This window comes from Eutrema salsugineum, unplaced genomic scaffold (assembly GCF_000478725.1).
Source record: "Eutrema salsugineum unplaced genomic scaffold, Eutsalg1_0 scaffold_18, whole genome shotgun sequence".
Taxonomy (NCBI): domain Eukaryota; kingdom Viridiplantae; phylum Streptophyta; class Magnoliopsida; order Brassicales; family Brassicaceae; genus Eutrema; species Eutrema salsugineum.
In genome coordinates, this window is record NW_006256846.1 from 2,968,622 (window position 1) to 3,039,922 (window position 71,301).

The 71,301-nt window shown below is 44.1% G+C and overlaps 4 protein-coding genes and 1 non-coding gene across 11 annotated transcripts; 3 read left to right on the top strand and 2 right to left on the bottom strand.

Annotated features, from left to right (window-relative positions):
- The first annotated feature begins 10,553 nt into the window (after positions 1-10,553).
- On the top strand, positions 10,554-29,098 carry LOC18020415. 7 transcript variants are annotated; one of them, XR_002900004.1, is made up of 4 exons: positions 10,554-10,914; positions 11,059-11,146; positions 28,025-28,085; positions 28,175-29,098. XR_002900004.1 is itself a non-coding variant. In XM_024157307.1 (3 exons), exon 3 carries the CDS (start codon positions 16,962-16,964, stop codon positions 17,568-17,570), a length of 609 nt encoding a protein of 202 aa, XP_024013075.1. In that variant the 5' UTR covers positions 10,566-10,914; positions 11,042-11,146; positions 16,800-16,961; the 3' UTR covers positions 17,571-18,451. The 7 variants fall into 7 exon arrangements, 2 of the variants coding, with proteins under 2 accessions (XP_024013075.1, XP_024013076.1); XR_002900001.1 differs by having other exon boundaries at positions 10,566-10,914; positions 11,042-11,146; XR_002900003.1 differs by having other exon boundaries at positions 10,566-10,914; positions 11,042-11,146; positions 28,036-28,085.
- A 1,201-nt stretch (positions 29,099-30,299) lies between these two features.
- Positions 30,300-38,184, top strand: LOC112081428. The gene is made up of 7 exons (XM_024157264.1): positions 30,300-31,000; positions 31,075-31,209; positions 31,303-31,359; positions 31,444-31,854; positions 31,938-32,207; positions 32,300-33,174; positions 37,472-38,184. The coding sequence occupies exons 1-7, from the start codon at positions 30,721-30,723 to the stop codon at positions 37,526-37,528; spliced, it is 2,085 nt and encodes a 694-aa protein (XP_024013032.1). The 5' UTR covers positions 30,300-30,720; the 3' UTR covers positions 37,529-38,184.
- LOC18020416 lies at positions 37,638-38,232 on the top strand. Its single transcript, XM_024157265.1, has one exon. It carries the CDS (start codon positions 37,705-37,707, stop codon positions 38,083-38,085), a length of 381 nt encoding a protein of 126 aa, XP_024013033.1. The 5' UTR covers positions 37,638-37,704; the 3' UTR covers positions 38,086-38,232.
- A 104-nt stretch (positions 38,233-38,336) lies between these two features.
- LOC112087236 (40S ribosomal protein S3-3) lies at positions 38,337-39,074 on the bottom strand. The gene is made up of 2 exons (XM_024157266.1): positions 38,810-39,074; positions 38,337-38,649 (listed from the first exon to the last, which is right to left on the bottom strand). Exons 1-2 carry the CDS (start codon positions 38,894-38,896, stop codon positions 38,440-38,442), a joined length of 297 nt encoding a protein of 98 aa, XP_024013034.1. The 5' UTR covers positions 38,897-39,074; the 3' UTR covers positions 38,337-38,439.
- Positions 39,075-60,105: 21,031 nt separating this feature from the next.
- LOC112087378 lies at positions 60,106-60,213 on the bottom strand. The gene has a single exon (XR_002900061.1). It is a non-coding gene; the product is annotated as a small nucleolar RNA R71 (small nucleolar RNA).
- Positions 60,214-71,301: the final 11,088 nt, after the last annotated feature.

The following is a 71,301-nucleotide window of genomic DNA, read 5'->3' on the forward strand; positions in this document are numbered from 1 at the left end:
TGTATTTGTTGGTCAGTGACCATAATCGTTCACTTAGTTTTCAGTGATAGGCTAACCGTAATTATTTTTCTTTATTAGCTACGGTCGTTATACGGATTATAATCACCGCCTAAAGTATAGAGCTTTTCCTCTCCTTAAATTTGCAGCAACTATAATCGTTGCTCTCCGTATGGGAGCAGGCTTTGTCTAAGATTTATTTCTCAATAATCACCCGCATTGTCGTTTCTTAAGAGGCTTTGCAGTAGCTGTTGTCATTATTGTAGTGACAGTCGTCACTTCCTTTTATTAGAAAGCTTTGCCCCCCCATTTCTGGTAGTGATTGTTACTACCCTCTCTGTTAGGGGATATTTTCTCTATATTTCTTTCTAAGCCTTTCTTCCTAAAGATGCTTTATTCCCAATACTTTTTGCAGTGACTATAGTCGTTTTTAGTTTTAGGTAGTGTGTGACCGAACCTACCACACATGTCTGATATTCGACATTTGAATCCAGTATAACTTTCCTAATGATGTTGCCCTTCGATTTGGCATCCTTAGCAACCGTAGTCATTTTATTCAATTTTCATTGAACTTGTTCCTTTATTTTGACGATGATAATGGTGGCAGCCACCTACACCAACAACGTCAGTCGTGGTCGCTGTTTATTAATTTCTTAAGGCTTTTTTCTTAGAATGTGTTGTTTTTTGTAACGATCGCAGTTGCTGCATTATGTTCTATAGTTTGCAGTGTCCATAACCACTAAATTTGTTGGTCCGTAACTGTAGTCAATGATCTCTTTGGGAGGTTATTGCCCGCTAATTTTTGGTGGCTGTTTGTTACTGTTTTCTAAATATGTGACCGTAGCCAAATTATTCTTCATAAGAGCTCCAGTCTCTTGAATAACTTCGAGTGATTTTTCAATACTTTTTCTCAGTCAGTGACCACAGTTTTTGGCTAGTGATTGTAGACACTGCTCTTATAAGATGGCTTTGCGTCTCTTTAATTTTGCGGCAATCATAGTAGTTGTGTTCCATCAGAGAGTGCCTCTACTCTGTTGTGATTCTTGGCACCTTTCTTTTTGAAAGGCAATGCTTATGACTCAGTTTATTGTGAGTACAATAGCTGCTTCTTATTTTTTAGGAGGCTTTCCCTCTGTTTTTCTCTTAAGTGAACATCATCACTTCTATTTGTTGGGAGGCATTACCTCTTATTTCTTTATGTAATGAGAACTTGATGCTTCTTGTTACATAAAAGGTCTTGCCTCTGTTTTTTTTTTTTCAGGTGATCGTGCATAGGAGGCTTTGCCTCTATTTCTTATTTAAGTGATCGTCATCACTTCTTTTTCTTAGGAGGCATTGCCTCTGATTTTTAACTCGTTGTAACCGTAATCATCAATTTTTGTAGGTCAGTGGCCATAGAAATCCATCGTTCTCGGAAGCTCATTGCCCCATAGATTATATTTTCTGGCCACTAATTACGTGGTTTCGGCTAAATAAACAAGAGCTATTGTCTCTTATGTTTCAGTGATTTTTGTCACTACTTTTTATTGGTAACCGACCGTAGTCATTGAATTTTTGGCGATCATGGTTGCTTCCTCTTATTGCGTTAGCACTTTTTTATACCAACCGTAGTCAGTCTTTATATAACGACTTTACGATCTTCTTTTTACAGCAATCGTAATCAATTTTCTATCTCTCATAAGGTTTGCCTCAGATATATATTTTTCTTTTGAGGTGACAGTCGTCGCTACCCTTTCATAGGACAAGTGGCCTTTAGTTTTCATTGTTTGGAGGTCGTGCCTCTAATATTTGCAATGAGCATTTTGATGCTTCTATTTTTTGTATTGACTATAGTCATTGTTGGAGGTCATGCCTCTAATATTTGTGATGAGAATTTTGATGCTTCTATTTGTTTTATATTGACCGTAGTCATTGTTTGGAGGTCATGCCTCTAATATTTGTAATGAGCATTTTGATGCTTCTATTTGTTTTGTATTGACCGTAGTTATTTTTGATGAGCATTTTGATGCTTCTATTTGTTTTATATTGACCGTAGTCATTGTTTGGAGGTCATGCCTGTAATATATTTCTGGCCACCACTTTTCCCAGTGACTTAAGAGACAACCATGTTGTCTAAAGTTACTTGAGGTCCTTAGACCTTTGTTATTAGGCACTTAGCCTTCACCGTATCTGAGAGTAGTCTTCTAGATTATATTTACTCTAATGAGCACATAGCTTCTAATAACTTTAGAGACACCTCTATATTTACTCATCGTAGATGCTTACCTCTGATGATCTTAGAGATCGTTGTGCTTAAGCACTTAACTTGATGCTTAGTCAGTAGAAAACTTATCTTGTTATTGTGATGCAAGGACACAATTCCGTTACTGGAGTTGCGCGCTTTGGCCATGTTAGCGTTTCTGAAGGTAAACTCTCTTATTGAGGCGACATCTTTGTAGATCCTGCATATCTTTTTATTAAGATATTTAATTTCATACCAGATTTGAATCATAGCATGGATGTAGCTAGCATAGATACTAATACTTATCTTTTTGCTGATTCAGACCCTTGAGTTTGGTTTGTGCAACCAAAACTAAATGAGTATCAATGGAGGTGCATTGTTGTGTCTTCCATGCACCATGCTTTTCGAGTTTCTTTATAAACTTGTTGAACATATGGAGTTATTTCCTTCGGACAATATCTTCCTGCAATCGGAAGGCTTCTTGCTTACTCTTGATGGTGATTATGTCTGGGAGGTTCGACTAAGTTCGATGCAGTGCTTGGCTCTGTGTTGTGATTGCCACCGTCAATATGCTCAAAAGCTCTAGTGTGATCCACCAAGATCTATGGTAGTGTCCTTCACCAGAACAACGACATAATAAACTGATGGCTTGGAAAGCCGTAATAAACTAATGGCTTGTGATGGAGATGATTTATCGAACTGTGAAGTTGAAAACTTTGATTTTTGCTTTGATTTCAGGTTGGATCATTCTTCTGGGTTTTGACCGGATTCGAAAGAGATTAGAGGTGACGGAAACGAGTCTTGAAAGAGCCGAGTAGGTGATGGCGATGACTTGTTCCAGAACGTACAGATCCTTAGCATGTGAAATCAGGATTTCAACAGCTGAGTCATTTTTTTTCTTTTGTCAAAAAGAATCTGTAATTTGTTTCTTTTTTGTGGGAGTAGAAAACTATTGAATATTCCTCTTCCACACCAAGGTCGATTCATGATTTTGTCGTCGCATCCTACTAACAATCTCTGCTCGACTTTCTTCGGGCTTTTGTTAACTCATGTCGTCACAACTGAATTATCTCTTCGAATTTCCATCTTTGCTCACATAGTTAAAACTGCCCCCTACCTCTAGCGCCAAACTGTTTGGACAAATTTTAACTGGTTTGAATAGAAATATTGTAGATCTACGGATCGATTGAGATAAAACTCTAGGTTTTTCTCTGATTTATAGCTGCGCCTTAGAGATAGGCTGCCTACATACCCTATTTAAGGAATCAAGTCATTCGTAGTTTATAGAGAGAGTTTGTAAGGTTTTCTTATCTCCTTTTTGCTTTAGGATTTCCCTATTTATAGGTCTCCTTGAGATCTTAATCCCGCTCCAATTAAGAAGTGTATTAAATCTTAATTTTAGAGAGATTATTATTGACGTGTCAATACCAATTTATACGGTATTTAGATAATGATGTTATTTTGCCCAATACTTTTAGGGTAAAACTTGACACCGCGCACACACCACATCACCAGCCTCGGCCAAGAGTGTGTTTTCTGTGGTCGTGAGCCATGGATCTATGGTGGTTGGCTCATGAGGTCGAATCTTCACTTCTACACTTGTTTTTTCGCAAGACTGTAGAACATGTCTTCGATAAATTAGAGATATCTTTAGATCTAGCCGTTCGATTGTCGCCAAAATAATTGCGTATGAAACGTGGTTGACCCCTCTATGTTGTATCCAACTTTGAGCTTGATTAGACAGTGAGAAGGTCTTCATCATACGTAAAACTTTTGACGCTCCAAGATTGGTCAAAACCAGATATTTCTCTAATTTGCATAGCTTTTGCCCTAGTAACCTCAAAAGAGTTTTGAAACTATAAATACACAAAAAAAACTATAAAAGCACTTAAAAATGAATAAAAAATTTCTTAAAGCATAAGAAAATCAAAGGTAAAATGGGTAAAAACATGATGTTATCACACAACACTCATCTGTGTACTTGCAGACACCTAGGGTTACAAATTTAAAATCTGTGCTTAAACGCGATCATATCACATGCGGTTCCTTGGCTGGTCGTAGCTTCTTTCTCAATTCCTTGAGTTTAGTTGGAGCCATCCGGAATGGTGCCATCACAGACAATATTTTACTGGTTTCACCTTGATCTGATGATCCACGTCCCTCCTTGGTTGTAACTTTTCCTGAAACTTCTCATGTTCCTCAAAGAGTCTTCAATGGCTGATGAAATAGACTCCATATTCTCAAACTCGTCCTCCACTTTCTTTATGGCCAAATATGTTGTTTCTCCCTTCTACACTCCCTTAGTGAGTTACATAAACGATAATTGGTTTGTACCACCTGTCTTTTCCTTTATGGTCAGAATCAAGCATTGTAAATTAAACCCTTCTTAAAAAAAGTAAACCACACTTAGAACAAGCAATTGTATTGCCATAACTTTTTGTATGAAGTCCATACCCAACACTCCATGAGTATGACCAAGAAGTTCACCGAGCCACTCATGTAGCCCAACCTCATCTCCATCTTTTGGGATATCATATTGATCGGTTGTGCCTTAATTAGTATTCACCGTCTTCATCGGTTGTGCTTTTGCTCGTGGCAGTCTGAAATAGTTGAGGGAACCTGTGAAAAGTGTGAGAAAATCAGAATGTGTGAAAAAACTAAGTGTTTCGAGGAAATATGAGTTTAGTCGGGGAAAGATGTGTTTAGCCGGGGAGAAATAAGTTTAGCCAGGAAAATTGGGAAGTTCAGTTGATTACTCAGCTAAACGAGTTTAGCCAAACTAAAATAAGTTTATCCATGAATTTTGCTAAGTCTGGGCAAAATTTGGACAAGGCGTGTTTTCGGGACTTTTTGAATGGGGACAAGATTGGTCGGATAAGACAGCTTATGTCAGATTCGGGCAAGCTTGATAAGTAGTTATCGGAGAGTGTTAAGCGGGAACAATTATCTGGTTGGAGCACTAGGAAAAATGCTCAGGAATGGTTATCTGAATTGATCGATCGAGCGATCGTACGAGAACAATTACTTCTCTGGGAAAAATATGTGCTAGAGCAGTTATTGACAAGTAAAGGAATTAGATTATGGGCGGTTAGTAGGCGTTATTCTTCAGAGAAACGAGTAACGTGCCTATTTAATGGATTCTTGAGCAAGATGTCCTGTCAACCAGCCGTTAAGCATTCCTGACTGCAGCCAACACCCAATATACACCGGTCATATCTCCTCTGACCGCGGAGAATGGTCTGTTCGGCCTAGAAACCCATTTCTAAGCCTAAATCGATTTCTTCATTTGGAGAAACCCTAAGTGACGTCTAGAAATGACTTGAGCAGTATAAATATATGTTTTAGGAACCCTAAGTTGTAGGTTCTTTTATGCTCTTTTATGTTTAAGAATACCTTTTAAGTTTTTAGAGTTGTTTTAGGTTTAGGGAGATAGAGATCTATCTCTTGAACCCTTTTTGTTTCTTCTTCATATCGATTTCAATACAGCTTTTTATTACTATGTTTTTTCTTTTTTTAATCATGTCTGAGTAGTTCTATTGTTGGATTTAAGGGATTTTCAATGGGGACTATATATGTTTGATGAGGATTCCATTAGCTATTAAAGCCGAATCCTAGAACTTTTTCTTCTAAACTTATTTTTAATGCATGGGAGTAGCGTCATGAACTATAATCTGATTAAGGTTCGTAGTGTTCGAAAGTTTTCATTAGGAGCCAGATCTAGTTTGAGAAGAGCAATTCTGCCATAAGAGTGGAAACCTACTTATGGGTGAGCCGTGAATGTTGACGAGTCTTAAGCAAGCTTGCATCATTTCCCTTCCAGGGAAAGAGTGGAAACCTACTAGTCAAGGTTGCGAGAGATAGTTGGTTATGATCACAAGAGTGACGTAGTCATACATTTGTGACTCGAGTTCTAAAAGTTTTAGCTAGGATCTTTTAAATTACTTTTTAGCAATTTTTTGAATCGTTCATTCCCCGGAGATAAATTCCCTGAAAACCCAGCATCTCATTTTTATTGTCTTACATCGATTTTCATCAAAGCTTTTAGTCATTAGGTTATTTTTCATTCCCAGCCGATTTTCATTCAAGTTTTAGATTAGGTTTTCTTTAGTTTTCCAGCCAGTTTTCTTAAGTACTTTTCTTTTTCCTGTTTAGTTTAGAATTTACGTTTTAATGACACCCCAAAACCCTTTTATATTTTTACCAGTTCTAGACTTCCTTACTTCATATTTTTTTCAAAGGCTTTTGCAGGAAAGATCCTCCTTCTCTGTGGATTTGATCCCTAAGCACTACAATCGATCAGCTGTGCAGTTGCGGCTTATTGATTCTATTAGGTAAAACTTGACACCCTCACCACATGCACCATCACTAGGTGATCGGCTGTGGTGGTCAGAGAATATGTTTATGCAGTAATAGGTGTCAGGATCTATTCATACTGTATCCGGGTAAAAATTAATGTGACTATGTAACTGTCGCTATTAGTCTGGGTCATTTTCATACATATATAGATACACTTGTCTTGTTTTCTTAATTGTAGCATGTGTTTGCTTGTTATGTATTGTATATCTGCTGGCTAACCATGATAATCGATGCACCTTAACTATTGATCTAGATCAGGCTATGCACTCGGGGCTGTGAAACTTGCGGAGGCATATCTGGCTGGGGGAGGATTGAAAGGTAAGAATGGGTGGTTATGCGATGCTAGTTTTAAGTTATGACAAGCGTATTATGGATTATGTGGTTAATGTCAGTTTAAGATGCTGACTATAGCTTGGTGAGACCGCTCTCACTAAAAAATTATGTTCCTTATGCCTCCATGTATAAATGCAGGAAAAAAAAGATTACTCATGAAGATGGTAAGGATGTGTGGTCAGCACGCACAGACTAAGGCTGTGAAGGAAAGGATAGTAGAATGTTGGGTAAATGGTCTAGTTTCAAAGTAATAGCTTATATGCGAACTGATCATTATATTAGAACCTCGATTTAATTCAAGTATTCTGTTTATTTATATATGCTCGCTTTGACTTGTCTATTTGATCCAAAAGCGCAAAATTGTTATGTATGATCCGGCTAAAAATTTGGCTTAAGTGTCAGCTAAAATGTGAAATAAAATCTGGGTTAGGGTGTTATAAATTGATATCAAAACGTGGTCGGTTCTAGGATAGAGTCTAGCATAAGTGGGTTAGTAGGTAAACCATCCTTCCAATGCCTTGTCGTGCAGTAAGATTGATGTTCTCTGTAAAAAATCTAAGTTAGTTTTCCGGCTAACACAGTAGTCTATTCTTGTCACTGCAGATGGTAAATGGAATTCGTAGACAGCAAGAGGATTGAGAGAACTCCACTGAGAACTCAAGAATTCTATGGAAATAATGCGGCGAGGAATGCCGAAAGTGGGATTAGAAAGAATCTAGTTGATCAGAATGCTGATATTACTGAAAACAATGTTACTGCTGCCGCTTCTGCTGCTGCGATGAATCTGAATGTTCCTGCTCGTATAGTGGGGCTGGAAACGTTGTTGGTATTGCTAACTTGGCAAGACTGTCAGCTGTTGTAGTTGCCCAAGTGGTACCACCACCACCAGTCGTGAAGTATTTTTCTAAGTGTTTTCCTTGTATAAATTATCTAGAATATTCTAAAAGTTGGTAGAACATCTTAGAGACTTGTAGATAGTGTAGAGAAGCATTGAAGGGTCTAGGTAATTGATAACACCGTGTTTTGACCACTTTCATGGATCGTTTTGAAATACTTTTTCTATGTTTTTTTATTGCTTTCAGATGTTTTTATTATGTTTTGCTAGTTTCAAGACTCTTTTCAGGAAACTCAGGAAAAAGCTTAACAAAATGGATAGAATACCAGATTTCAGCTTAAAGTGTCAAACTGTCAGAAGTTCACCCTCAAAGCTCAAATTTCGAGACCTTAAAGATGGAACTACCAGCTTTCCAGCACACTTTACAGCATGGCAATCCAACGGTTCAATCAAAAGTTACGCGAAGAGCAAGATATCCCGTAAACCAGCCGGCAAGCATTCCTAGCCGCGGCCAACACCTATTTCGCACCGGTCCCTTCCTTCCCGACCGCGGAGAATGGTTTGTCCGACCTTGAAGCCCATTTTCAAGCCCAAAATTATTCCCTCATTTGGAGAAACCCTAAGTGACGCCTAGAAATGACTTGAGCACTATAAATACATGTTTTAGGAACCCTAGATGAGATACATTTTCTTTTTTAGCAGCTTATAAGTTTTTGTCTTTCAATTTTCTTAGTTTTAGGTTTAAGGAGATAGAAATCTATCTCTTGAACCCTTTTTCTTCCTTTACCATATTGATTTCTATTTAGCATTTCAATACAATGTTTTTGCTTTCTTTAATCATGTCTGAGTAGTTTTATTGTTAGGTTTAAGGGATTTTTGATGGTGGCTATATATGTTCGATGAGGATTCCATTAGCTATTGAAGCCGGATCCTAGAACTTTTTCTTCTAAACTAAATTTAAATGCATGGGAGTAGCGTAATAAACAACAATCTGATCTCAGTCCTCGGTGTTGCGAAAGCATTCATCCGGGGCCAGATCTAGTTTGAGAAGAGCAGATCAACCATAGGAGTGGACCTACCTATGGGCGAATTGTGAATGTTGACGAGTCTTAAGCAAGCTTGCATCTTTTCCCTTTCAGGGCCAGAGTGGAAACCTATTGGTCAGGGTTTCGAGAGATAGTTGGTTATGATCACGACAGTGGCGTATTCATACGTTCATAACTCGAGTTCTAAAAGTTTTAGCTATGATCTTTTAATTTACTTTTTAGCAATTTTTTTTGAATCGTTCATCCCCGATAAAAATTTTCCTGAAAACCCAGTGTCTCGTCTTTATAATTTTTCACCGATTTTAATACAAGCTTTGGTCATTAGGTTATTTTATTATTCCAACCGCTTTTCATTTAAGCAATTTAGGTCTAGTCGTTTTCATCGTTTTTAGTCGATTTCATTAGGTTTAGTTATTAGGTCATTTTGATTCCCGTATTTCCCCGTTAAGATTAGTTTTTACATTTTAAAGACACCACCAAAACTCCTTTAAAAATCGCCTGGTTCTAGACTTCTTTGTTTTATATTTCTTTCGAAGACTTTTGCAGGAAATAACATCTTTCCCTGTGGATTCGATCCCTAAGTACTACAATCGATCAGTTGTGCACTTGTGACTCATTGATTTCATTTAGAGTAAAACTTGACACCCGCACACCACATCCGCATCAGTAATATGCTCCACCGTTGGATTGATTTAATCTTCACTGTCCATTTTGAAAGTGGACTTGTATATAATATGTGTGGGATCCTCATTTGAAACCGGCTAAAAATTTTAAAGCAATACAATGAGAATATCCACTTCATTTTCTTTCTCAGTTTGTGAATTCTCTATCTAAAATCCAACTCTTCAGTCTAGAGTCGGGAAAACTTAACCACCATAATGGACAGAAAGGAGTTAAAGTCGCTCTTACTGACTTAGAAGAAGATGTGGCATTATGCTAGAAGGCAAGCGTTGATGGGGTTGTTACAGCTCCTTAACGCTTCTATCCTCAGTTAAGCCTTTTTTTTGCGCAACTCCTACTGTCCTTAACCATCTTCTCGTCTGGTAAGAATATCCCGGAACACATGCGTTACGATAAACCCCTTTGATCCAGTTTATTATGCTTAAGATGATCCAAGGCTAATTGGGCTAGAATTGGGCCGTGACACTTTTCCCTCTCTCTCGCACGATATGAGAGATAAATCATTTGTTTATATTGGTTTGCTTGCAATTATCCTCAGTAATGGAATCTCGTTTCACTGTTATATGTAAAGATTTAGTCTTATCTTTATAAGTCCCAGTTATGATCTAGATTCAATTCAAGGTTGATGTTTTACTTAGTTTTTTTTGCGGAATTTAGAAACTAAGAGACACACACTTTGTTGACCCAGTTCCCGTTAAGTACGTTTGGGAGTGGAACAAAACCACTTTGCTTTTACTATGACTCGAGTAATACAAGTAATCTGACCAACTTGTATCTTTGATCACAGCTAGTACCAACACAAGCAGATAAGAATTTTCTAGCGAGCTACATCAGAACTGAACAACCGTCAATCCTTGCTGGAGAACACCTGAAGCTTCACCACCTAGGTAATCTCTATCTCTCTCGCTGCCTCTGCCTCAATACTCTGTTTCGTTCTTGTGGCATAGAAGAAGAAGTTGACCTATGGTGTTGACTTTATATATTTTAACTTGGGCCAGCGCTTTTCCAGGTAAGGCCCAACTGAGCCCATCTTCCTTTTAGCCAAAGACCTATAATGACAACAATCTCTTAAATCTCCACCTTTGTCGTTCTTTTGTCCGAACCACAAACCCTAGCTGCCATCACCACTCAGTCATGTAAGCTCCTTTGTCATCGCAGCTACACGACCGTGAGACCCAGTCGAATTGATCCTGACCTCAGCTTTGGCGTCTCTTCCTCTACCGGTGTTCACGCTTCCGCTTTGTCCAGCCTCCATCAAGCCCAATTTAACCTCAAGTAAGTCACTCTTTAGATTCTTCTTCACCGATGAACCTCTTAGACTTTACTCCTTTTTCATTTGAGTTTTTAAAAGAACTCTGATTCTTCTCTTTACCTCTCTTCTCTGCTCCACGAGAGATGTTCCTTGAAGAAATACGAGAATACAACATACTCTTATGTCGCACCAGGTAAGATTACTATCACCAGAATCGTATTCCTTTTCTGACATTTTGCTTTACCAGAATAGTGTTTAGGAAATCCCTTGTTGGTTACCTTTAAGAAACTGACACCGTTTCTCCTTTGTCCTTCTGTGAGATGATCCAACCAAAAAGACTATCACACGGCGCATCTCCAAGAGATCAAGCTATGACCTGAAGAAGATTGAGACACCTCTCAAACGCCTTGCCAGATAAGCACTTAGTAAGCATATCCGCAGGATTTGCTGTAGTATGAATCTTTTGTACTTGAACCAACCCCTCGTCTATGAATCTTAGTAGCAAACATGCTTAGTGATGTCTTGATGCACTGCATTTTTAGCTAAGCAAGTATCATTTTGAGAATCGCAATTCAATTTAAAAGACTCGAAATCGAATCCTAACTCATTGCAGAATTCTCTTAACCACAACCCCTTCTTAGTAGCCTCAGATAAAGCCATGTACTCTGCCTCCGTAGTGGATAATGCCACTAAATGTTGCAATGTAGCTCTCCAACTAACAGTGTTCCCACCTAATTGAAAAACATTCCCTGTCACTGATCTCCTTTTGTCTGGATCAGTGGCATAATCTGAACCGCTGGAGCCTTCTGTTTCAAACACTTCTGACTTAGTAAACGTAAGTCCCAAACCAACTGCACCCTGAAGATACTGTAACACCCATTTAACTGCTGCCCAATGATCCCTTCCCGGTTTAGCCATGAACCTGCTGACCAGCATATGGCGAATCCCAAATCAGGCCTTGATTCTATCACTGCACTAGCATAGGGAACTGATTCCATTAATTTAGCCTCTGTTTTCCATTCTTCCTGAGTCAGACTTCTAAGCTTAAACTGAGAATTCACAGGAGTCACTACTGCTTTACAGTTTTCCATGTTAAATGTCCTCAAAACTTGTTTCAAATATCTTCCCTGTGTCAATTTCAAAGTTCATTTGCTTCTATCTCAAACTATATCCATCCCAAGTATCCTATTAGCTGGACCTTGATACTTCATTTCGAATTCTGTGCTCAGACTTTCCTTAAGAATCTTGATCTTTTTCATATCTTTGGCTACTATCAGCATGTCATCTACATAGAGTAGCAAATAGATATTTTCCTTTATTTTTGATCCCCTGTAGTAGACACACGGATCTTTAACACACCTCCTGAACCCTTGAGACTTGATAAACATATTACACCTTTGGTTCCATTGCCTCGGTGGCTGTTTCAGTCCATAGAGCGGTCTTTTCAATAAGCAAACCTTGCCTTCTTGACCTTTCTAGATAAAACCTTCTGATTGTTCCATGTAGATTACCTCATCAAGCTTCTCATTCAAAAACGTAGTCTTAACATCTAGCTGCTCCAGCTCCATGTCAAAATTGACCACAACCGACAACATAATCCGAATGGATACTTGTTTAACTACTGTGAGAATATGTCATTGTAGTATATACCTTCCACCTGGGTAAAACCTTTAGCTATAAGCCTCGCCTTGTATCTTGGTGATTCTACACCTGGAATTCCCTCTTTTAACTTGAAAATCCATTTACACCCGACGATCTTCTTTTTAATAGGTCTGTCAACAATATCCCGTGTATGATTCTTGTCCAATGAATACTTTTCTTCTGGTATCTTGAACTTCAATGAAGCATTTGGAGTTATGTTAATCAAGTAAACCACCGTAGCAGCTGCAGCTGCCCAAAATCTCTTTTCCAACATAGTTCTACCAGCATACACCTTATATTGTCAGCAATAGTTCTATTCATTCTTTCTGCGATCCCATTTTGTTTCAGAGTGTATGAACAAGTCGTGTGCCTTCGAATTCCTGAATCCTTGCACAACTTGTCCATTTGAGTGTTGCAGAATTCTAGACCACTATATGTTCGTAGACATTTAATCCTTTTTCTTGTCTGATTCTCAACAAGCACTTTCCACTCTGAAAATTTTTCAAACACTTCATCTTTACCCCTAAGAAATCTGATCCAGACTTTTCTTGATTGATCGTCAATAAGTGTTAGAAAATACTTGCAGCCTGATAAGCTCTCAGCATTTGCAGCTGAAACCCCAGAAGTCACTGTGAACATATTCGAAAATATCTGATGATGTATGTTTACCAGTAGGAAAACTTAACTTGTAGGATTTTCGTAGAACACATTCTTCGTAGAAATCCAACGTGTGAACCTCCTTTGAACTCAGATATCCTTCTTTGACCAGAAGATTCATGTTCTTTAAACTCATGTGTCCCAGCCTTTAATGCCACTTGTTGGTAAGATTTACTTCAGCCCTTGCTATTGACACTTTACCATCCACAGTTGACCATTCCAGATAATACGAACCATCTTTGTAGTTTCCTAAAATCACTTTCGTCCCTTGATTGAAATATGTCACACTGAAATCTTTACCTTCATAGCTGCAACCATTCTTCTCTAACTGACCGTATGATATCAGGTTTCTACCCATAGTAGGCATGTATCTTACCTCTGTTAACACCACAGTTGTGCCATCCGGATTAACAATCTTTAAATTTCCCATTTGTGTGAGCCAAAACTCGTACAACCAGAAATTTGTTTAAGGAAAACTAAGGGATCAGAAACTTCTAAGGTTTATCGTCAAGAACAGTAAGATCGAAAGAAAGTTTTTCTTGCTGTAAAAGTGTTTAGCTCTTATTGCTTAGGGTTGCAAAAGTTCCCGAATGAATTGTATACATCGTCTATTTATACTAACTCTCTAAACCGCCTAGCCGAGAATCTCGGGAGAGATTTTCGGAATATTTCCTTATCGCCTCGTGCGGCTCACCGCCCTTGTATTTCGCCTAGGGTTTTTATGGGCTTCGTCTCCCAAGGCCACGGTTTGGCCCATCATTCTCCTTCTCCACGGCTCGGCCCATCTAAGCTTCTCCACGGCTCGGGACATCTAAGCTCTTCCACGGCTCGGCCCATCTAAAATTCTCCACGGCTCGGGACGTTTGCCATTTGAGTCGAGACGTGAGCTGGTCCACCTCACCGAAGCGCGGCTCGGCCCAGGCGTGTTGGAGAGGGGCTCGACCCATTTCTTGTGATACGGCTCGGCCCATCTCTTTTTTCCTCACGGCTCTCCCTACTGGCCTATCTTCACGGCTCTCCCACTTGGTGAGAACAGCTCTCCCACTTGTCTTGGTGAGAACGGCTCTCCCACTTGTCTTGGTGAGAACGGCTCTTCCATTTGTCTTTCTTCTTTACTTAGTCATTTTTGAGATGGTCTTATCTACGTGGGGTGAAAACCGACCCCAACAGTTAGCCCCCAGCTCGTCAGTTTCGGAGGCGAGAGTGACGAGGTCCATTATTCCTGACCGTAGGATAAACCATCGAGTCAAGCTGTTATGACATAAGCCCAGATGAGGTGTTTTGGGAATGATGACGCCGAGGCGTTTCCAGGGAGTGCCGAGGGTGCCGAGGCAAGTTTAAGGACGAGGCGATTTTGTTTGGTAATGATGAGCCGAGGCGATTTGAGAAGGTTATGCCGAGCCGAACAAAGGGCGAGGCGTTTCGAGGAAAGTTCGTGCCGAGCCGTTTTTGTTAACGACGAGGCGTTTTAAGAGCAAGAGTTAGCGCCGAGCCGTTTCGTTAACGACGAGGCGTTTCAAGAGCAAGGGTTAGCGCCGAGCCGTTTCGTTAACGACGAGGCGTTTCAAGAGCAAGAGTTAGCGCCGAGCCGTTTCGTTAACGACGAGGCGTTTCAAGAGCAAGAGTTAGCGCCGAGCCGTTTCGTTAACGACGAGGCGTTTCAAGAGCAAGAGTTAGCGCCGAGCCGTTTCGTTAACGACGAGGCGTTTTCTTTGGTCAGACACCGGATGAAAACTTGGATATCCCAACTGTTGGTCTTCCGAGAGAAGATTCCTGATTTATTGGCGCGTGCGACCGACGGTCTTCCGAGAGAAGATTCCTGATTTATTGGCGCGTGCGACCGACGCAATTCGATCTAGCCATTTCACTGCGGATTCCACGCGCTGTTTGGAAGGTTTCCCGAGGTTTACGCGGAATTCACGCGCTTCGGTTTTCCTATAAATGGGTGAGCTCCTTCATTCTTCCTCATTATCATCAGACTCACTCGTTTTTACTAAAGGTAGCTCTCCCTTCTCTCTTCTTTCTCTCTCTAGTTTATTTATTTTCCGGCTAGGGTTTCCGAGCTGCTTCGACGATTCGTTGGATTCACTTTTTCATTACGAGCTGAGCCGCGTAGATGCTGAGGCGAGAGGTACGGCGGAATCCTCCGAGGCGTCTGTTTCGCCGAGCCCCTCCAATCGCTCATCTGACGAAGCGTCAAACCATGCAAGCCCATCAAATGTCTGCTCTCTGGATGGCGAGCCGTCGGTTTCGACGAGCCGTCCCCAAGATCTTGTTCCTGATGAGGACATTAACCGCGCCGCACTCAAGGCCGAGGAGGAGGCATTTCCCTTTGACCTTTTCGAGGCGAAGCTTGAATTGGAACGTCTCATGGCGTCCCGAGGCGCTTCCACATCTGGGCGAGGGCAGAGAGTTAAGAGACAAAAACCTGACCCGCCTGGATCTACACTCTGCTCCCTTGAGTCGCTTGAGGCGTTGAGGCATCGCTTCGGGATATCCGAGGCGGTGGAGTTCGTCGTTCCAGAGAAGAGCGACCGAGCCGACAACCCTCCAGAGAATCATTTCACTCTGTACAAGGCATTCTTCGAGCTTTGCTTCCTCTGGTTCCCGATCCCCGGAGTGATCCTCAAATATCTCTGGAAGCACGGGATCTCGATTGGGCAAATCATGCCGAGGGGATTACGGCATATGATCGGCATCTTAGTTCAAATCTTTGAATGCGGAATTGATATCGAGCTGAATCACCTGCTGAACTTGCTGGAAGTCAGGAAAGCTCCGAAGGGAAATAGATTCTATATTTCCAACAAGGCGAAGCGACGGATCATCGGCGGTTTTCCCAGCAAGGATCAGTTTTGGACCGAACGCTTCTTTTACGTCTTGGTGAACGAGGCGTCGGTCGGCAAGAATTACGTTTAAAGAACCAAGACCGCTTGGGGACCACTTGGTAGCCGACCCGAAGCTTTGCCTCGGCTCGGAACTATTTTTGGCATCTTCTTCCTTTTCTGCAAATTTTTCCTTTTTGCTTTGTTTTGCAGTTCGGTGCTTTCTTCCCCCGATTCCCGACGGCCTCTTTACCGTTCGAGACTCTCTTTTGGCGCTAAGGTTAATTGGAGAAAGAACTTCACCCTCGAAAGAGTAGAAAAAGCGCGAACCATCCTTGCCGGAGTCCCCGTCAGCTCTTCGTCCTCAAGTTCTTCAAGAGATACCCGGGAGAAAATGGTGATAATCGCTCTCAGAGAAAGAAAGAGGCGCGAGGAAGAGGAAGCCGCTAGACGAGCTGCCGAGGCGGCTCACGTGCAAACCGAGGCAGTTCCAGCGCAAGCCGAGGCGGTTTCAGAGCAAGCCGAGGCCGTCCTTCAACCCGACCCGCCGAGCCGGGAAGGAGATATAATGGTCCGAGCTGCAGAAGGCGACACTGCCGAGGCGGCTGAGAAAGATGCAGCGACCGAGGTGGAACCGGGCCCTCCCAAAGTCGACGAGGCCACCGACTTCGGTTGTTCAGAAGCATGACTCTAGCCGAAAACGTTCGGCTACCGACAAGGGGAAGGGCGTCGCCATTCAGAAGGACGAGCGTAAGTTGGTTGTTGACGACCCCGACGCTTCTGCCGTCATGTTCTCGCGTGTAAATATCGCGAACACGCGTCTTCCTCCTCCGGAGAAGCTGAGGAGGCTGAGGTCATACGGCGCGATGGCGCAGCGCGGTACCAAGGTACGTTCTATCTGCTTTCTTTTATTTTCGCAAATTTTACGAAGTGTTTAACGCAGGTTTGTTCTCTGCAGTTTGTCGCGGCCATTAACGACCTGATGGCCGAGTATGAGGCGGACCTGTCGAAGGTCGAGCGTCGTTTGGACGAGGCCTGAAATGAGACCGCGGCGTCAAAGGTGAAACTGGAAGGGGCGCAAAACGAAGCCGCGGCGGCGAAGGGGAAACTCATCGAGGCGATGACCCAAGTGTCCAAGCTGGAAGAGGAGAAGATCGTTCTGCGCGCCAACGTTGACAAGGTCTCTGCCTCGGTCATTCGCCTCGAGGAGGCGAGGAGAGCTAAAAGCGCCGAGGTGGCGATGCTGAAGAGGCGTATCGAGGCCAAGGACGCCTTGTTCGATGCCAAGGTTAAGAGGGCAAAAAAGGAGGCGAGGCGAGAGCTTACGGCGAAGTTTCAGGAACGCCTCGCCAAGGTGGAGGAGGGTTTGGTCAGGCTTGAGAAGGCCAAAAATGATGAGAACGATCTGGGGCAGATCAAGGGCAATCTTGCGATGATTGCCGACCTGAAGAAGCCGGACGCCCCGACGCTTGACGATGAGGAGGCGAAGCTGAAAAGCTGGGAGAGTGAGTATGCCGACGACGAGGCGTACGAGCGTATTGCTTCCGAGATTCGAGGCGAGTTGTATTACTCTCCCGTATCGCCCGACTCGGTCGACACCACCCTTGGCAACGAGCCGCTCGAAGAGACATCGGCCAACTTAGGCGTCGTAGATCCGAACGGATCAAACGCGGGCACGCTGGTCCTCTCAAACCTCCTCGCCGAGCGTGAAACGCAGTCTGCGGCCTGATACTCTCTGCTTTTCCCTGTTTTGTCTTTCATGCTCCTGTACTTAGGATTTTTATCTGTTTTCTGAACTCTTTTATGTAACCAGTGCCTGGACGGCTTTATCCACCCGACATTTATGGATATATTCTTTTTTCCTTAGCCGTTTTAGGATTTGATGCACTTATTTTTAACGATTTGTGTAAAATATCTGTGAAAAACGTTGGCTTAAAGAAAATTGTCGAGGATGAAAACTGCTGTGTCGAGATAATTTTGATTGCTTCCTTAACCAAATTCTTCGAAATCGGTAGAAATACGGGCTAAGGGTTGAGTTGTTTTTAATGATCTCGTTTGGATTCTCAATCTCGAGCTGGGAGTTTAGATGATGCTAGAAAGTTTTTAAGTGATAACGTCGAGGCAAACTTTTGCGGGCAATGCCGAGCCGTATTTAACGACGAGGCGTTTTTGCTGTGCATGGTGCCGAGCCGTGTAAACGACGAGGCGTTTTCTTTTTGCATGGTGCTGAGCCGTGTAAACAACGAGGCGTTTTCTTTTTGCGTGGTGCCGAGCCGTGTAAACGCCGAGGCGTTTTTCTCATTGGGTGGTGCCGAGCCGTGTAAACGACGAGGCGTTTTGTTTTTGTTTTTGTTAACCGAGGATGATTTAGTAGTCTCATTGAATTTGACTATGGACCGGCGTTTCCGAGAGGATGAGTAGGCTTGTCCGGGTTTCAAGAGTTTACTTTGGTTTTAGAGAAAGCGATGTAGTCTCGACTTATAATCTCGTGTGCAATAGTAAACCATGACGACCTGATACGTTTTTGGTCTGATATTTGTATAGCGCGCTTCATTTTTATCCGTAGAGGATATAACTTGCACCCTCGTCCTAGGAAAGGTGGTAAAAGTCCGTTTAGAGAACTTTGTATTTGTTGCCCCATTGTGGCCAGCAACGAGACGAGGCGTTCGGAGGCTTAGTTTGCCGAACTGAAACTGAGGACCAACGAAGGTCCGAGGTAATCAGGTCATGATATCATGCCGAAGTGATGAGTGAAAGAATTTAAAAATCTGAGCTTGTTAAAATTAGTTGCTGATTTAGAAGGAATGAGAAACTAGCCGAAGCGATAATGAACAGACGTGAAATAAGTAGATGGTTCAAAACGAACTGAGAATGTGCCGAAGTGGCGATGTTCCTAAGTGAGCAAGCTAAAATTGTAGAGTTAAAAGAGGTATGTATACGTACCCACTCTCCCCCCTTTTTAGGAGGGGGGACAGCTGAACCCGTCCGAGGACGGGCTGCCTACGTACCCTTTGCAGGGATCAAGCCGTCCTGTAGTTCGTGTTGGTCGTGATGTATCCTTAGTGATAGTATTTCTTCAGGTGCATTGCGTTCCATGATCTTGGAATCGCCTCGTCAGCTAGTGACGCGAGTTCGTAGACTCCTGGACGAACCACTTTTATGACCTTTCCTGCGTTTTTCTCGGCAGTATTTTGGAAGACCTTCCGGAGGACGAGCTCCCCTGCTTTGAATCTTCGGCTAAACCCTTGGCGTAGATTTGCTGAGGCGGATTTTCCACTTCTCGCAGAAGGCTTCGAAGCGTGTTGAGATGAACTGGGATCCGTTGTCGGTGACTATCTCGTAGGGGACCCCGTGTCGGCAGATGATATTTTTCCAGACGAAGTGTTCGACTTGAACATCCTTTATGCTTGCGTAGGAATCGGCTTCGACCCATTTGGAAAAGTAATTCGTTAGGACGAGCAGGAAACGCTTCTGCTTCGAGCGATATAGAGGTCCGACGATGTCCATCGACCATCTCATGAACAGATAAGGTGATGAAATTGACGAGAGCAACTCGGTGGGTTGATGAATTGTTGGAGCGTGCCGCTGACACTTCTCGCACTTCGCTGTAAATTTCTCGCAGTCTTTGACCATCGTGGGCCAGAAGTAGCCGTGCCGTTTAATCTTGATAGCGAGCGACCTTCCGCTGGAATGGTTCCCGCACGCGCCGCTGTGCACCTCGTGCATGATCTTTCTTGCCTCCGGTCCTTCGACGCATGTCATGAGAGGCCCTGAAAATCTCCACTTAAACACATCGCCATCGACGAGGACATACCGCGCGGCTTGAGCTTTTAGTTTGCGGGCTTCCCATTTGTCGGTTGGCACCTCTCCATCGGCGATATACATTCGGATAGCTCCGAGCCATTCTTTGTCGCAGCCGTACTCCGGCTCGGCCGCTGAGGCGTCTTCGTCCATAGGAAAGGCTTCGTCGTCCTCTGGTTCTTGTTCAGGAGGATTTATCAGCCGAACTCCTTCCACCTCTTCGATGCTAGGACGTTCAATGAATTCGACTGGGATCGTTCGCTGGAGGTCTGGGTCCGAGGTCAAAGCGAGTGCTGCCAATGCGTCGGCCGAGGTGTTTTCTCCTCGGGGAATGCGAGTGAGTTCGAACTCATCGAATTTTTGCACCAACTCTCGGACCACTTTGAGGTAAGCTCCCATTCGTCCATCCTTCGCCTCGTATTCTCCGTTGAACTGACATGCTACGAGCTGTGAATCTCAAAAGATTCTTATCTTTCGAACTCCAATTCCCTGCGCTAATCGTATGCCGGCGATCAGTGCTTCGTATTCCGCTTCATTGTTCGAGGCGTGGAAGTTCAGGCAAAAAGATTGCTCCAATATTTCTCCGGTGGGAGAAGTGAGGCCGATTCCTATTCCCGAGCCGTGTTTAGACGACGAGCCGTCGACGTGCAGCGTCCACACTTCGTCTAGTGTCGGCTTGTTTGTTGCTTCGACGGGAAGTTCAATGAGGAAATCTGCGAGCACCTGTGACTTTGCAGACGACCTGTTCCGATACTCGATGTCGTATTCGCTTAGCTCTATGGCCCACTTGGCGAGCCGACCGGATTGGCTAGGGCTGTGTAGGATCAAGCGCAGTGGAAGCGTAGCGAGCACAACAATCGAATGTGATTGAAAGTACGGGCACAGTTTCCGAGCCAAGACTACGACGGCTAGGGCAACCTTCTCGATCTGGGAGTAGCGAGTCTCGGCGTCGCTCAATGTCTGACTGATGTAGAAAATGGGCTTTTGCTCGGATCGTTCTTCTCTGATAAGCACTCCGCTTACAGCTGTAGCAGACACTGCGATGTAGAGGAAGAGTGGTTCTCCTTCGACTGGTTTTGCTAAGATTGGTGGGCTCGCCAAATAATCCTTCAATTCCTGGAAAGCCGTCTCGCATCGTTCGTCCCACTCAAAGTTTTTGTTTCCTCGGAGGGTGTCGTAGAAGGGCAGGCATTTGTCTGTGGAACGGGAAATAAACCTGTTTAGCGCGGCGACTCTTCCTGTGAGCCTCTGCACTTCGCGCTTCGTCCTTAGAGAGGGCATCTCAATTAAAGCTTTGATCTGCTTGGGGTTTGCTTCTATGCCTCGGTGAGTTACCAGATAGCCGAGGAATTCTCCCGAGGTGACCGCGAACCTGCACTTTGCCGGGTTTAGTTTCATGTTGTGCTTGTTCAATTGTTCGAAGCATTCCCGTAGATGCGCGACGTGGTCTTCCTCTTTGAGTGATTTGACTAACATGTCGTCGATGTATACCTCCATAGTTTTTCCGAGCTGAGCTGCAAACATTTTATTGATGAGCCGTTGATACGTTGCTCCTGCGTTCTTGAGCCCGAACGGCTTGACTTTGTAGCAGTATATCCCGCGATCAGTTATGAATGCTGTTTTTTCTCGATCATCAGGATGCATTAGGATCTGATTGTAGCAAGAGAACGCATCCATAAATGTTAACAGTCTATGTGTGGCAAGGGAAAGCTGTCTTTTGGGCACGCCTTGTTAAGGTCGGTAAAATCCACACATACTCGCCACTTGCCGTTCTTCTTCTTCACGACCACCGGATTTGCGAGCCAGTCCGGATATTTGGCCTCGGCGAGTAATCTTTCGACTTCGTCGTTAACTGCTTTGGCTCGTTCGGGGCCGAGCTTTCTTCTTTTCTGCTTCACTGGTTTAAAGGTCGGATCCACATTCAGCTCGTGACAGGTCACGTCGATGCTTATGCCTGGCATATCTTCTGCTGCCCAGGCGAAAGTGTTGATGTTTTCCTTGAGGAGGGAAAGGAGTTCGCTTCTCAGAGGCTCTTCCAGTTTTGTTCCTATTTCGACGCATCGCTCCGGGCGCGCCTCATCTATACATACCGAGTACACTGCATCGCATACTGGCTCGGCGCGTGTTTCGCGGCTCTCCGCGATCTGTAATTGCTATAAGAGTTTCGAGAGCTCGTTCGCGGGCTCTCGGTCTGTCTTCATCTTTTTGCGGTCGATGTCTGCTCGTGCTTCGGTGACGGGGTTCCTTAGCTTATGCTCGGCTAGGCAGCACATTCGTGACTCCTTCTGACTCCCCTAGATCGTTTTAACACCTGCTGGGGTCGGGAATTTGAGGTAGATATGATATGTAGAGGGTACCGCCCTCATCCCGTTGATCCACGGAGTTCCCATGATCACATTGTATATTGCTGGGTGATCGGTGACGCAGAATTCGACAATCTTAGTGACTCCGCCAGCTACCACAGGAAGCCTGATCGTTCCCATAGTCATCGTCGTTTCTCCTGAAAATCCGGTTAGAGGTTTTGGGATTGCTTCGACCTCGGAGAGGTCGATTCCCATTCTTCTGAGTGTTTCCCTGAAGATGACATTCACCGAGCTTCCAGTATCGATGAGTACCCTTGCTACGTCATGATCCCTGATCGTTAACTCAATTACCAACGGATCGTTATGAGGTCGATCAATTCCTGCCGTTTCCTCCTCGGCGAAGGACTATTTGGGATGTCGGTTGGTTCTGTCCAATTTTCCTTCGCTTCGGCTCGGCGCTGATAGGCTTTGATGGAGGATACGGTATCTTGGTAGTATTGGGATCCTCCCATGATCATATTGATCCTTTGCCTCGGCTCGGATCGCTCTTCAGGTTCGCATCTCCTGTCACTCTTGGGGTTATCGCCTCGTCGGGGAGGATTCGCGGGTTCCGCCGCGCCGCTCAGCTCGACTCTCTCTTGTTGTTCATTAGGGACGAGGTCTTTGATGCTGAACGCGTTTTGGAGCTCTCCCACTGCCATCTTTGCTGCGATCTTTGCTCCTAAAGTTCGACATTGAGCCGTTGAATGCCCGTAGGTCTGGTGATACTCGCAGAAAGCCTTCTCGTTGTAGTTGGCGGACTTTCTCACCCAACTGTTGTTGCGCGGCTCTCCTCTTCCGCGTCCGGTGCCTACCTGGTAATTATGGGCGCCTCCGCTTCTAGGTTCATCCGAGCTCTGCGTTGTTGTGTTGCTCGATGGGTTGCCCTTCTTCGCGGGGCACGGCAAAATTGAGCTTCGGATTGCCGCTTTCGTTGCTTCGTACTGCTCGTCCAAGTTTTTCATTTCCTCCTCGTTTACGACGAAGTCTGATGACCGGTGCAAAGCGTCTTGGATTGTTTGCGGCGTGTTGAGAGCCATATCCCCTCGAAACTCGGATTTGTACCACAAAGATCGCTTCAGAGCCTCGAGCGCAGCCTTGTCGCGTATCCTTTCTATTTTGGATACGACTGCCTTGAATCTTGCCATGTAATCCCGAAGCGGTTCGTTCGGTCCTTGGGATAATGTCCACAGGTCGGCATCAGATGTTCCTCTGTCCATAAACATCGTGTATTGTTTAAGGAACAAAGCGGAGAGCTGTTGAAAATTGCCGATTGAATTTCATTCCTGCCTCGAAAACCACTCGAGTGCGGCTCCCTTGAGATGCTCCACGAAGAGCAGGCAGTATCCGGCATCTATTTCGCGCTCGGTGAGTTTAGCGGCGTTCTTTGTGAAGGCTCGTCCCATCGCTATCCGAAACGCTGTGATGTGTGCCTTCGGGTCGGTTGTTCCTTGTAGAACAGGGTTCTCACCTTCCCCGGCTCGGGGATCCTGGCCTCCGTGATTCTTGCAATGAATGTTCTCTGAGTTTCTTCAAGCATTCGGTCGATTTTGGGCGCGGCGCTTGTCGCGTTGTGCACTTGGGATTTCATGGCGCGTATTTCAGCTACCGTACGAGCCATCGAGGCTCGCAGCTCTTTGAGTTCAAGAGTTTGTGCGTGAGTCATTCCCTTTGATTGGGGAGGTCGCTTCCGCTCCTCTCTCCTCGGCTCGTCCTCGCGCTCTGCCTGCTCAATCCATTGGAGGTTTTCTTCCTCCTCGGTTGGATTGTCGCCGCGGTTCGGATCGGAGACTTCGTCAGTTCGGACGCCGTTAAGTGCCGAGGCGAGCTCTTCTTAACTTATTCGGCGAACCGAGCCGGTTTGTTGCAGATTCGTGGTTCCGTCGTTCTGCTGGGCGTCTATGTCGATCGCATCGTTTCCTTCTTCGCCGGCTCGTCGCCTCGAGTTTCGGCGGAGAGGGGGCGGCTCGGTTAGGTTGACTCGGGTCGCTGCGGGGGTCTGTTCGTCGAGGAGACGAGACATTGGAGGAGCCGAGGGGTTTCTCGCGCCGCTCCCTGAGGCTTCTGCAGGTGTCGAGAAATCGAAGCGTCTCCGGATTCCATCCATCGGGTCGGGAATTCCGGCTTTCCAAGTTGGGTGCAGTCGCTCAGCCGCCATCGCGTCGAGCCTCTCTGTAATCGCCTCGTTTCTTTTATCCTGTTCGTCGATTTTCTTCATCAACGCAACCATCATGTTTCGCATCTCCTCCTGGGTTTCGATCGTTGCCGTCGTTGTGCCCGATGCCGGAGCGTCCTTCTCCGCGCCGTTACCGGTGTTGTTGTTGTCGTCAGGGGTGTTGTGATGGTGGTCTTGATGTGGTTGTCGAGGGTTGTCAAGTTTTACCCTAATTGAAATCAATAGCCGCAAGTGCACAGCTGATCAATTGTAGTACTTAGGGATCGAATCCACAGGGAAGGAGGATCTTTTGCTGCAAAAAGCCTTTGAAATAAGTTAAAGTAAGGAAGTCTAGAACAAAAACGGTTTTGTGGGGGTTTGGTGGTGTGTTTAAAATGTAAAAACGAAATATTAAAAGAGAGTGCGGAAATTAAATGGCGTAATAACTAAACTTAACGAAAATAACTAAAAATGATAAAAACGGATATTCTAATGCTTAAATGAAAATGAACTAAAAAGGAAAGACAATATTGAACTAAAGCTTAAAGAAAAATCACAGGAAATCAATGGAGAAAAAATCGCAGGTTCAGGGAAGTTTTCTCAGGGGTACGAACGATTCAAAACATTGCTAGAGAGTAAATTGATAAGATCTTAGCTTAAACTTTTCGAACTGGAGTCACGGACGTATGAATACGCCACTGTCGTGATCATAGACAACTATCTCTCTCAACCCTGACCAGTAGGTTTCCACTCTGGCCCTGGAAGAGAAGAGATGCATTATATTTAAGACTCGTCCTAATTCACAAATCGCCCATAGGTAGGTTTCCACTCCTATGTTTGTTTTTCTCTTCTAAACTAGATCTGATACCTGATGAACACTTTCGTGTCACCAAGCATCTGGATCAGATTGTAGTTCATGACGCTACCCTCATGCAGTAAAAACCAATTCAGAAGAAAAAGTTCTAAGATTCAGCTCAATAGCCAATGGAATCCTCACCGAACATATAAATCCCCATCGAAAATCCCTTAATCCCAACAATAAAACTACTCAGACATAAAGAACGAAATCAAAGACATAATATTAAGAAGTAGAATAGAAACCGAAATTAAAAAAGAAAAAACAAGGGTTCAAGAGAACAAATCTCTCTCTCCCTAAAATCTAAGGCAAAAACAATAAAAGTTTGAAGTAATGAAAGATGATATTAGGTTACTAGGTTACACGATTTCTAGGGCTCCTAAGACATGTATTTATAGTGCTCAAGACCTCTCTAGACATCACTTAGGGTTTCTCCAAATGTGGGCTTCAGAAATGGGCTTTTTGGGCTCGGAGGTTGAAGGCCGCGGTCGGGAGTGCTCTGACCGCGGTGGATGAGTGGTTTTCCGTGGTCGGGATGCTCCTGACCGCGGGAAATTGCTTGTTGGCCGCGGGTGGAAGTGCTGGCCAGCTGGTTTACGGGACATCTTGCTCTTCGCGTATCTTTTGATTGAACCGTTGGATTGCCAAGCTGTAAAGTGAACTGGAAAACTGATACTTCCATCTTTAAGGTCTCTAAATTTGAGCTGGTTCAGACGGTGAGAAGGCCTTCAATCAGGGGTGAACTTCTGACGGTTTGACTCTGAGCTGAAATCTGGTTTTCTATCCATTTTGTTAAGCTTTTCCCTAAGTTACCTGAAAAGAGTTTTGAAACTACAAATACTAGAAAAACGTAATAAAGGTACTTAAAAGAAATTAAAAACATAGAAAAAGTATTTCAAAACGATCCATAAAAGTGGTCAAAATACGGTGTTATCATGTTGCTCGCCATGTTCTTCGGATCTTAAAGTCTCGTCGATTTAGAGTAAGAAAGTTTCGATTCCCCACAGACGGCGCCAAATTGTGTGAGCCAAAACTCGCACAACCAGAAATTTGTTTAAGGAAAACTAAGGGATCGGAAACTTCTAGGGTTTATCGTCAAGAACAGTAAGATCGAAAGAAAGTTTTTCTTGCTGTAAAAGTGTTTAGCTCTTATTGCTTAGGGTTGCAAAAGTTCCCGAATGAATTGTATACATCGTCTATATATACTAACTCTCTGAACCGCCTAGCCGAGAATCTCGGGAGAGATTTTCGGAATATTTCCTTATCGCCTCGTGCGGCTCACCGCCCTTGTATTTCGCCTAGGGTTTTTATGGGCTTCGTCTCCCAAGGCCACGGTTCCGCCCATCATTCTCCTTCTCCACGGCTCGGCCCATCTAAGCTTCTCCACGGCTCGGGACATCTAAGCTCTTCCACGGCTCGGCCCATCTAAAATTCTCCACGGCTTAGGACGTTTGCCATTTGAGTCGAGACATGAGCTGGTCCACCTCACCGAAGCGCGGCTCGGCCCAGGCGTGTTGGAGAGGGGCTCGGCCCATTTCTTGTGATACGGCTCGGCCCATCTCTCTTTTCCTCACGGCTCTCCCTACTGGCCTATCTTCACGGCTCTCCCACTTGGTGAGAACGGCTCTCCCACTTGTCTTGGTGAGAACGGCTCTCCCACTTGTCTTGGTGAGAACGGCTCTCCCACTTGTCTTGGTGAGAACGGCTCTCCCATTTGTCTTTCTTCTTTACTTAGTCATTTTGAGATGGTATTATCTACGTGGGGTGAAAACCGACCCCAACACCATTCCCTTGACTTCACTGTAATTGTTATTTCCCATTAACACTTTACCACCTTCAAGCTCTTTAAAGTCAAACAACAAGCTCTTATAAGGTGTAATATAGAATGTACACCCTGAATCCATAACCCACTGATCCTTTGAATACTTCAAACTGAATCATGGGTTCTTCTTCCTGAGCCATGTTTGCCAAACTTGAACATTTTCTCTGTGGGCAGTCCTTCTTATAATGACCTTCTTTACCGCAGACTCATCACTCTCTTACCTTGGGTTGTCCACCCTGAGAGTTCTTCTTGGATTTCCCATTCTTTCCATTAGCAAATTTACCTTTACTTTTGCTTTCTTCAGACTTTTTCCCAGCCTTCCCGTGACCGAGATGCAATCCCTCTGCACCACTACCAGATTTATTAGACCCAGCTCTCTCAACTCTACCTCTTTAGCATGAGCAGACTGTACAACTCAGCAAGTGTCAGCATTTCTTTCCTTCTATTTCCATACTTCACTGTGTGTACCAGTGAAGCATAATGATTTAGTAATGCTAACATAACCTGAACCGCCTGATCTTCGTCGCTAACCTCAATGTTAAGACATTCTAGCTCATCGACCAACCTTAAGAATACATCCATGTTTTCATCAATAGACTTGTTCTTATCCATTTTGAAGCTAGCAAATCTTTGTTTGATATATACCATATTTGGTAGAATCTTGGTCTGGTATGCTTCTAAAGCTTTCCAAGCCCATGCAGCTGTGGTTTCTTTCATCACCTTTCGCAGAACCATAGTTGTAAGACTTGAACAAATAAAGTTCTTTATTCTCACGTCTGTATCTGTTACACAATCAACGACTTCGTATCTGCGGTTGAGTCCTCGATTGCTTTTCCCTTGACTGTTGTTGAACTACCAAATCCCTAGAGTTCCAGTTGCATGAGCATTCTGAACTTCCACATACTGAAATCGCCCTTTCCATCAAACTTCTCCATTTCAAATTTCTGTATTGCTTCCATCGTAACTCTGCAGATGCACAATTACAACCTCCAAGATAGACAAGAACCTTCCAACAATCAGTCAAAACACCTGTCACCCAACCTCGTCCTAGAACCTTTAACACCTTATCACAATGAACCTGATTACTGGACCGTAATCACCCCTGCGCCTGAAACCTGATAATCTGATACCACTTGTAAAGATTTAGTCTTATCTTTATAAGTCCTGTTATGGTCTATATTCAATTTAAGGTTGATGTTCTACTTAGTTTGTTCGCAGAATTTAGAAGCTAAGTGACACACACACTTTGTTGACCCAGTTTCCGTTAGGTACGTCTGGGAGTGGAACAAAACCACTATGCTTTTACTATGACTCGAGTTATAAAAGTAATCTGACCAACTTGTATCTTTGATCACAGCTAGTACCAACACAAGCAGATAAGGACTTTCTATCGAGCTACACCAGAACTGAACAACCGCCAATCCTTGCAGGATAAGACCTGAAGCTTCACCTCCTAAGTAATCTGTATCTCTCTAGCTGCCTCTGCCTCAATAATCTGTTTCGTTCTCGTGTTATTGAAGAAGAAGTTTACCTAGGGTGTTGACTTTATATATGTTAACTTGGACCAGCTCTTTTCCAGGAAAGGCCCAACTAATCCCAGCTTCCTTTTAACCCAAGACCAAAAACGACAACAACCTCACATTATATCTTTGAAATCAATCAACGAAGGTGGTTAAATTGATATTGATGAAAATAAAATCAACATATAATACTTTTTCAGAAACATTATGCTCAACACACACAAAATTCAATAAACAGTGTTCAACAAATACAACTCTAGAAAAAAATGATCAACACACACAACTCTTGTACTTTAATTACATATTAAATTTATAAAAAATACTATTTGAAAACATGTATGAGAAAAGGGACATGGAATCTTATCCGAACAAGACAGCATACAAAAGAGTGGTACAAAGGCATCTAGTTCACCCACACATTGGGGAAGTACTCCTTTCTCACATGGCTCGCGATTCTAAATCGACTATCAACAAGTGATCGCATACAAATTTGGAATACGGTACAAAGAGTGGATCGTATTCTCTGTGGTGACCCAAATAAAGCAAGAAATCAATTATTGTACTCATCTAGGTACTCCTGCGAGACTTTGGGATGCCCTTGGGCCAAGCCAAGGAAGCATGAACTTAGGGCTAATATATTTATTAATTTCGTTTCTGCCACAAACTTCTAGATGTGATCTTAGTCTACTGGTTCTGAACCTCCATTAAATAGCCAAACAAGATTCGAGTTTTGAAATTTCCTTTTAAGTTTTAAGTATTTATTGTATTTTATAATGTTTTTGTTTACCTTTGAAACAACAGATCATTGGTTTAGTTATAAACACATTTTTGTTTACCTATGAAATAATGGAAATATAACACGTATTTCTATTTGTTAAGGTTTTTTTATTATATTATGAAAATGTACAGTACAACCAGCAACATCTTTTTTTAGCTAGCGCCTTCAAAAATTCTGGACAGGCTATGCCCAAAGACTCCTTGGAAACGAGTAATCTTTGTTTTGAGATCACCTCATTCGACATTTTGCCGAATCAAAATTTTTTTATTGAGATATGTTTTTCAAGCAAACTTATGCCATTTTGGCATAAGATAAATGCTCGAAGACATGGTGAATCTCCTTCCCCCACATATCTCATCACAAGTTATTAACAAAAGTATCTTAAATCGATTAAGTTCCATCATAACCGCGGGTGATAACTCCTACGATGAGGATCTTATTTTGTGGTTCGACTCGAGATCTAGCAGAAGTCTACTAAAACTTCTTTGAATTTTTATACTTTCAGAATTCGATAGTTTTGTCTTTCTAACACAAACTGAAGCGTTTATTATATAATATATATATATATATATATTAATAATTTTTTCATTTAAATCAAAATATAAAAATATACATAAAAACTCAGAAAATTAAAATTTGTTTAGAGCTAAAATTTTGAAACATTAAAAAGACTTATCCAATTAATAAATAATAATAATAATAATAATAATAATAATAAAAATAATAATAATAATAATAATAATAATAATAATAATAATAATAATAATAATAGTAAGAGTGAAGAGGGTACATAGTAATGGAAGCTGGCAAAATTAATGAAATGATAAAGGAAACTTGAAAATTGGGTTGCTAAACAAAGTGTTGGGCTTTGTAGCCCATTTTATCTCTATTATATTTCTGCGTTTGGCGGAGGGAGTGATGGCAGGGAGCATTAAATGAAGCTGTCTGTTATTATGAGCAAAAAGAATATCTGCCCTGACATAAATCCTTGTCCAATCTACCGCCGCCTGCACATACGATCTCAACCGTTGAAATAAAAGCTTAGAGATTAGGAAATTAAACAGATAATATCTTTTATCAGTGTTATCGGGAAACTGAAGTTACGCGACACTTTTTACTCCTCCTATTTAATGACGGTATAATTGTTGCCACCGCAACTTAGAAGGAAAAAAGGTTGACAAAAAACACAGAGCAGTAAATTCCTTTCTTAGCATTTACTAAGTTCGGCGGGGTTAAGCTCGGAGGTAATAACTTCAGCAGCTGTGTAACGACAACGACAGTTACTACCGGTAACATATATAAACTCAAAAAGTTTATATAATTTCCGCTGTTGATGATGCTATGTTGGGTGGAAGTTAACTTGTTTATCTTACTCTTTTATCATGATAATTTGAAGGTATGACGATGGAGGTGAGAGTTAACCGTGGGTTCTGGGTGAAGGATTCCGAGGGCTTGTGGGATCATATACCCGATGTCCAACGATTTAACTACTCAGTTACCGTGAAGGAGAAAGACAATTTCCGAAAGTTAGAGCAGGCAGTGAAATTTGAGCTTCGTTTGCATCCTGGTGACGAGGTGGAGCTAACGTACCAATGGCCGCAGTGAATGCTGGGGCCTGAATGGAGGAAAGCACAGCCTATCAACTTTGTCGACGATGATGACGTTGAACTATTTCTAGCCATTAGAGCTGACATCGACGAGGTGTTCTTGCGGGCTAGGATAATACCAGCTGGAACAGAGCGGAACGTAAATTCATACTCCGTCACCGCATTAGGAAAACAACCGCCGGAACGCGGAAACAGCTCAAAAGGGGGCCCTCAAATGACGAATCGGCTGACTGATCTGAATAAATGGCCGTTGCATGTTTTCCAGACAGGCGGAACAGGTTGGATTTGTTGTTGTATCATAAAGATATGTAAAGATAACTTTGTAGTAATGTGTCGTAATGTGTAATATCAGGTAGCATCGTTGGTAGTACAAAAATGACGGATATAAATCCGATTGAAGCCAACCGGCAGAGGGAAGACAACCGCAAGAGGGGAGTTGAAGGGAACAGAGGTGGTGGTCCTTATGTTACACTTCCAACTACCCCAGGTGAGAAAAATAAAGTGTTAAAAGCAGCTGCTTAAGGATGTGGTATTTGAGAAGTTGGAAAGTTTGATGACAGTAATATAATAGTTTCTGCAGTTAACCAAGTTGCTGAGACAATCGGGAGTGTTGTACCCTCGCCTTCCTCTGTTTTAGGTAACAATACGTGATACTAATTTATGACCTTGGTGACATATTATGTGCTGTCAACTAAGTTAACTGTGTGTTATCGGGAAACAGGGTTATCGTCTAGCGTACAGAGGACCAGTGTGGAAACGCCAGCAGAGTTGGCGGAGCTGTGGCGATATTTCCGTTCAGGGACGAATAATAACACTGCCGCAGCAACCACCTACCCCCCACAGGCTTATATTCTGAGTCAGTCTACGTTGATGATACGTGATATTGGGGAGAAAGAGAGGAGGAGTAAGGAATCTGCACCAGAATATCATCATCATGGCCGTTCTCGTACTGTTGACAACAGCTTACAGTTGACATTAGCTGGAGCATTCGTTGGGAGCAACTTAGCGCAAACTGAAAACGCCTTACTAGTTGGACAATCATCTTCATCCTCCAACACCGGTAACATGTCAACATCAAGCGATGGGAGCTCTGACTTTGTTATTGTGGCCAACACTGCTATCTCTTTAATAGGTATAGCAAATGAAACATACATTTATAACCTACGATTCAGTAAGGCATAAAGTAGAACGATAAGTGTGTGGTTCTTTGTGTAGGTGATAATATGGAACCCCAAGTAATTACTGATGAAACAAACTTACCTGGAAGTTCTAATAATCCACTCGAAGGGATACCAGTGTATGTCCCTGGTGAGGGGGTGCGTGACAAAGGGAAAGCCATAGCAGGTGGGGAGATAGTTCCTACGGCAACATGCAGACCTGTAATCCGAGTTGACGGACTCCACGTAATGAATGAAGAGCCAAGGGTGACGCCAACGATGCACGAACGCGACGCACCCCCATATTTTGACGACCCGATTGGCGAAGGTATATAGCTTCTGAAACAAATATCTAGTACTACGGTTACCGTGTTATCGAAAGTGGATGTTACCGTGCTAATATGGTTAACTGTAATACAGATGAGCTGGAGCGAGCACTACATGATGTCGATTACGAAGGGGATGACATCTTCGTCGGTCGCATTTTCAAAAACAAAGAAGATTGTCAAAGGAAGCTGGCTATCCACGCAATTAACCATAAATTCCACTTTCGATACGCAAGATCCTGTCCCAATGTTATCATTGTTGTGTGTGTGGGTGACACTTGCCCATGGCGTGTTTACGCTACAAAAATGGAGGAAAGTAGCCGGTACGAGGTCTGTTCTGCAAAACAAGAGCACACATGCAGTGTGGATGCGCGCGGGAACTTTCATCGCCAAGCTTCCACTGCGGTAATTGGTGAACTGATGCGCTCTAAATACGGAGTAGAAGGAAGAGGACCACAGGCGTTTGAACTGCAGCATCTGTGCAGACAGGAATTTAGCCTGCACATCAGCTATTGGAAAGCATGGAGAGCTAGGGAGATTGCGATGGACAAAGCCTTGGGTTCAGCTATGGGCAGCTACGCTTTGGTTCCAACATACTTTAAGTTGCTGAAACAAGCAAACCCAAACTCTGTTACAGGTATAAAAACAGAGGTAGATAACACTGGGGTGGAGCGGTTTAAATATCTCTTTTTCTCGTTAGATGCCAGTGCGAGGGGCTACCAATACATGCGCAAAGTCGTCGTCATAGACGGCACACATCTCCGTAATCGTTATGGAGGATGTCTGGTTGCCGCGAGTGCTCAGGACGGGAATTTTCAGATATTCCCACTTGGGTTTGCGATAGTTAATAGCGAAAATGACGAGGCATGGGAATGGTTTTTAGAGAAGCTTAGTGAGATAGTGCCTGACGAACCGGAGCTGGTGTTCGTCTCAAACCGCCACTCGTCAATTTACTCTGCGATTCGCAAGGTACTACATTCAAACACTAATAATCTAAAGTGTAACACGTTGTGGTAACGACGTTGAATGTTAGGTTGAAGTTCTGGTAGGGGTATAGTTATCTTTAATGGTGTTGTTGTTGACTGTGAACACAGAGTTTACGATACTTTAGTTAGCATGTGCCGTGAAAATTTTAGTACAGCATCCATAACCTGAAAATGATTTACTCGATATGTTAGTTAACTCTAAAAGGATAGTGACGACACTGCGGTTAGCCTGCCGTTTGAGATACTTACCTTAGCTGGAGGGCTTTTCTTCCTTTCAAGCAAATCCGCTAACTCCCTTCCGGATAAAGATATACAATTCCCTAGGTTGATTGCCCTGCAGATCAGTCAGCATATAAGTATACGCGTGTGGACAACATACCCACATCAGGTTACATGATCTACCTTTTGACGCTGTTGATAGCGTTTTGGACCTTTTCATCAAGCCTCGACAGCTTCTCCAAGTCCGACTCCTTCTCATGGCCTATGAGAGTCTTCAATCGTTTATCACACTGAAAGCGCTCATCTAGCCGAGAAGAGATCATCCTAGGACGTTTGCTTTTCCTTGTGACCTCAGGCTGGTTAACGTCAGGGCTGTTAACAATGTTTCCATCAACCTAAGGTAGTAGATACAAAAATAAACACATAATTAGCCCCCTCGTACTGGTTAACGATATGTAACCTACATCCAGAGGATTGTAACTTACGGCAGATACATCGGCGTCGTTTATCTGTGAACCGATTATAGCCTCCGGGCAATCGTCATCAGGGTTTGGAGATGCAACCTACTCGGGTTCCAACAAACATACATATAATGGTTACATGTACAAAAAAATAACACCAAAAAATACATAAAAATACTAGAATGACAACAGTGCGAACTGGGACATGTTGGCCCAACGGCTTAGCTTGGTGAGCAACATTGGAATGGACATCTTCTTCTTGCAAATCATCTTGGGCCTATAACAAAAAGAAATTTTTAGTTAACAAGAGGAAGTTTATCGTGGGGTCGTGATAACCATTGTTACTAGAAAACAAGGAGTTGGAGGTAAACAGATTAGCCTTGAAAAGTTTGAAAGAAGTACATACCACTATGGGTGTTGGTGTAGACCGGCTGGTAGGCGCATTTTCATCGACGACTTCCATTTGGTCCTGTTCCGAGTGCAAAAATTAAGGACGAATAAATAGAGACTACAGAACCGGCGAATGTTAATTTTGGGGTCGTGATAACCATTGTTACTAGAAAACAAGGAGTTGGAAGTAATCAGATTAGCCTTGAAAAGTTTGAAAGAAGTAGATACCACTACGGGTGTTGGTGTAGACCGGCTCCTAGGCGCATTTTCATCGACGACTTCCATTTGGTCTTGTCCCGCGGGCAAAAATAAAGAACGAATAAAGAGAGACTACAGAACCGGCGAATGTTAATACGTATGGGTGATATATAAGTCATATATCCAGCACATAATATATACAGTTGTGAAAATGTTGCCTGCTAACCATGATTAGTTGTAAATAAGCTGATTACCTTTACTCCATCATACTTCACGCCAGGTAAGTTAGAGCCATCCCCCATAGGTGTTGGGGACCGGTTAAGAGGCTGAGAGTCATCGTGCACCATGGCTTCCTCCTGCTTACAACCAGATGAGGAAACTTTTGATAGTAAACGGCATGCCGTGATGGATTTCAGGTTATCTGCAACCTGGCATATCTAATAACTATAGTACCTTGATAGTTCTCCTATCTGCCTGCTCAACTCCATAGGTTGAATCCCCCGATTTTTGATGGTCAAACAACCGGAGGGGGTGGTTGCTCTGGTAAGGCGGATGGTCCTCCATTGTCCTCGTGATTGGCCGAGTAGTAGGCTATAATTTCCTCCGTAGACAGCCGTTCGTTCTGATTGCCAATGTCAACACCGTTTTCGGTGTTGCATCCTTCTGCGGGTGACTGGTTGCTGGCATTGTCTTCGTCCCCGTTGCCGGTGGTTTGGCTACTATCGGATACAGTACCATCTGCTGAGGAAGTATCGACGGAAACAGACCTCGTTGGGAGTTCCCCGAAGTTAACAGTGCTTTTCGTTATCAGTTTTTTCAACGCAGCAATAACAACCTTGTTGTTCTTGACAAGCATGTCTGCAAATTTTTCCTCTAAAGCGATTTCGTGTTTTGACAACTTAGCCTCTATTATATTCCCAATGCGAGTTTCGTCAGAGATTGTTGTGCTTGGACCAGCACCTCTATCCTTATTCTTCACGCTCCTTCCGCCAACACCTTTGCCAGATTTACCTTTTCTTGACTTTGACTTTGGTGGAATTACAGCTGGTTTGCTCCCACCCACAAACATCTCGCTCTTGAACTGAAAACCTTCTTGGATGAGTTTCAACATCTCCTCAACCTTTGGATCAATAGGATCGTCCGCCCAGCTAAGATCCTCCTCCTCGTCGAATACTAGATCCTGCAAAGAATTACAATTCGGGGTTACCTCTATACTCAGCTAAGTATCCGTAAGAAGAACAGAGTTATTGGTTAACTCTGTTGTACATGACTAAAATATGCGTTAACTAAATTAGATGAATCTTAAATAGACAGATATTCTTATTACCATCTACCTATATTTTAAATGGCGGATATTCCTCATTTAACGGTTGTCTGGTAACTTGTTGTATATGACAAATTAAGTGTTATCTAGGTTAGACAAATTGTTCGAGAACATACCGGACACCACGTTGACAGATATCCTGACTGACATCTATATAGGTTGCTATCTCTATTCACCTCAATGTAGATAGTTCCCCCATTTACTATACAGGTAACTGTAAACTACGTTAAACAAAGTTCATTTGTACATTTTCCGCTTCGTCGATGTCACGCGCGTGACTTAACTTTAATTGGAGGACCTGTCGCTGTTGGGGGAGGAAATCATCTTCGTCATCAACTTCGGCGGAGACAGACTGTTTCAGACTATCTGCAAGCGATGGGACAGCTTCCAAAACAACAAACTGTAGAGCTGCAAACAGACCTTGAATCGCTACGTTGGCGTTCACTAGCTTCGATGGTTCCCTCTCTTTAATGGAAGATATCATCATGTAAAAGGAAAGCCGACCCCATGGGTACTCAACAAATGAGACCAGATCCTCCGTCATTTCTGCATGTTCCTTTACCACTTTTACTCGTGGGTAATGGACAGTTGGTAGCAGAATTCCGTCAACGAGGACGAGACACGCCATTTTTATGCGGACTTGTTTGTCCAGATCTCGCCGGCGTTTCAGAATCGTGATTACTCTCTCGATAGTAACATCGTCTTTTCCATCAAAGAGTTTGGCGTAATTTGGGTTTGTCGAAGACTTCTGTTTTCTCGCTTCAGTTGGCGGCAATCTACCACAGTTCAATCCAGTAACGATTTTGAATTCGCGGAGAGAGAATCTAATCGGCCGTCCAGCAAAAACAAACCAAATCTCGTTCTTCCGGTCAACATCGAGCTGTCGCGAGAGTAAAAACAGCCCAAACGTACCTGACCAAGCCGGTTTGGAAGGGATCTCAAGAAGCATCCCCAAAGGGGACTCCCGGATAAAGTCGATTTCCGATTCATTAAGCGCCGCTACGAGATCTGAAATGATGCTGAATTTCTGGTAAGTTATAACTCGCTGTCCCCATGGCTCGTCTCCCGCCGATATGATTCGCTTCGGAAGATTTAACGAATTCATGACAGAAGTGGGTTTGAAAGAGGACTGAGAGAGAAATTTCTACACTTCGACAGTATAGAGAATGAAGGATACGAAACCAAACGCTATTGCAGAGATACTTATTGCAGTTAAGTAAAGAGGAAATAGGAAACGACACACTCAATGAGGAGTCCAATAAACGGATTGATGGTCTGTTAACCCTATTCTGAGTTATCTTTATGTTTTCGTTAGTATAACGAAGGAGTCCAAATCTATTCAAATGGATATCCTTGTCGGTTCTGACACACGCATAACATGTAGGACAGCTGAAAAGCTTCTTGTGGGTAGGGGTTACACGGTCTTTTTACTTTAAACAAATATGTGGGGTTGACTCCGAAAAAGTACCTCTTAAATATGTCAATTTCTTATACTATACTGTAATAATAATAATAATAATAATAATAATAATAATAATAATAATAATAATAATAATAATAATAATAATAATAATAATAATAGGAGAATTTCTACATGGGTGGGTTTTTTTTCTCTTCGGGTCATCAGACTTTTCTTGTAGTTTTTATAAAATGGAATATATTTTTATTTTCTAAAATATCTTTTTTAGGGTCATTCATTCACCCGGGAGAATCCGAAGAGAGAGCAACGAACCTTATTGGACTGACAATTAAAAAAAATGAGGATAAACCTTATCTAACGAATCTCACTTCCATCCTCAGAAACGGCCACGTAAGACTCATATCTCCCACTCCTGATATGATATATCTTACGTTTCCACCCACCTTTCACTTCTTCTCAAACACCAAACTCACATTTGAGAAAGATCGACGAGACTCAGAAATGGCTTCTACTTCCGCTGTGTTATTGGTCATGCCACTCACCCAAAACCGATCATCTTCATCGGCAAAAACCATTGCCTTCCTCAAGCCATTGCCTTTGAAGCCATCCAAAGCCTCCTCCTCCTCCACCTTAGCCATGCCTTCACGAAGGTTTCATGTGACTGCATCTAACGTAAAGATGGAGAAAGCTGTGAGCGGCTTAGCCGCCGCAGCTCTCACCGTGTCAATGGTGATCCCTGAGGTGGCTGAAGCTGCCGGCTCAGGAATCTCTCCTTCTCTCAAAAACTTCTTGCTTAGCATTGCCGCGGGAGGCGTGGTGCTCACAGTGATTATCGGCGTGGTCGTTGGTGTCTCAAACTTTGATCCAGTTAAGAGAGGCTAAAAGAGAGAGAGAGCGAAAAGAGATATGATCTCTATCATTTTAGTTTGGTATTGATTTGTGAATCCATGTAATGTTTCAGCAATGAACTTTTTCATTCTTCTTCTATCTTCTATTTTTACTTTATCACCAGGTTCTGCTTTGGAATTCTTCATTGGACTCAAGATTACAATAAAATAGAATTCTATAGCCTCAAGTTGTTAACAATGGTGAAAAAACATAGAACATATCGTTGATAGATAGATAGAATTTAAAGAAATCAATACCCAAAAAAAAAACCTACACCTACGATCCTTAATGTAACTCAATCTACAAAACTTATTAATAAAACAAAAAAAACAAACGCAAAAAGGCTTTTTAAGCAACTGGAATTTCTGGGTAATCTGTGGTTGTAAGCGGAGCTTCTGGGACAGGAGCAGCCGTGGCAACAATCGGAACAGATGTTTGGTTAGCATTTTCATCCTTCGGACCATGGATGATCACAACATCAGGCAATGGTGTCATCGGTCCTGTTTTGCCCTTGGGGTCCCAGTCAAGCATGACCTTCACCTTGATTTCTAGCCCGCCCTGCACATTGGATCAACCAGACTCAGGTTACACATATTATACACAAGAGCTCTATAGATACGCTAAGTTTCAAGCAACCGGTTTGCAAAAGTTATCACACTCAGAGAAGTATACGTTTCTTGTTTACTTGCTAATTACAAAACTTAGAGGAATAAATGACCTGTCTAAGAACATGCCTCACTGCAGAATCAATATAGTCCTTGGTTGGTTGACCAGAGGAAACCATGTAACCATCCTTGAACTTCATTGACTTAGCACATTGAGATCGGAGTTTTCCACTCACAAGAACCTGTAAGCAAGCATTAGGTAAATATGATAGAGGTATTCTGAGAAAATAAAAAACGACAAAAGTAGTGAGTGTTAATTTTCATCCGGCCGGGATCAACTATTAATATGACTAATTTAAAAAGATGGAGATCCAAAAAAGAGGGAGAGCAAAAACAAGGGAAAGTCAAAAAGATAGAGAGTAAAAAAAAAAAATGGAGAGCCATAAAGAGGGAAAGCCAAAATAATGGATTTAAAGATAAAGATGCTTAGAATATTTTTAGTTTTCAATTTCCAGGTCCTTCGAAGTTCTTTTGTGTCCTTCTTGGTGGTGAATCATCTCTTTTTTATATGTGATCTGAATCGTTCTTCCACGAAATCTCTTCTTCATATGGGATCCCAAAGGAGTTTCTTTCTCTCTAAGTTGAAGATGAAAACTTTTCTTATTCGTTTAGAAAGTTTTCACCAATGGAAACTTTTCTTATTCATTTAGAAAGTTTCCACCACCGAGTTTATGTTTGTGAGCCTAGATCGGTCCGGGAGTTCGCTCGGTCCAATTCTCTCGGTATTCTATCATTTGTTAACCGGGCTTAATTATGCTAATATCGGTTTATACCGGAGAAAATCGGAGGTACGGTTTTCACCTTCAACAGTTAGTCCTCCCCCCCCCTCAGTTCGGTGAAATGGCTTATTATTTGACGAACTTGTTTTAAATTCGACCCTCAATCCTGATTACAAACCGAGTTTGGTTTCTCCTGACGATTCGTTTTCCGTGACTCTCAAAACCTTAATTTAATGAGGCGCGTGAGATCCAAACCATTGCAAAAATTGAGGCGTCATGATCACTATTCTTCCTTTATAACCTGAAGTTCGCTTCCCATTCCTCATTTCGCTTCTCCGCAAATAAAATGTATGCCGCTCTCTCTTCTCTCTAGAATCATTTCTCTCTCTAGTTTTATTTTCGCATTTATTCCAATTTTTCCGACTTGCCTTTGAGATTTCCGATTGATCTTCATCTGTTCTTCCGATTTACTTGAACTCTCCAATCTATCTTCATCTTGTTCTTTCTGTTCTTCAATCCTTCCTTTCCGAATTCCCCTTCCTTGATCCAAAATATCTGCCAAATCTTCTTCCAATGATGTTTCTTTCAACGGAATTCTACTTGAAGATCGCCGCGAGCCCTCTGAACCCTCAATTGCGCTTCAGTCATCTGAGAGATCGGTAGATCTCCCAACTTTTCAACCCCTAGTTTGGAAGAACTCGAGATTGGCTGGGGCTGGACCTAGCTGACCTGCTTCTGCGGCTAACCTCCCGGAGCACCTAGCCCAGAGTACCAGAGAAGCCAAGGCACATGTACCTCTGAACGTTGACGAGGACGTTGACAATGAAGTAGGTGATAACGAGGAGGAGGTTGGCGACAAAAAAGTTGAGGTCGGTGATGAGGAGATTAGGAATGACCTTGGGAACGAAGATGTCGAAGTGCAAGCGGTAGATATTACGGCTGAGAAAGTCCCTGCGTGAAAGGTAGTTCGCCCCACGGATGTGGGTTCGTCCTCGTGTACACCCGACTATATTTGAGCTGCGCTGGAGGTTAGCGGCATCTCAGAATGAGTGGTTTTTATCACGCTCGAGGTCGGAGACCGTCTTTGGGACGTTCCTGAAGATTTCATATGTGTTCACGGGGATTACTTCAGGGCCTGCAACCTCAAATTCCTAATTCTGGCACGTTTGTTCCAATAGTGAAATCGCCGTGGGGTGGCACTTTCGTAGATGATGCCTGCTTCCATGACGAACTACACGGGATATCGGCTTATCCGCTCTGAACTAAACGAGGATCCTACTAACCGGTTATTCGAGGATCTTTTCTCTGTGAACCTTAACCCGAAGAAGCCCTGGTACTTTTCTGCTAATGCCAAGCCCGGTCACGACCTCGTTACAGGTCTGAATCGAACTACTTCTTACTCGAAGTTCATGACCTTTCCCTCAGCGACACGAACCAGTCTTTTCACTCTGAGTGGCGGGTTCTGAGTGGTAGCTTTAGATGATCTCAGCTTTCTCTTAGCTGGTTTTTGCTGGATGTTCTTAACTGTTTCTCTTTTTTTTTCGCAGGTCGTCACCTGCCTAGTGTTCTACCCAACACCGGTCTAACAAACGAGTTCCAGAGAGCTTTTAGTGAAGCCGGTAAGCGCTGCTGGCCAGACACGTGGGAAGACATACTTGAATGACGAGCTCAGAGATTTGGTACATCTAGCTTCTTTACTTCTTTCATCCGCTTATTATTTCACAGTTCGTCACTCTGAATATCTTTTCCCGTTTCAGTTAAAGATCCAAAGCCTAATCCTTCCAGACGCCGAACTAGACAGAACCGTCCTTGCCCTTCCAGGAAATCTAGACGTATCAATCTCAAACCTGCAAACATGATGTCTCTCGAGAAAATTCCCAACCTGTTCGATGATGACTAGAATCCTGATGAGGAGACCCGCAAGACCGCACCGACCGTAGAGAAACACAACTTGGCACTTGACGAGGTTCCTCCTCTGACCTCAGTCCACCTTGCTGGGAATGAACAGCATAAAGCTCAAAAGAAGATGTCTTCGAAGAAAAAGTTTTCAAAGAGGACAGAAGGCTCTTCTTTTCAAAAGGAAGTCATCCTCGATGTTCCTCCGATCTCCTAGACTCAAGAAGTTGCAGTTCGGCAACCTCAGTCTAGGCCATCGGACTCCCGTAAGAGATCGAACTGGGATCCAACACTGGAGGACTCTTCCCAGTCTAGCTCAAGCAAGAGGCCTCGTATTTGGTTCGTTTATGATGAGGACGAACCCTTGGTGGACAACGAGGAGGCCTGTACCGATCTCTACCATAAGATCTCAGGTGGCGAGCCAAAGATGCCTAAGATCTCGTGCTGTTTCTCCCTCAAAGCTACAAGGAGATAGCGCATACGACTGCTATTGTGAGTTCGATTTCCACCTTTCCATTTAATCTTTAAAAAATCTTTTGACTTAACATTATCACGTTTTATTTCAGCTCGCCAGCCAGAGAAATTCCCTGGTGGTGAATTACGAGTAGAAACAAAAGCATGCGGATCTTGAAAACCAGATCAAAGAGCTTGAGAGGCGTATGACCACCGAGATGGAGCTGAATGACGGGCTAAACAACACAATCGATCTCCTTCATCAGGAAAATGTTGAGCTCAAGCCTGCCAAGGGCGAGCTGGCGAAGGCTCCAGAATTGCTGGCAAAGGAGTTTGAATCAGACAAGGCCCGGTTTCAAGAGAGGATGGCAAGGGAGAAGGCCTGCCGCTCCGATCTTCATGCTAAAGCGAGGAATCGTCTTGAGAAGATTGTGAAGTGTTTGGACAATAATGAGAAGGCCCACAAACCTTACATCATGTTTCATCGATGACCTGAAGAAGAAGGTTCTCTACACGGTGCTGGAGGAGGTCATGTCTCTACTCCAATCTTGTCATGATGCAGCCGTGTCTGACTTCTCTCGATGAAAACGACAAGAGGTTATCGCTGTTATCAGAACCAGAGTCCGAAGCTCCTGCTGTGACCTCGGTTAATCCCGAGGTAAATGAGTTTGAATCTAACGAGGCTACCATCACTGCAGATCAGGCAGCAGCTTTAAAGACCCCGAGGGCCGACTAACTCTTTTTCAAATGTTATCATTTTCCCTCAGTTTTGCCTGATAGGGCTTTTATTTTTTGAATTTATTTTAATTTTCGCAAGGGGCTTTGTTTTAATTTCCCATGATAGGCTTTATTTTGAACTTATTGCCCGTGGTGGTTTAAAATAAATCTCTCTTTTTTATCTCTTTCTTTGCTGTTCGTTATTTTATCGAGTGAAGTGCATCTCTATGAATTGTGCTAAGTATGATAACAAACTAGGTTAGTTCTAAAAGAGCGTAAGTTGTACTATTTTAAACATATTATACAATCTCAAGGTCTCCTTTGTCGAACCTAAGTGTGCGAGATGGGCTCGGCTTAATGTTCTTGGTGACATAGGAATATATTAGTGCGGGTCTGGCCCCGACTTTATGATGTGGATTTTAACACGACATCATGGAGATGTTCACGAGACGGATTTTGGCTTTTGAAATTTGCATTCATGGGGAATGCTATCGAACAACTGGCCAGGAAGTTGACGTAATACCGTCGAGTTCGGTTGTAAGATTGTGAACATAAGAGTTCGGTTTTTAAGATTTTTTCTTAGAATAGAATTTTATTAATGTTATATCTGAACTCGGTGACGAGCTGCCTACATACCCTTTGAAAGGTATCAAGTCATTCGTAGTTCAAAGTACAAAGAGTGATTTCTCCGAACAAAATAGTTATTTTTTTCGATATCGTCGAACTAATAATAGTATCGTTTGAGGTGCATGGAATTCCACGACCTTTTGTATTGGAGTCTCGTACATTTTAATGAGTTGATAAACTCCAAGCTTGAAGACCTTCATAACTTGATAAGGTCATTCTGAGTTAGCGCCGAGTTTGCCGGGGTTCTTCTCTTCCGTATTTTTGTAAATTTTGCATAGGACGAGGTCACCGTGTTCGAAGTGGCATCCTTTGACCTTTTTGTTATAATAACAAGGTGCAAGCTGTTGATAGTTCTGCATGCGAAGTAGCGCCTGTTCACACTGTTCCTCGATTGTGTCAAGGTTATCCAGCATCATGTCTCTATTGATGTCGAGTTGCTGAGCAAGCATAGTCCGGCGGATGCCGGGGACATTGAGTTCGAGTGGACACATGGGTTCTGTTCTGTAAGCGAGGAAGAAAGGGGATTGTCCGGTAGATCGCATGAGTGTAGTTCAGTAAGATGAGAGAACGCCATCTAGTTCGTCAGCCCAAGTTTCTTTTGTTGTATCTAGCCTCTTTTTGATTCCGTCAGTGATAGTCTTATTTATCGCCTCGGCTTGTCCATTGCCTTGGGGGTAACTCGGGGTGGAAAAACTCAGCCTGATTTTCCATTTAGCGCAGAAGTCAGTGTACGCGATGAATGTAAATTGAGTGCCATTGTCAGTGATGATCTCATACACTATTCCATGTCGGCAGATAATAAACTTCCAGATGAATTTCTTGTCGTTGATGCCATGGATCTCAGGATATGTCTCGGCTTTGACCCACTTTGTGAAGTAGCCGGTGACGACCAGCACCTTCTTCTTTTGGCTGGTAGATCGGCGGAATAGTCTGATGATGTCCATTGCCCTTCACATGAAGGGGTACGATGCAGTGGATGTCATCAGGAATTCGGTAAGAAGACTAATCATCGGGACATGTTGCTGGCATTTTTTGCACTGTGCGACATACTTTTAGCAGTCCATAAGCATGGTGGGCCAGTAGTATCCGGCCTTCTTGATCTTGAAAGCTAATGACCGAGCTTCAGAGTGATTCCCACCTTCGTCCTCGTGGACTTTCTGCATAACTTCAATGATGTCGTGTCCGCGGACGCAAGTTAGCAGTACTCCGGCGGCATTCCATCTGTACAAACTTCTTTTGTTAAGGACGTAACGAGCTGGCCGTGCTTTGAGTTTCTGAGCAGCCCATTTTTCGGCTGGGATGGTGTTGTCGCCGATGTAACCTACGATGTCCATTGTCCAATCCTCGGGCTCGTCTTCCTCCTCAGCTTCAATGTCAATTGGGGTATGCTGTTCTTCGGACTTGTCCTCATGATTTGATTCAGCGTTGCTGCTTTTATCATGATCAATGTTGATGTAGGGAACAGGATCATTGGCCTTCTTAATCCCCGTCAAGGGTGGCTCTAAGTTTGGATTGGCCTCACAAATACGGCGTCTAGTAATGATGTTGCATACATGTACATGATCGATGCTAAGTTGATCGGTCGATTGCTTATACCGGGACGAACTGGGATTGTTCGTCAAAGGTGAGCGTCTGAATTGGATGCAAGGGCGGCCAAGGCGTCAACAGAGGCATTCTCGTCTCGTGGTATCTTTGTCAGTTCGAAAGTTGTGAAATCAGAAGCGAGATCCTTAACGATCTTTAAATAAGGATCCATGCAATCATTCTTGGCTTTGTACTCGCTGTGGAATTGATTTGCCACAAGCTGAGAGTCACAATAGGTATGAACGTTCTAAGCGCCGATTTCTTTGGTAAGTCTTAGTCCGGCGATGAGGGCTTTGTACTCTGCTTTGTTGTTCGAAGCTGGGAATCCGAAACCAAATGATTGTAAGAGGACTTCACCATCAGGAGATTTGAGGCGAATACCGAATTTCGAGCCTCGGTTGGAAGAGAAGACATCGGTGTGAAGAATCCATGGTTGCAAAACGGGCTTGATGTCGACAAATTCAAGAAGGAGCTTGACCAAGAAGTCTGCCAACACTTGGGACTTAGTGGCAGTCCAAATTTGATATTTGATATCGTATTTAGTGAGTTTGATCGCCCATTTGGCCAACCGACCTGATTGACTTGGGCTGTGTAAGAATGTGCGCAATGGTTGCTCAGTGAGTACGACAATTGAGTGCGACTGAAAGCAGGATCGCAGTTTCCGAGCTGAGATGATGATGGCAAAAGAAAACTTTTCCGAGGTTGGGTACCGATATTTGGATCCGTCTAGGGATTTTCTGATGTAGAATATTGGTTTTTATTCACCTTGGTCCTCTCGAACTAATACACTGCTGACAGCTGCCACCGAGATGGCGCTGTAGAGATAGAGTGTTTTCTCGGTCTCCGGTTTAGAAAGAACTAGAGGAATGAACAAGTAGTTCTTGAGTTTGGTGATAGCTTCCTCGCACTTGTCGTTCCATTCCAGGTGCTTATTTCAACGGAGGAGTTGGTAGAATGACAGACATTTATCCAAAGATCAGGATATGAATCGGTTGAGGACCGCGATTCGTTCTGTTAACCGCTGGATCTCTTTTAGTTCGTCCGATAAGGGAGATCAGGGAGACCAGAAGTTTCATCAGGAGCAGAAACTTGAGCATTGTTTGCTCGATAGTTAGAGCGCCCGCGACATCGTCCTCTAGTACAATCAGACCGAGAGGAACCTTTGTTGTCACCATACTTTTTAGTATACCACTCGGGGATACCATGAAGTTGATAGCAGGTGTCCACCGAGTGATTGCTTCGGCCATAGTGTGTGCAAGGTCCTTGATTGATACGAGTAACAGACGCAATAGCATTGACGCCAGCCTTAACCACAAACCCCACAACATCAATTCGCTCCTCCTTACTTCTGGTAATGAATTGGTGTCTTTCTCCAGAAACTACTTCAGCGTAGATTTGATTTAAGCTCATGTCTGTATCTTGATTTTGACGTCCCAAAATATTGGTGCGAGTAGTGCCAAACCGAGATCTGTCAAGTTCCATAAGGAACTGATGTGTCCGTTCAAGATCGCGATGTTGAACTTGTTTAAGACGCTGAGGACATGTACCGTTGCTACATAAGCAATCGATAAAGGGCTCAAAGACATCTAAATCATCCCACATGCAACTTCTTGTCCGTCTTGAGTGCATCCAATAATCGATGATTTAATTTGATGCACATGTGATGCATTGCCAATAGAATAACGAACATGCAGGTTGTCCCATAAAGCTTTGGCATTGTCAACGAAAGAAATTTCCTTCTGAACTTTCTTATCCAGACTCGCATAAAGCCATCCCACGAGCATGGAGTTGGTTTGAACCCAACGCAAAAAATCAGCAGAGTAAGCGGCAGGCTTCAGTAAGGAGCTGATACGATCATGGACCTAGAGGATGACCCAGACAAAGGAATCGAGGTTCCGGAAGCACACTTGACCGTACCGGATGGACCCATGACGCGATCCAGGGCTAAAAAGCTGGCGGGAGCGGTTTAGGCTGTACTTAACGGGATCAAGATTGAACCAGACGACCCAGCATCACCCAAGATCGTGACCGAGCTTATGAACGCCGACTGTAACTAATCTGGTTTAGGTGATGGCTTAATACTCTTTTTCCTTACATCCAGGTTTGTCCCAATGGGTTTACCGGGTGGGGGTTTAACAAGGTAAAGTCCATTGTCAAACTCTCGACCCAGGTTTGTTTGCGGTATGATTCATTGCACGGTATCTCAAGAGTCATTCTCGGTAAAGTAGTTCGAAAGTCATGTTTACAAGCCGAGGAGTCAGTCAACGTTTTTAGTCTTCTTTATTTTATTATCTTTGTAATTTCCTAAGTACGACCCTTGGTCTTCTTTGCCTTCTATATAAAGGCGTGAACCCCTTTGTTTTATTCATTCACTTTTTCCTTAATAAAATTTTCGAGACTTATCTTTGTTCTTCTAGAACTTTTCGATCTCTTAGGTGGTTAGCCTTTGATTTATTTCGGTTTATCAAGTTAGTCTATAGAACTTGACACAGCTTTTGATCCACTGAATCTTTGATCTCGTTCAAGTAGTTTTAGGGGCGTCAGGAATTTCGGAAACGTTGTTCTCCCGTCTGATCATCCTAGATCTGCGAGTTCTCCGATCTAGTGAAGCCATTCCCTTGTTCTTATCTGTTCACCGTGAGTTTGGGGCTAGGGATCTTCGGGAGTTAACCTCTCACGCCTTAGCATCTGCTCCATGTAACCGTACAAGTCCAAGGATCTATCAACTTCGACCGATCAAGTGTGTGCATTTCCTAGGAAGTTCGTATCAAGTGGTATCAGAGCCACGCACTTGAAGAAATCGGTATTATCTCTTTTTTTCAAATTCCGTCTGATCTTTTCTTTCTTTTCGTCTGACGGACTAGAAGGGCTGACAGCAGTGATCAGGAGGATCCAACCCAGAGGCAGAGAAACCATGACCAGAACGAGTTTGTCGCAGACAACCCGTTCTACACTGACGGTCATACCTCACGTGGTAGTCGGGTTTGACCTAGATGCGGCCTAGAAGATAGATGTGTGCCGAACCATGTGTCGAACCGCGGTCGTGAGCGGTACAACCCTGAACCAATCTGCGGCCGTAATTGGGACGAGGTTCGCTGAGACCGTAACGACCAAGGCCAAGAGCAATACGAACCAGAACCAGTCCATGTCTGAAATGATAACGACCTTGGGGGCATGAAACTGAGGGTTCCATCTTTTTATGGGACGACCGATCCAGACGCATTCCTTGAGTGGGAAAAAAAGATCAACATTTTGTTTGGATGTCAGAACTTCTCCGAACAAAAGAAGATCAACCTGGCCGCCACCTAATTCCATGGGTAAGCAGTAGATTGGTGGGACCAAGTTGTTGCTGATGTGTGCTGTAGTGAGGGTGTCAAGTTTTACCCTAAATGAAATCAATAGCCGCAAGTACACAGCTGATCAATTGTAGTATTTAGGGATCGAATCCACAGGGAAGGAGGATCTTTCCTGCAAAAGCCTTCGAAAGATATATAAAGTAAGGAAGTCTAGAACCAGACAATTTTTGTAAGGGTTTTGGTGGTGTCTTTAAAACGTAAAAACTAATCTTAACGAGAAAATACGGGAATTAAAATGACCTAATAACTAAACTTAATGAAATCGATTAAAAACAAGAAAAACGGCTAAACCTAATTGCTTAAATGAAAACCGATTAAGAGAATGAAAATGACGAACTAAAGCTTGGAATAAAATCGATGTTAATCTATAGGGAAGAAGGCGCTGGGTTTCAGGGAAGTTTTCTCCGGGGTATGAACGATTCAAAACATTGTTAAAGAGTAAATTTGATAAGATCTTAGCTTAAACTTTTCGAAGTAGAGTCACAGACGTATGAATACGCCACTGTCGTGATCATAGACAACTATCTCTCTCAACCTTGACCAGTAGGTTTCCTCTCTGGCCCTGGAAGAGAAAAATTGCATTATGTTTAAGACTCGTCAGCATTCACAAATCGCACATAGGTAGGTTTCCACTCATATGTTTGTTTTGCTCTCCCAAACTAGATCTGACACCGGATGAACACTTTCGTCTCACCAAGCATCTGGATCAGATTGTAGTTCATGACGCTACTCTCATGCTGTAAAAGTAAATTCAGAGGAAAAAGTTCTAAGATTTGGCTTCAATAGCTCATGAAATCCTCATCGAACATATATATCCCCATCGAAAATCCACTTGACCCAAAAATAAAACTACTCAGACATGATAAACGAAATCAAAAACATAATATTAAAAAGTAGAGCAATATCGAAATTAAAAAAGGAAGAATGAGGGTTCAAGAGACAAATCTCTCTCTCCCTAAAAGCTAAAACTTAAAAAGTATTCTAAAACAATACGAGCATATGAGGTGATACAAATTAGGGTTCCTAAAGCATGTATTTATAGTGCTCAAGACATCTCTGGGCGTCACTTAGGGTTTCTCCAAATGAGGGAATCATTTTGGGCTTTAGAAATGGGCTTTCTAGTTCGGAGTTGGCTGGCCGCGGTCGGGAAGTGCGTGACCACGGGAAATGGATGCTTGGCCGCAGTCGGGTAGCCTCCGGCCATGGTGAAATGGCTGTTGGCCACTGGTGGAAATGATTGCCGGCTGGTTTACGGGACATCTTTCTCTTCGCGTATCTTTTGATTGATCCGTTGGATTGCCAAGCTGTAAAGTGTGCTGGAAAGATGATAGTTTCATCTTTGAGATCTCCAAATTTGAGCTGGATAAGGCGGTGACAAGGCCTTCAATCGGGGGTGAACTTCTGACGGTTTGACTCTGAACTAAAAATCTGGTCTTCTATTCATTTTGTTAAGCTTTTCCCTAAGTTTCCTGAAAAAAGTCTTGAAACTACAAATACTACAAAAACGTAATAAAAGTACTTGAAAGCAATAAAAAACATAGAAAAAGTATTTGAAAACGATCCATAAAAGTGGTCAAAATACGGTGTTATCAGTTACCAACCGGAGGAGGAACGGAGACAGGCCGGTCGAAATATGGGATGAGATGGCCCGGATGATGAGACGTAGGTTTGTACCAAGTCACTACCAACGGGAGCTACACACGCGACTCCGACGACTGACCCAAGGATCCAAGAATGTCGAGGAGTATTACCAGGAGATGGATCGGCTGATGTTGAAAGCCGATACGGTATAGCCAGAGGATGCAACGATGGCCCGGTTCCTAAGCGGCCTAAACCGTGACATACAAGACTGTATGGAGCTGCAAATTTTTTGGAATATTGGAGAAATATACCATAAAGCGGTACTTGTGGAACAGCAGCCAAAACGCAAAGGCACCAGCCGACCCGCCTATGGATCCAGTTCGCGAACTGCCGATAGCCAAACATATTGATCTGCTACCAAGCCAAGGATGGATCTTAAACCAAGTTCTTCTACACCTGACTACAAAGGAAAGGCCGAGGCTATGCCGACCAAAACGCATGACATCGAATGCTTCAAATGTCGTGGTTAAGGAAATTATGCGAATAAATGCCCCATTCAATGAACCATGTTACTCCTTGATTCAGGAGAAATCGTGTCCGAGGGTGAAAGAGACACTGGTCCTGTTTATGATGATGACGAAGCTGAGTAATATGCCGCTGAGGGAGAATTACTAGTGGTGAGGAGAGTTTTGTTAGCACAAGAACTGGTGAAGGAGGAAGATCAGCGAGAGAACCTGTTCCACACACGATGTCATGTGTTGGGAAAGGTTTGTAGTCTGATCATCGACGATGGGAGCTGCACAAACATAGCAGTACCAAAATGGTCGAGAAGCTTGGTCTGGAGACGCGCAAACTTCCACAACCCTACAGTCTCAGATGGCTCAACAACCAGCGGCAGCTTAAGGTCACGAAACAAGTATCCATGCCTTTATCAATCAGACAGTACGAGGACGAGATAGTTTGTTATGTGCTGCCGATGGGAGCAGGCCATATTCCCCTGGGCCGACCCTGGCAGTTTGACCTCGTCCATGATGATTTCTCCAACAAGCACACCTTCGAACATCAAGGCCGAAAGGTTACCTTAGCACCATTGTCTCCGCGGGAAGTTACATGGACCAGCTTAAACTCGAGCAAAGCCACAAAGGAAAGAACATTGTAAGTGACCCCTAAACACCTCTTTTATTAAACATGAGAGTCTGAGAAAACCCCCAGAAAAGGCCTTTGAAAGTATACTAGTGAGTCGAGAAACACTTTTTGTGAGGCAGTGTGAGCTTAAGTATGCGATGCATCAAGACAACCTTTTGTCTTACTTATGTTTAAGGACGCATTGGCTAGCCTCACTGACCCACACCCGGATTTTCCGAGCAGTGTCTTGCCACTTTTGCAGGAATTCAAGGATGTTTTCCCGGAAGAGAACCCAAGTGGTCTGCCTCCCATCTGCAGGATCGAACACCAGATCGACTTTGTCCCCGGTGCATCTTTGCCAAACCGATCCGCGTATCGAACACACCCGGTTGACTCTAAGTCTGTGGAGGTTGTACCCGGTCAAGTCCTTTAATTAATCCATATTCGATATGTGTATTCTGAGATTCACTAAGTTAGAGTCAATATGCAGTAAATAAGAAGGAGAACAAATATTTTATTGATATAATAAGGATTCAGTACAACTTAAGAATCTGCATATAAGCTATTATAAATCTGTTTGATCCTAGCTATCTGTTCTGTTACACCACCCATCTTCCCTGGCTAAATGGTCCGCGCGCCAAAGCCTTTTCCTTCCCTCGGTCATCGCTACCTGAAAGGCCAACAATATAAGTATATGCTATTTTGGCTATGTATTAATCATACACATGTATGTGTTTTATGCCTATGACTCCTGACCCTTTCTAATCCCATGATAAACTATTTTCTATTCAGGATCATGGATCGGCCTTGGACAGGCCGAGTCTTGGTAAGATCAATTCTATCTTCCAAGCCGCTCAACTGCCACGGCAACCAGGTTCGATCAATATACTATCACGACTTATCGCGCATCATCACCGACCCAATCTCAATTCCATGGCCGGCAACCTTTTGTGATTTCAGTCGCGTCATACGGACAGATCGGCCTAGGCCATACTCTGGCCGATCGTCGATACGTCCGGTGAAATTTTTTATCACTTCTGTCGAGTATTCCGTCCTATCAGCGTAGCCCATACTTGGGCCGATCGTAAATTTTTCTCGGAGAAATATAACTTAACCATACGCTTCTATCTACGAACGCACCTTAATGACTCGTGGTCGTTTTTCCCTTGCCACGCCGCGCTCTCTCTTCCTTCCTTCCTGCTGCGACCCACACCAGTCGCTCCGCATGGTTCCCTTTTCCGCCGGACACTCTTGTCACTCCCTTTGTTCTTTCGGTTCTATTATAAATTCGGCAAAGTTTCTCCCTTTTTGTTGTGCGTGTGTAAAAATGAGAACAAGAGTCTTATTTATAATTTTCTCCTCTTTGTAACCGCCATAGGCGAACTGGTGCGTATTGTTGGCCGAACGGGTCCGTTGATTAAGTGCATAGGCTTTGCAATCCTTCGCCCATAACCGCCCATAACCGCCCATAACCATCTCAGTCCAGCTAGCTCACTTGCCACTCAGCTAGACCAACTGCCCATCAGCTAGCTTAGCTCACCCATCCAGCTCATTTTAAGCTCCCCGCAGATCATTGAGCTTCCTCCATCCATTTTTCCAGTCTTTTCTATCTTTTTCCGGCTAAGTCTTAGACCAACGAACTTAGCCGCATAATTTGGACAATGGCTCGAGTCTTTACTTAGACTCTAATCCCTTCTTCCCCCTCTCACGGCCATGGTCCGTCTCGGCGATCCTATCGCGGATCGGGGACGTTACAAATCTCCTCCCCCCCTTGAAAGGGATTCGTCCTCAAATCCGGGATAAGGGGTAGAACCTTGTTCCATTCCTCAAACCACTTAGGATAATCAGCCTTCATCTGATACTCTGTTTTCCAAGTTTCTTCTTCTACACCGTTACTTTCCCAAACGACTTTGACCATCAGAATCATCTTTTTCCTTGTTGCTTTTTCCATCTTATCAATGATCCGGACTGATATTGTTTCCATGGTCAGATTCCTTGTAAGATCCGAAGGAATCTTGGCCAAGACTTTATCTTGATCCGTTAAGAACTTCCTTAGTTGGGATACATGGAAAACATTATGGAATACTTCCATCTCCGGTGGTAAGTCCAACTTGTATGCAACTGCCCCAACTCTGTCCACAATCCGGAATGGTCCTTTGTACCTCAGATCAAGCTTTCCTCACTTAGAAGATCAAGCTCTTCCTTTGAACGTTATCATCTTTGGATAGACCAAATCACCCACTGTGAACTCAAGGTCCTTTCAACGCTTTTCTGCCTATCTTGAGCTTCCTTTATTTTTATCTTCAGGAACTTGATTCTTTCCGTGGTTTCCTCCACAATAGCCGGTTCAATCGCACTCCGCTCCGCCACTTGGCTCCAACAAAGCAGTGTTCGGCACGGCCGCCCATATAAGGTTTCATACAGCAACATTCCTATGCTGGCTTGGAAACTGTTGTTGTAAGCGAATTTGGCTAAGGGTAAACACTTTTCCCATAAACCGCCCCAATCCAGAACGCAAGCCCATAGCATGTCCTCGAGAATAATTATGGTTTGTCCTGACTGCCCGTCTGTCTGTAGATGGTAAGTCGTGCTCATGTTCACTCTCACTCCTAAGGCCTTTTGGAAATCCCTCAAGAAGAAAGACGTGGTTCGCGAATCCCTGTATGAGACTATGCTTGCTGGAACACAATGACAAACGGACTATGTCATCCAGATACCTGCCCACGATTTTTTCAACACCATCCGTCTTCTTAATTGCGACGAAGTGAGCTGACTTAGTTAATCGATCCACCACCACCCAGACCGCATCCCGTCCGGTTCTTGTTCGGGGAAAACCAGTCATGACATCCATCGTTACATAGTCCCATTTCCACTTCGGAATGGATAAACTTTGTAGCAACCCACTCGGGACTTGATGTTCCACCTTCACCAGTTGACAAGTAAGACATCTTGCCACCCACTCAGCCAAGTCCTTTTTCATTCCGATCCAATTATAATACCGTTTCAGATCCTGGTACATCTTGTTAAGTCCGGGATAAATCGAGAACTTAGACTGATGCGCCTCTCTAAGGATTTCTTCCATTAACTCCCTTACCCTTCGGAACACAAACCCGGCCATTAACCACAATCGTGCCGTTGTTTGAGGTTTGGTACTCCGTCTTCCTGTTCTGCACAACCTTGCACAAGACCTCATCTTTTCCTTGTGCAATCCCAATCTGGGTAAGCAACTCGGATTGATCTGTCGCTCCTAAGCCCAACGATTCCAGTTCAGTGGACAAAGCACTAAGATGCAATGTCTCAATCATATTCACTAACACCTCCGCATCTTTATCCGTGGCCACTTCAAATCGTCCTCTGTTCAATCGTCCTCTGTTCAAGGCGTGCGTGAAGATGTACTTGAGACTCTTATGGTGTAAATTTGCACTTTAATCCCATAGAGATATGATCGCCATATCTTAAGTGCAAAGATTACCGCCACCATTTCTAAGTCATAGGTTGGATAGTTCCCTTCATGCTTTCGTAGTTGCCTTGATGCATAAGCGATCACCTTGCCTTTTTGCATTAAAACACATCCAAGCCCGTTTATAAACGCATCCATATACATCACATATGGCTCATCTGTTTTCGGTAAGGCCAGAACCAGTGCGCTTGTTAACTTTTCTTTCAGCCTAGAGAAACTCTTTTCACACTCCTCCATCCACGTGAACTTCACATCCTTCCCGGTCAGCCGCGTCAATGATTTGGCTAAACTCGAGAATTTTTTCACAAATTTCCTGTAATATCCCGCCAAGCCAAGAAAACTTCTTATTTCCGAAGCATTCTTTGGTCTTGGCCATTCCTCAATGGCTTTTATATTCTCTGGATCCACCGATACACCTTGGTCCGAGACAATGTGTCCTAGGAACCCAATACTTCTTTGCCAGAAGCAACGCACGTAGTGGTCATTATAGTGCTTCCTTCTGATCCCAGCCCGAAATCGGCTACACTTGCTTTGTTGCACGTATAGCTTTTGGTCCCTACACCGCTGCAACACTGCCCTCAAATGACCTTGATGCGTTTCCCGATCCTTTGAATAGACTAGAACGTAATCAATGAAAATGATAAAAAAAAACTCGCCTAAACAATCACGGAAGATCCCGTTCATCATTTTCATGAAGGCTGCTGGCGCGTTGGTCAATCCGAAAGACATGACCACAAACTCAAAGTGCCTGTACCTGGTCCGGAAGGCCGTCTTGCGCACATCCGAAGGCTCTCTGGGAATCTTATGATATCCTGAAGCCAAATCCACCTTTGAAAACACGGTCGCCCCTTTTAACTGGTCTAGCAACTTGTCTATCCGAGGCAACGGGTACTTGTTCTTAACGGTTACTCGGTTTAGCCCTCGGTAATCGATGCACAACCTAAAGCTTCCGTCTTTCTTCTTTACGAACAGAACCGGTGCTTACCGGTCTGATAAATCTTTTCTCCAACAGCTTCTCCAATTGTTTCTTTAACTTGGCCATTTCTGCCAGAACCATCCGATAAGGCACCTTCGAGAGTGGAGTCGTTTCGGGTTCAAGTTCAATCGTAAATGGATCCGACCGGTAAGGTGGTAAATCTGTTACGGCCTGGAACACATCTGTGAATTCATTGACTACCAGAATTTCTTAGATCTCGGCCGTGGTGATCGTGGCCAAGTAAGCCTCACAACCCTTCTTCAGCATCCTTTCTGCTTGGATTTCCGAGATAATCAAACTCCCTGAAGTTGATCGAATTCGGGGGAACTCCAACTTTTCCGTGTCTCGCTCAAACCGCACCCATCTCCGGTAACAGTCTAGCGTTGCTTTATATTTTCCTAGCCAGTCCATCCCCAATATCACTTCATGATGCTTGAGTTGGACTATGACTAGATCCGCCGGTAGATTTACCCCACCGATCATCACCAAGACGTCATGGACTGTTTCCTGCGAGAACATGACCTGACCACCTACAGCATGACTATCCCATAGTATTTTGCAGGTTCTCTATGGAAACTGCCTTTTCCTATCATTTTCAGGCTCACAAAACTATGTGTAGCTGCGATATCAAATAAGATGTGTGTTGACACGCCGCCTATTTCCAGGGTCCCTACACATTTTTCCTAAAGGCTAAGTTTCCTCCTCTTTTTTACCCCGATGCAATGCCATGCTCGAAATTTAAATTATTGAACGGGCTAGGAAACTTACCAGTGATCTCACTGTAACTTCCGGCCTCGTCAGAATCTTGGACAAGTCGTAAACCTGGGGTACCACAGCCTGTCTCTTAGCTTGCTGTGTGTCCCCGCTACGGTTTCCCTTTGTTCCATCTGCATTTCCGCTTGCAGCTTAGGATATTCCTTCTTGAAATGTCTAGCCTTTCCATAATAGAAGCATGATCTTTCCTCATTTTTAACCCTGAGCCGCCCTTGCTCAATCCGCGGACAGCTTTGAACTGTATGGTTCTTGCTATCACACTTGGCACATGCTCTAGCTATTTTCCAGCACACATGCTTCTTTCCACAAGTCGCACATTCCCCTTGTTTAGCCGAGCTTGACCGCCTTCAACGACCTGATCCCACTTCTGTTTCCTGTTATCCACGGTTTTACTCGCAGGTTGGGACGTGTCTGGGCTCTTCCCTTATTTTCTTCCTCGATGTTTGACTCAATGTTGGGGTCGGTTTCACCCCAAGCGGATAAAACCATTTCAATAACGACTAAGTACTGGAGAAAACCGATTTGGCAAGAAGGAACAGCTGCCCGTCGAATATGGGCCGAGCCGTCCTATGAAACAAGTGGGCCGAGCTGTGGTCACCAAGACGAGTGGGCCGAGCCGTGGAAGAAGATAAATGAGCCGAGCCGTGAGAAGAACAAAGAGTGGGCCGAGCTGAGCAAGAGGAAGAATGGGCCGAGCCGCTTTTCTTTGTGTTGGGCCGAGCCAGTCCTTCTTTAACGAGATGAGCCAAGATCGTAAAGGACGTAGGCCTATAAAAACCCTAGGCAAAGTGCTATGGCGGCGGCCGCACGAAGCGATAAGGAAGTATTCCGAAAATCTTTCCCGAGATTCTTGGCTAGGCGGTTCATAGACTCTATATAAATAGTCGCTGTAAACAATTCATGATGTAACTTTTCACAACTCGAGAGCAATAAGGCTTAAACACTTTTCTGCAAAAACCTTCTTTTGATCTTACTATTCTTGCGATAAACCCTAGAAATTTCGGATCCCTTAAGTTTTTCTTAACAAATTTTTGGTTGTGCGAGTTTTGACTCACACAATTTGGCGCCGTCTGTGGAGACTCAAATTTTCTTACTCAATATCGTCAAGAGCTAAAGATCCGAAGAACATGGCAACCGACGCACCCGGAGACGACAACAACAACAACGGCACGGAGAAAGACGCTCCACCAGCAAGCACGACAACTAAAACTACCGAAGCCCAGGAGGAGATGCGAAACATGATGGCCACGTTGATGAAGAAAATCGACGAGCAGGACCAGAGGAACGAGGAGATTACGGAGAGACTTGACGCAATGACGGCCGAAAGACAGCACCAAACTTGGAGAGCCAGGATCTCCGATCCGATAGATAGAGTTAGGAGATGTTTCGATTTCTCGACACCTGCAGGAGCATCCGGTAGAGGCATAAGAAATCCCATGGCTCCGCTAATGTTTCGTCCCCTCGGCGAACAAACTCCCACAGCTACCCGAGTCAACATGACCGAGCCGCCCCCGCTTCGTCATAATTCAAGGCGATGAGGCAATGAGGAGGAGAACAACGTGATCGATGTGGACGCCCAGCAGAGCAACGGAACCAGGAACTCGTAACAAAACAGCTTGGCTCGGCGGATAAGTCAAGAAAAGCTCGCCTCGGCACTAAATGGCATTCAAGCTGACGAAATCGCCGACCCGATTCGCGATAACGACCCAACCGAGGAAGAGGAAAATCTCCAATGGGTCGAGCAGGCAGAGTACGAAGACGAGCCGAGTAGAGAAGACAAAGAGCGACCTCGCCCACCTAGGAGAATGACCCGCGCGTAGTGATAACACCGTATTTTGACCACTTTTATGGATCATAATTGTATCTTATGCAGGTGTTTTAACTCTGTTTTCAATGTTTTTAAAGTTTTTTCAATGTTTTAGAGTTTCAAAAGACTTTACGGGAAATTTGTGCAAAAGATATGCAATTTGGAACAAATGAGCAATTTTGGATAAATGCAGACCGTGTGTAGTATGACAAGCTATGAAGACCTTCTCACCGTCTGATCACCCCCAAAATTTGAGACAACATATAGGATCCAACCATCTTTCTAATGCACTTGGTTTGGAGACAATCGAACGGTTAGATCTTCAGATACTCCTGATGCAAGAATGATAGAAAATGCAGTTCCGGAAGAGAGCAAGTGCGGGACCGCGGCAAACACCCATTTTCCCGTGGGTAGAGCCACCGCGACCGCGGACTTTGGTCGTTCACTTTCCCGACGACTTAATTAAAGCCCAGATCAATTCTTTTTGTTATTTTTGAAGCCCTAAGTGTCCAGAACCACCCAGAAGCTATAAATACCCCCTTTAGGTCATTCCTAAAGGTGTGGAGAAGACATAAGATAAAAATAGAGAGAGAATTCGTGTGGGTGCTTCAAAAAAACCCTAGAGGCCGCCGTTTTAAGGAGGAGGAGCCGCCGCTGGAGGAAGACATCGCGCCTCCATCTGCTTCTCCGTTCTTCGTTCTTCTTCCTTCTTTTCTTTAATTTCCTGCAACTTTCAATACTCTGTGATGATTGTTTACAATATGTTTGAGTAGTTACCCAGTTGGGTTTAAAGGGATTGTTCAAAGGGAATTTCATGTGTCTTTGCTTATGAATCGATAGATTTAGGATTATTAATCTTCTAGATGTTCTTCGTTTGCCTTTAATCTTACTGCGTGATTCTTTGCTGGCCACTTAGAAGCTGATCTGATATGATATGTTGCGAAAGCTTTCATTGATTGTCTGAACTAGGGTGAAACGAGCAATTCTTCTATAGGAGTGGAAACCTACCTGTAGTTGAGTTGTGAATGTTGATGAGTCTTATTCTGCTATTGCATCTTCTCCCTTCCAGAATCAGAGTGGAAACCTACTGATTAGGGTTGCGAGAGATAGTTGTTTAGTGCTGCCAAAGTAGGCTATTCATACTTTCGTGCCTCGAGTTCTAGAACATACGTAGTTGATTACCTTTATCACTTGTTTAAAATCGACATAGCTTAGTCCATGAACCCCTGCGAAACCCCTTGAGCCCCAACGTTTGTCTTTTATTGCTTACAACCTTCAATTTCATCTGCTTTTTAATCCCTATTTATCTGCTTTTCATTCGCTTGTTCTTTGCTTCAAATCGTCTCTTGTTTAAATCGCTTATTACTTGCCTTTATTTGCTTTCACTTTCAATTGCTTTTACTTGTTTAGCTTTCTAGTTTAGATTTAGTGACAATAAAAACCCAAAACCAAAACCCAAACTGTTTAGTTCTAATCTGATTTAAGCGTTGCAGTGAATTTGTACTGAAACAACTAAGTCTCTGTGGATCGATACCCTAAGTACTACAGCGCACATCTGTGCACTTGCAGACATTTAGGGGTTATACATTTAAAACCTGAAGCTTAGTAAAACGAAAACAACCAACCCCGTTTACAACTCGCATCAAGTTTTTGGCGCCGTTGCCGGGGACTTAAATTTGTTTCGTTGCGAATCCCAGCCTAAATCCATTAGAACACTTGTTTATTTTTACTTTTTCTTTTGAATTTTTCAGGTTTCTCTGCTATGAGAGACCGGGAACATGTTCCCGGAACTCTTGGTGATCCACCAAATCGTATGGATGGTGATCCAAGTGATGATGACCTGACTGCTGATGAGTTTGAAGAACCGATTTATGATGACAATGAGCTAATCAGATCGGTCAAACACAAAGATGATGATGAACTGATTGGAAGTTTTGATTCACTCGAGAAATTCTTGGGAGATCGAAGAGCTATTCAACCAGCCTTACCTGAGGATGGCAAAACCGAAATTAAGGTACCACATATCCATTTAGTTCAACAAAATCAATTCACTGGTTATTCATTCGAAAACCCGATAGACCATATCGAGACATTCGAAGAATTATGTGCAACCATTACAGCAAATGGGGATTACCACAAGTGTAGTCTTTTCCCATTCTCTCTTAGAGATAATGCCAGCAAATGGCTAAAATCTTTGCCACCTGCTTCACTAAAAACGTGGGCAGCGTGTAGAGCTGCTTTCCTAAATCGTTTTTACACTAGAAATCTTGCAAATCTCTTAAGAAAGAAGATAAGAACTTTTAAACAAAAAGAAGATGAAGATCTTTTAGATACTTGGGAAAGATTTAGGGAATACCAAAGAGATTGTCCACACCATGGATATGCCGAGGAATACCTACTAGTATCTTCTATCGCGGTATAACTCCAGAGTTACGACACTCTTTCGACATAGCAAGTAATGGAGATTTCACAACAAGAGCTGTAGAAGATGCTCACGTTTTCATTAAAAATTTAGGAAACAGCATCCGAAATCAAGTGACCTTTGGTAATTCTGCACTTCCTGAGAAGAAAGAAGAGATCTCGGAAGTTATAAAGTGTCTCCGTCACATAATGAGTCATCTTGGATTGCAACAACCAAATAAGTTACACAATACGTGTAACTTTGATGGCTGGGACAACCCAATGGATTCTTATGGTCAAGGGATGGTTAACACTGCAAAAGTCTATCAAATTCAAGATTTTCCATTCGTTTCTGATCACCGCGGGTCCATTCAATCGGACCGCGGCCAAGCAAGCTTTCACCGCGGTCGTGCTGGTTCTGACCGCGGCCAAGACATGATTCACCGCGGTCGTGAGCCACCTGACCGCGGGAAAACGTCTTCCAAACCTGGTTGGAAACCACCTTCCGAACCAATCTTGGGTATTCAATCTAATCCTGTTTCCTATCCAAGTTTTCCCTCTTCTGAAGCTGAAAACCTAAACAAAAAGAATTTAGAGCTTGAAAAATCTATGTCTCAAGAGATTAGTGATCTTAGATCTGAACTAAAAGAGATGCAGAAAGATTTTGACACCCTCCTAAGCATAATGACCAAAACTAATTCTAAAAACTTAGAAAATCTGAAGAGGAGCCAAGTGAAAATTCTTTCGAAAGCTCAAGTGAAGCAGATCCCTCCGATCATGTGAAAGCTATCACACTTAGGAGTGGATTAGCTTACAAAGAGCCTGAATTTCCTAAAGATCCCAAAGATGAGGAAAATGGTAAGGAAAAGGAGAAATAAAAAGAAAGAATCACGAATGAAGATGTTGAAAAAGAAGTGGTAGGAGAAAAGGATGGAGAAGAAGTAAGAGATGATTCATCCTAGGAAATTATCGGAGAAGACCCGATTCCACCTCCACCAACTCATGTCTATAAACCTAAACCTCCATATCCTAGATCCTTAAGAGCCCCTAAGAAAGAAAAAGAAAAAGCTAAGCTTAAAGAGCTAATCGATCAGTTAAATGTGAAATTACCTTTCGTAGAAGCTTGTGCTATGATTCCTGCTTTAAGAAAATACATGAAGGGTATTCTAACAAATTCTTTAACTCTTGAAGAAGGCGTTATGATGATAACCCATGAATGTAGTTCTATCCTGCAAAGCCGAATCCCTGAAAAGAAAAACGATCCTGGAAGCTTTGTACTTTCATGCACCATCAATGATGTAGCTTTTGAGCGTGCTCTCTGTGATTTAGGATCTAGCATAAACATGATGCCTCTTTCAGTAGCAAAACGTTTAGGACATCACACTTTCAAGCCCACTAAGATTTCTTTAGTACTAGCTGATCGTTCTGTTAGACAACCTGTAGGTATCTTAGTAGATGTTCCCGTCGAAATCGAAAAATGTTCCATACCAACCGATTTCGTAGTTCTAGAACTAGAAAAAGAACCTAAGGATCCCCTTTTCTTGGAAGACCATTCTTATCTACAGCCGGAGCCATAATCAATGTTCCTGAAGGAAAAATCGACCTTCATCTAGCCGGCCTAGTTATGCAGTTTGACATGAACAAAAGTTTTGATAAACCAACTTTAGATGGCAGAATTTGTTGGGTTGATGAGTTAGACGGAATTATTGATGAAGTCTATGAAGATCTGCTTCTAGACTACCCTTTAAGTGTCACGCTTTCACCCGCAATGAACGCAATTTCCTTGAAGAAATTTCAAGTGAATGCGCACATATGCTTGATAAATCCGAAACTTATAGGAAACCTCTAAACTATCTAGATCTTAAGGACCAAACAAACATTCCTACACCTCCTAAAGACACTGCCACAGCAATTAATGATCCTTGGAGCGAGCTGAAAGCCCCTAAAGTCGAGCTTAAACCTCTTCCCGTTGGACTTAAGTACGCTTTCCTTGGACCAAATTCTACTTATCCTGTCAAAATAAACTCTGGTTTGACGGAAGAAGAAACCACAATGCTGTTGACTGAGCTGAGAAAGCATAGAAAAGCCTTGGATATTCACTTGATGACATACCTGGAATCTCTCCAGATCTTTGTATGCACAAGACTAATCTAGAGGATAATGCTAAAAACTCAATCGAAAGTCAAAGGAGACTGAACCCCAATCTCATGGATGTTGTCAAGAAGGAGATTATGAAGCTTTTAGAAGCTGGAATAATCTTTCCTATCTCAGATAGCACTTGGGTTAGCCCAGTTCATGTTGTCCCGAAGAAAAGAGGAGTCACTGTCATTAAAAATGATAAAGATGAAATGATCGCTACAAGAACAGTAACTGGACATCGTATGTGCATCGATTACCGGAAACTGAACGCAGCAACTAGGAAAGATCATTTTCCAATTCCCTTCATAGATCAAATGCTAGAAAGATTAGCTAATCACCCCTACTATTGCTTCCTTGATGGATACTCCGGATTTTCCAAATTCCTATTCGACCGGAGGATCAAGAAAAAACGACATTCACTTGTCCATATGGCACGTTTGCTTACCGACGTATGCCTTTTGGACTGTGTAATGCACCTGCTACCTTCCAACGGTGCATGATGTCGATCTTCACAGATTTTATTGAGGATTTCATGGAAGTGTTCATGGACGATTTCTCTGTCTATGGATCTTCTTTTGAAAAATGTTTAGCCAATATTGGTAAAGTTCTGCAAAGATGTGAAGATAAGCACTTAGTGTTAAATTGGGAAAAATGTCACTTCATGGTACAAAACGGAATCGTACTTAATTTCCGGAAAAGGTATTGAAGTTGACAAAGCTAAAATCGAAGTCATGACCAGCCTACAACCTCCCACAAACGTAAAAGGCATCCGTAGTTTCTTAGGACACGCAGGATTTTATAGGCGATTCATAAAAGATTTTTCTCAAATAGCTAGACCTCTTACGCATTTGCTTTGCAAGGAAACGAACTTCGAGTTCGATGATGAGTGCTTAGCCGCGTTTCATAAGATCAAACAAGCCCTTGTTTCCGCTCCAGTCGTGCAAGCACCTGATTGGGAACTCCCATTCGAAATCATGTGTGATGCAAGTGACTATGCAGTCAGAGCAGTGCTTGGCCAACAAAAAGATAAGAAACTGCACGTAATCTACTACGTAAGCAGAACTCTAGACGAAGCTCAATGCAATTATGCTACAACAGAGAAAGAACTTCTAGCTGTCATATTTGCATTTGAGAAATTCCGTTCCTATCTTGTAGGATCTAAGGTCATAGTTCATACTGATCAGGCTGCAATCAAGTATTTAATGTCTAAGAAAGACGCTAAACCTCGGTTGATAAGATGGATCCTCCTACTGCAAGAATTCGATATCGAAATTCGAGATCGGAAAGGAGCAGATAATGGAGTTGAAGACCATCTTTCACGAATTCGAGTTGAAGAAAGATTGCCTTTAAATGACAGTTTGCCTGAAGAAAACATCTATGCTATAGATACAACCCCCACCAATGCCAATACCGCACCACCACGTCCTCTCATGCGACGAGCAGATGCTTTCAACACCCCATGGTTTAGGCATATAGCAAATTACTTAGCAGCCGATGTAGAACCACCACAATTCTTTGGGTATAGGAAGAAAAAGTTTCTGAAAGACGTAAGACATTATTTTTGGGATGAACCCTATCTCTATAAGAGATGTGCTGATGGGTTATTCCGAAGATGCGTGGCTGAAAAAGAGATGGAAGGAATTTTATTCGGATGCCATAGCTCGTCTTACACAGGACATTTCGCAACCTTCAAATGTCTTTGATGAGAATTCACTACTATACTTAATGAATGTAGAGAGCTAGTTGACTGGAAGTTAGATCTAAGTGTGTAGATTTTCGCATGACGGATTAACGGACTAGTTTGCTTGTATTTTGGTGAAAATTTTCTAGACTAGATCCAAATAGATGTTTCACGATAAGTTATGGTTTAGAAGGATGGTCACTGAGATATTATTTAGTTCCTACGATTTTTCAAAAAATTTCTTTCCTGACTTAAGTTTGTTTGAGGACAAACAAAAAGGTAAGTCTGGGGGAGTTGATAACACCGTATTTTGACCACTTTTATGGATCATAATTGTATCTTATGCAGGTGTTTTAACTCTTTTTTCAATGTTTTTAAAGTGTTTTCAATGTTTTAGAGTTTCAAAAGACTTTACAGGAAACTTGGGCAAAAGATATGCAATTTGGAACAAATGAGCAATTTTGGATAAATGCAGACCTTCAGAAGTATGACAAGCGATGAAGACCTTCTCACCGTCTGATCACCCCCAAAATTTGAGACAACATAGAGGATCCAACCAGCTTTCTAATGCACTTGGTTTGGAGACAATCCAAAGTTTAGATCTTCAGATACTCCCGATGCAAGAATGACAGAAAATGCAGTTCCGGAAGAGAGCAAGTGCCGGGACCGCGGCAAACACCCATTTTCCCGCGGGTAGAGCCACCGCGACCGCGGACTTTGGTCGTTCACTGTTGGTCCCCAAGTAGATAAACCACCTCAGAATGGCTAAGTATGGAAGAAAGATAAGTGGGAGAGCCGTGGTCGCCAAGTGGGAGAGCCGTGCTGGCCAAGTGGGAGAGCCGTTCTCACCATGACAAGTGGAGAGCCGTTCTCACCAAGACAAATGGGAGAGCCGTGCAGATAGGCCAGTGGGGAGAGCCGTGAAAGAAGACAGGTGGACCGAGCCGCATCGAAAGAAATGGGCCGAGCCCCACTTCAACACGTTTGGGCCGAGCCGTGTATCGGTGCGGTGGGCTAGATCATGTCTCCATGGCAAGTGGGCCGAGCCGTGAAGGAGGCTAGATGGACCGAGCCATAAAGAAGCATGGATGGGCCGAACCGAAGCCTTGAGAGGTGAAGCCCATGGAAAACCCTAGGCGAGATGCAAAGGCGGTCAGCCACACGAGGCGATAAGGAAATATTCCGAAAATCTCGCCCGAGATTTTCGGCTAGGCGGTTTAGAAAGTTAGTATAAATATATGATGTATGCAATTCATTCCGCCAACTTTTGCAACCCTAAGCAATAAGACCTACACACTTTCACAGCAATTAAAATCCTCTTTTGATCTTACTGTTCTTGCGATTACCCTAGAAGTTTCAGATCCCTTAGTTTCTCTTCACAAATTCTTGGTTGTCCGAGTTTTGGCTCACACAATTTGGCGCCGTCTGTGGGGAGCTTGAAACTTTCTTACTCTAAATCGACAAGACTTTAAGATCCGAAAAACATGGCGAGCAACGCTAACGATGATAACAACAACACCGGTAACGGCGCGGAGAAGGACGCTCCAGCATCAGGCACAACGACGGCGACGACCGAAACCCATGAGGAGATGCGATACATGATAGCTGCGTTGATGAAAAAAATTGACGACCAAGACAAAAGAAACGAGGCGATTACGGCGAGGCTCGACGCGATGGCGGCTGAGCGACAACACTCGACTTGGAGAGCCGGAATCCCCGACCCGATGGATGGAATTCGGAGACGCTTCGATTTCTCGACACCCGCAGAAGCCTCAGGAAGTGGCGCAAGAAATTCCTCGATTCTTCGTCCCCTTGACGAACGTACTCCCGCAGCAACCCGAATCAACATTACCGAGCCGCCTCCACTACGCCGGAACTCCAGGCAACGAGCCGGTGAGGAAGGGGACGATGCGATCGACGTAGATGCCCAGCAGAACGACGAGACCATGAATCCGCAGCAAACTGACTCGGCTCGCCGAATTAGTCAGGAAGAACTCGCCTCGGCACTGAACGGCATCCGGACTGACGAAGTCTCCGATCCAACCCGCGGCGATAACCCAGCCGAGGTGGAAGAAAATCTCCAATGGATCGAGCAGGCAGAACGCGAAGACGAGCCGAGGCGAGAGGAGCGGGAGCGACCCCCCCAATCAAAGGGAATGACTCACGCACAAACCCTCGAGCTTAAAGAGCTGCGAGCCTCTATGGCTGAAATACGCGCCATGAAATCGACCGAATGCTTGAAGAAACTCAAAGAACCCCGTTCACTGCAAGAATCACGGAAGCCAGGATTCCCGAGCCGGGGAAGGTGAGAATCCCGTTCTACGAAGGAACAACCGACCCGAAAGCACACATCACAGCGTTTCGGATAGCAATGGGACGAGCCTTCACAAAGAACGCCGCTAAACTCACCGAGCGCGAAGTAGACGCCGGATACTGCCTGCTCTTCGTGGAGCATCTCAAGGGAGCCGCACTCGAGTGGTTCTCAAGGCAGGAACGAAATTCGATCGACAATTTCCAACAGCTCTCCGCCTTGTTCCTTAAACAATACTCGATGTTTATGGATAGAGGAACATCTGATGCCGACCTGTGGACACTATCCCAAGGACCGAACGAACCGCTTCGGGATTATATGGCACGATTCAAGGCAGTCGTATCCAAAATAGAAGGGATAAGCGACAAGGCTGCACTCGAGGCTCTGAAACGATCTTTGTGGTACAAATCCGAGTTCCGCCAGGAGATGGCTCTCAATACGCCGCAAACGATTCAAGACGCGTTGCACCGATCATCAGACTTCGTCGTAAATGAGGAGGAAATGAAAAACTTGGACGAGCAGTACGAAGCCATGAAAGCAGCGATCCGACGCTCAATTTTGCCGCGCCCCGTGAAGAAGGGCAATCCATCGAGCAATGCAACAACGCAGAGTTTGGATGAACCTAGGAGCGGAGGTGCCCATAACTACCAGGTCAGCTCTGGACGCGGAAGAGGAGAGCCGCGCAACAACACTTGGGTGAGAAAGTCCGCCAACTACGACAAGAAGGCTTTCTGCGAGTATCACCAGACCTATGGACACTCAACGGCTCAATGCCGAACTCTATGAGCAAAGCTTGCAGCAAAAATGGCAGCAGGAGAGCTCCAAAACGCGGTCAGCCTCAAAGACCTCGTCCCTAACGAACAACAAGAAAAAGCCGAGCCGAGCGGCGCGGTGGAACCAGCGAATCCTCCCCGACGAGGCGATAATCCCAAGCGCGACAGGAGAGGCGAACCTGAAGAGCGACCCGAGCCGAGGCAAATGATCAATATGATCATGGGTGGATCTGAATACTACCAAGATACCGTGTCCTCCATCAAAGCCTATCAGCGTCGAGCCGAAGCAAAGGAGAATTAGACAGAGCCAACCGACATCCCAAACACAATGTTCTCTTTCGCCGAGGAAGAAACGGCAGGAATCGATCGACCTCACAACGATCCGTTGGTAATTGAGCTAACGATCAGGGATCATGATGTAGCAAGGGTGCTCATCGATACTGGAAGCTCGGTGAATGTCATCTTCATGGAAACACTCAGAAGAATGGGAATCAACCTCTCTGAGGTGGAAGCAATCCCCAAACCTCTAACCGGATTTTCAGGAGAAACGACGATGACTATGGGAACGCTCAGACTTCCCGTGGTAGCTGGCGGAGTCACTAAGATCGTCGAATTCTGCGTCACGGATCACCCAGCAATCTACAATGTGATCATGGGAACTCCTTGAATCAACGGGATGCGGGCAGTACCCTCCACTTACCATCTCTGCCTCAAATTCCCAACTCCTTCGGGCGTCAAAACGATCTGGGGGAATCAGAAGGAGTCGCAAATGTGCTGCCTAGCCGAGCACAAACTGAGGAACCCCGTCACCGACGCACGAGCTGATATAGACCGCAAAAAGATGAAGACAGACAGAGAGCCCGCGAACGAGCTCTCTAAACTCTTATAGCAATTACAGATCGCGGAGAGCCGCGAAACACGCACCGAGCCGACATGTGACGCAGTGGACTCGGTGTGCATAGACGAGGTGCACCCGGAACAGTGCGTCGAAATTGGAACACAACTAGGAGAGCCCCTGAGAAGCAAGCTCCTTTCCCTCCTCAAGGAAAACATCGATACCTTTGCCTGGACGGCGGAAGATATGCCAGGCATCAGCATCGATGTAACCTGTCACGAGCTGAATGTAGATCCGACCTTTAAACCAGTCAAGCAGAAAAGAAGAAAGCTTGGTCTAGAACGAGCTAAAGCAGTCAACGACGAAGTCGAGAGATTACTCAAGGTAGGATCAATCGCCGAGGCCAAATATCCAGACTGGCTCGCGAATCCGGTGGTTCTAAAGAAGAAGAACGGCAAGTGGCGGGTCTGTGTGGATTTCACCGATCTCAACAAGGCGTGCCCAAAAGACACCTTTCCCTTGCCACACATCAATCGGCTAGTCGAAGCCACTGCAGGAAATAAACTGTTAACATTTATGGATGCATTCTCCGGCTACAACCAGATTCTGATGCACCCCGACGACCGGGAAAAAACAGCATTCATAACTGATCGCGGGATATATTGCTACAAGGTCATGCCGTTCGGACTCAAAAACGCTGGGGCAACATATCAACGGCTCGTCAACAAAATGTTTGCGGCTCAGCTCAGAAAAACTATGGAGGTATACATCGACGATATGTTAGTCAAGTCACTCGAGGAGGAAGACCACGTCGCGCACATACAAGAATGTTTCGAACTGCTGAACAAGCACAACATGAAGCTAAATCCGTCGAAGTGCAGGTTCGCGGTCAACTCGGGAGAATTCCTCGGCTATCTGGTAACCCACCGAGGCATAGAAGCGAACCCCAAGCAGATTAAGGCGTTAATTGAGATGCCCTCTCCGAGGACGAAGCGCGAAGTGCAAAGGCTAACAGGAAGAGTCGCCGCGCTAAACAGGTTTATTTCCCGTTCCATGGACAAATGCCTGCCCTTCTACGACACCCTCAGAGGAAACAAGAAATTTGAATGGGACGAACGATGCGAGACGGCTTTCCAGGAATTGAAGACTTATCTGGCAAGCCCACAATCTTAGCAAAACCGGTCGAAGGAGAGCCGCTCTTCCTCTACATCGCGGTGTCTGCTACAGCTGTGAGTGGGGTACTAATCAGAGAAGAACGATCCGAGCAAAAACCCATTTTCTACATCAGCCAGACGCTGACCGACGCCGAGACCGCTACCCCCAGATCGAGAAGGTCGCCCTAGCCGTCGTAGTCTCGGCTCACAAGCTGCGCCCGTACTTTCAATCGCATTCGATTGTTGTGCTCGCCACACTTCCGCTGCGCTCGGCTCGCCAAGTGGGCCATAGAGCTGAGCGAATACGACATCGAGTATCAAAATAGGTCGTCTGCAAAATAACAAGTGCTCGCTGATTTTCTCATTGAACTCCCGGCCGAAGCAACAAACGAGCCAACTCTAGACGAAGTATAGACATTGTACGTCGACGGCTCGTCATCTAGACACGGCTCGGGGATAGGAATCCGCCTCACCTCTCCCACCGGAGAAATATTAGAGCAGTCTTTTCGCCTGAACTTCCACGCCTCGAATAACGAAGCAGAATACGAAGCACTGATCGCTGGCATACGACTAGCGCAGGGAATCGGGGTTCGAAAGATAAGGACTTTTTGTGATTCACAGCTCGTAGCATGCCAGTTTAACGGAGAATATGAGGCAAAAGATGGACGGATGGGAGCTTACCTCAAGGTGGTTCGAGAGTTGGTGCAAAAATTTGACGAGTTCGACCTCACGCGAATTCCCCGAGGAGAAAACACCTCGGCTGACGCTTTGGCAGCACTCGCTTCGACCTCAGACCCAGATCTCCGACGGACGATCCCAGTCGAATTCATCGAACGTCCTAGTATCGAAGAAGTGGGAGGAGTTCGGCTGATAAATCCTCCTGAACCAGAACCAGAGGACGACGAAGCCATTCCAATGGAAGAAGACGCCTCACCAGACGAGCCGGAATACGGCTGCGACAAAGAATGGCTCGGAGCTATCCGAATGTACATCGCCGATGGAGAGGTGCCAACTGACAAATGGGAAGCCCGCAAACTAAAAGCTCAGGCCGCACGATACGTCCTCGTCGATGGCGATGTGTTTAAATGGAGATTCTCAGGGCCTCTCATGACATGCGTCGAAGGACCGGAGGCAAAAAAGATCATGCACGAGGTGCACAGCGGCGCGTGCGGGACCCACTCCAGCGGAAGGTATCTCGCTATCAAGATAAAACGACACGGCTACTTCTGGCCCACGATGATCAAGGACTGCGAGAAATTTACGGCTAAGTGCGAGAAGTGTCAGCGGCACGCCCCGACGATTCATCAACCTACCGAGCTGCTCTCGTCGATTTCGTCGCCTTATCCGTTCATGAGATGGTCGATGGACATCGTCGGACCTCTACATCGAAAAAGCAAAAGCGTTTTCTGCTCGTCCTCACGGATTACTTCTCCAAGTGGGTCGAAGCCGATTCCTATGCAAGCATAAAGGATGCTCAAGTCGAACACTTTGTCTGGAAAAATATCATCTGCCGACATGGGGTCCCCTACGAAATAGTCACGGGCAACGGATCCCAGTTCATCTCAACACGCTTCGAAGCCTTCTGCGAGAAGTGGAAAATCCGCCTCAGCAAATCCACGCCAAGATACCCCCAAGGGAACGGACAAGCTGAAGCAGCCAACAAAACAATACTCGACGGTCTGAAAAAGAGGCTCGACGCCAAGAAGGGACGATGGGCAGACGAACTCGAAGGAGTCCTTTGGTCTCATCGGACAACTCCGCGCCGAGCAACCGGGGAAACTCCATTCGCTCTGGTCTACGGATCGGAGTGCGTAATTCCCCCCGAGATGGATTTCCCAGGTATTCGACGAAGACTTCTACCAGGGCAGGAGGGCTTGAACCACTTAATGATGCTAGATGAGCTCGACCTAATCAACAAAAAGCGTGACCAAGCCCTAGTTCGAATCCAGAACTACCAACAAGCAACGGCGCGATACTACAACAAAAATGTTCGTAGTCGAAGATTCAAAGCAGGGGAGCTCGTCCTCCGAAAGGTCTTCCAAAACACAGCCGAGAAGAACGCAGGAAAGCTCGGAGCAAATTGGGAAGGTCCTTACAAAGTCACAAAAGTGGTTCGTCCAAGAGTCTACGAACTCGCGACACTAGCTGACGAAGCGATTCCAAGATCATGGAACGCA

Bases quoted from the DNA above. Each gene is read 5' to 3' on its own strand.
- LOC112081428 (XM_024157264.1), top strand. From the start codon at position 30,721: ATGCTGGGGCCTGAATGGAGGAAAGCACAGCCTATCAACTTTGTCGAC. The intron at 31,001-31,074 runs GTTGGATTTGTT...GTGTAATATCAG, and splicing joins TTTCCAGACAGGCGGAACAG to GTAGCATCGTTGGTAGTACA. The intron at 31,360-31,443 runs GTAACAATACGT...ATCGGGAAACAG, and splicing joins CTCGCCTTCCTCTGTTTTAG to GGTTATCGTCTAGCGTACAG.
- LOC18020415 (XM_024157307.1), top strand. From the start codon at position 16,962: ATGACCCAAGTGTCCAAGCTGGAAGAGGAGAAGATCGTTCTGCGCGCC.
- LOC18020416 (XM_024157265.1), top strand. From the start codon at position 37,705: ATGGCTTCTACTTCCGCTGTGTTATTGGTCATGCCACTCACCCAAAAC.
- LOC112087236 (XM_024157266.1), bottom strand. From the start codon at position 38,896: ATGAAGTTCAAGGATGGTTACATGGTTTCCTCTGGTCAACCAACCAAG. The intron at 38,650-38,809 runs GTCATTTATTCC...TCCAATGTGCAG, and splicing joins TGAGGCATGTTCTTAGACAG to GGCGGGCTAGAAATCAAGGT.